Source organism: Neltuma alba, unplaced genomic scaffold (genome assembly GCF_004799145.2).
Source record: "Neltuma alba isolate B1F8T4 unplaced genomic scaffold, ASM479914v2 tig00003989_pilon, whole genome shotgun sequence".
In the NCBI taxonomy this organism is placed as follows: domain Eukaryota; kingdom Viridiplantae; phylum Streptophyta; class Magnoliopsida; order Fabales; family Fabaceae; genus Neltuma; species Neltuma alba.
In genome coordinates this window covers 1-54,627 of record NW_021633510.1, presented here as the reverse complement: position 1 = coordinate 54,627, position 54,627 = coordinate 1, and the positions used below count along the sequence as shown (strand labels likewise).

The window sequence follows — 54,627 nt, the reverse complement described above, 5'->3', positions numbered from 1 at the left end:
TGGCAGGTCAACATATGGGAACATCTTTCGCCCTTAAGAATATAGTGAAGCTATGGACTGGCAGAGTTGCTGGATGCTTGCTGATCGGACCCATTTTTGTGGCATGAGGCATCCAGTTTTTCCCATCTGCAGCTTCTAGAAAGATGTCAAGTGAATGAATATCTTTAGAATCAATGTTCAACTTTTGAATCTCTGGATTGAAATGGGCGTTATGAGATCATTGACACTTTTTCTGGATCAGAAGGAATAATGTGGTATAAGGTATTATGGCTGGCTTAGCCTAAGCAATATTTGAAATGGTGTAAGTGAATATCAGCTAGAATATAGTTGGAGATCAGCCAAAATTAGAGATATTGTTCCAGGGAATATTTGGGTTAAGATATTGTAAATTCGGGATTTTTATTGGTCAAGGGAGTAACTCGGGTCTTCACTTAGTACAAAATTTGGAATTCTAAGGAAATGAGGAATTCAAGGCAAAATTGATTGATGTCCTATTAAAGATTCTATTTGATGGGAAAGATTTGGAGATGTAGTCTTTTGTGTCAAATTGGGGATCCAATTTATTAGAGGAGGGATTTCCATTTTCAATGTCTAGGAAATTAGGGATGTCATTGGGAACACAGGAATTCAGGTACAAAAATAAGAATTCCACTTTGAGGGAAAATTTAGGGTATGTTGTGTTGTGGGCATCCGGTTTGGTATTCCAATTGGCTCAAGGAAGGATTTCAATTTTCATTGCATAGAAAATTCAGGATTTAGCGAGGAAATCACCTATTTAGGGCAAATTCTAAAGGATTTTGTCAAAGAATTAATGACTTGATACAGTAGGATACCAATGTACTAATAACTTAAAACTTTTGACCACTTTATTGTTAACATTTAATTCTTAAGGCACCAAAGTGGAACTGAGCCAAATCTATGGTGCCAAATTAAATTTTATTTTACCTGAAACATAATGATAGGAGCCTTTGTATGCTAAGTTTTGTCTTAATGGTATGGCTTTCCTCCCCTTTCTTGATCATGAAAATCTTGTATTTCAGGTTTCTCGATCAATTGGTGATGTATATCTCAAAAGGGCAGAATTTAACAAGGAACCTTTGTATGCTAAGTTTCGTCTTCGTGAACCTTTTAGCAGACCAATTTTGAGCTCTGAGCCATCTATTTCTGTCCATGAACTTCAACAGCATGATCAGTTCCTCATATTCGCTTCTGATGGTTTGTGGGAACACCTTAGCAATCAGGATGCTGTTAACATAGTTCAAAATCACCCTCGCAGTGTAAGATATTAATCTAATAAACTGAATGGTTGTCTCCATTTTGTTTAGTGTTTAATAGTTAACACGGATTTGTCAAATTCTGGAGAATGATATCATATTTAGAACCATTTAACTTTTTTGTAACTTGTCTACTCTCCCATTCCTTTTGAAGTTGTTTCATTAATAATTTATTTATGATTTATTTATGCATTCTGTTCAGATTTGAAACCAGAGTCTTGCATATTTTTTGAAAAAATTCCATCATGTCATGCTGATGAGTTTTCCTCATAAAAGTTCTACAGAATACATATTTATAGCCTTGGAAAGTAAGCTGAACAAAAGCTAGACTTAGAATGAAATGTCTTGAATGTTCAATTTCCATGAACATTAATAATCTAAGTGGAATTAAACACTATAAAGTAGAGACATAGCATCAGACAGTGAGGTGAGATAATGTCTTGCACACTTTATTTTTTTAAGCAGGGAAGTGCTCGGAGACTGGTCAAAGCTGCCTTGCATGAAGCAGCCAAAAAAAGAGAGATGAGATACTCAGATTTGAAGAAAATTGACCGTGGTGTCCGCCGCCATTTCCATGATGACATTACAGTAGTAGTTGTATTCCTCGACTCCAATCTTGTGAGCAGAGATGGGCCGGTGAGAGGTCCTTCTTTATCAGTGAGGGGTGGAGGTGTTAACCTACGCGCTAAAACACTGGCTCCCTGCGCAACTCCTTTGGAAACTTAGTTCTGGCTGATTAAACCAGCCCTATGCACTGTTGATACTTTTGTATTTAGTGTTGTACTCTTAACACAGACTGAGCTTTGGGGATCTGTCATCTTGTATATCAAATCCAAAAGATAATTTTTTAATCAATTCAATAGATATCAAGAACATCAGTTTTTTCTTCCCTTTCTGTTTTGGATTGTGCTATATAACCAGCAACTTGGTGTATCTCACTAGCGTGAGTAATATCAAGAAGATAGTACCGATTTAGTCCCTGGAGAATTATTTTCAAGGGGATATCTTCTCTGCCATCGTTTCTTATTTCAGATAGGGTTGTTGATGTTGGGGGTGGTGTTACCTTGGGGCTGCTGTTGAGTGTTGAAGTTTAATGCTCCTTTGCGGAGGATCACTTGTGCTGGTGGGCATCCCGGGGGCGGTTTTGCTCTGACCCCCGCATGCTCAACTTGAAAGAAAGGGCTGTAGCGCTGTTCAAGGGAGAATGATGCAAAAGACCTTTTGATGAGATTTCATAGTTGGAGTAAAAAAATTCACATTATAAGGTGAGGATATTTTATTTCACGGGCCAACCAAGAAGCCAGTATTTAATTAATATATACTTATATGATACTATCCCTGGTCATACTTGTCTGACAAACGGGGTTTTATAATTAGAATCAAAAGCAGTATTATTTTTAGGGCATTTTTAGTATATTTTACATGGATTTTGTACTAACCATGTCTTGAAATATAGCTTCTTTTTAACTCACTCTATATTAAAAAACAATTTACATTAGAACAATTAGGCTAAAAAATTAATGATACAACTTAAAAAAGTATCATTTTTCACAGCTGTGTAATCTAGAATTCTACATTGCTTTTATATATTATTAAGAAGCTAATTTAAAGCTTTAAATGGAATTAACATGCTGAAATTTTAAATCGTCTCCATGATAATATGAAGCTAATTTACTAAATGATCTTCATAATTTTTTCAAGGGAAAAATAAGACTGGGCCCTCGATCGAAAAAAAGATGTAAATGGCTCAAAATGAGCGCGTCTGGGCATGCGGCATCTAGCTTTGCGCAGGTTTAATCGGGAGCAAGTATGGACCTATTTGAATTTGCCTGTGGGCTGCGTGGATTAACCCAAACTTTTCCTCATGAACATGTCTCCACACATAGGCCTCGTGCATTGTCGTTTCAGAGCCTCGTGAATTCTCGCTCCTTTTTAGATTGCGTTAGCAAAGTCACTTTATCCCTTATTTCATCCTGTTGCATGTTTTAGTTGTTTATAAAGAATTCTACTAGCGGTTCGATGAATTTTTTTCTTAAAGATGCCCCATACAACTTATTTATCGCAAGAATTTTCCCAACAACACGTGCTTTTAGATTTCGAGGCCTCTACTGCAGATTGACAAAGGGACAATAATTATAGGAAAAATCTAAATTTAAATTAGGGTTTATACTTTTTAATAAATCTCTAATTAGGACATGAGTCCTAATTTAATATTTTTAAATGTTGTTAAATAACCAGAATGCATCTCTTTAATTAAAATAAAAAATTGATTATTTTACTCCCCAGAATCATCTCTCACCTTTTATGATTATTTTTAGAACCAAAAAACACAAAAAAAAAACTTTTTAATGCTTGTATATATAATTAAAATCTTTAAAAATATTTTAATAAAACATTTTAAATTTTAACATAAATGACCTTAAAATAAATATTTTTTATTTTATGTTTGTAAATATTCATTTTACGATATTAAAATATTTTCATTACAAAAATATTTAATATTATGTTCTTAAAATGTACGTAGGTTTTATTTATTGAAGCAAATATTGAATTCCAGCCCAAAAACGTAATTTGTAACCACTTAGTATAAAATATTTCTTGTAATTCAGATATTTCAAAATCTTAAAAATAAATATTTACAACCTAAAAATATAAAATATTTATTTAAAGGGTATTTTTGTTGTAATTTAAAATTTTTGACTCAAATATTTTAAAATTTTTTAGTTATATATACAAATTTTAAACATTATAAAATTATTTATGTGTTTTTTAGTCCTGAAAAATAATCATAAGAGAAAAGAGGAACCATTTGGGAGAGATTAAATAATCAATTTTTCTTTTTAATTAAAGAGGGGTATTATGGTTATTTAACAACATTCATAAATTCCTAATAAAGCCTCATGACCTAATTAAAATTTATTAAAAGTGCATGTCTCAATTAAGATTAAGGTATTTTAGTTGAATTTGACTGGAATTCTCTCATAATTATATGCGTTGTTTTAGCCCAAAGTCTTCTTATTTAGCTTTATAACGAGTTTTTGGATTTTTCATCTAATTTGAAAAATACTCCTCCGACCCTTAATATAAGACTCATTTAACTAATTTGATTAGATTAAGGAAATTAGGTAAGTTGGTTAATTATAAGAAAAGTAACACATTTTTTCTAAAACACCATAATTATTTTTCTTAATATCGCCTTTCCCTCTTTTACTTGATTATGGTTGAGGGAGTATCTATAGGGGTAATTTAGAGAAAATTGATAAATGTGATAAATGTGTCTTATATTTAGGACCAAAACCAACTCAAGAATTGAGTCCTATATTAAAGACCAAAGAAGTATTACACCAATTGAAAATTTAAATTTTAATTGTTTCTTAAAATATTTTTAAAGGAGAATTGTCCTTTAACCTCGGCAGAATTATTCAATTAGCTATCAACATTTGTTAAACATCAGTATAGGGTGACAACATTAATTTTAAGACTTTCAAAAGAAAATTGCACTAATTAATACTCCTCCTATCTTTAACATAAGACATATTTAACTAATTTAATTAGATTAAGAAAGTTAGGTAAGTTAGTTAATTATAATAAATATGATTTTTTTAAACAGTATAATCATCTTTTTTAATATCATTACTCTCACTCCTACTTAATTATAGTTAAAAAAGTATCTATATAAATAATCTAAAAAAATTAATAAATATAAAAAATAAGTGGTGCATTTAAAATTAAAATCAATAATCATATTAAGTACCGAAGGACTAGTTAAGTACACTAATTACCCCCGAGGTTAAAATTTTAAGATGGATTTACTTGGCCGTCGTACCGTTACCGGTAGCAAAGATGCTCTTTTACTTACTTATTTCATAAATTTCATAAATGCCTTGTGTGGCGCGCGAAGGCGCTTGCTTCATTCCAGCAAGTCATCATGCTTCTAGTCTTTTTGCGCTCTGTTCTTTTTGACCATTGTCAGTTGTAATAATATATTAAAAAAAAAAAAAACCGACTGTTTGGTTTGTGATCGTTCTGTTGAACAACGCATTGGGCAGAAGAACCGGCGATAAATTCCGTAGATTATAATTACTCAGTTATTAATGACAATGCGGCATTTTCCTCCATTTCCTCTCGATCTTTATGCTTCAGTGGGCATCCTCTTTTTGTTTGGTTCTGCTCTTTCGATAAACGAGGGAGCCAAGTGCGTGACTTTAGTCCGGCTAGTGGGTTGCACATTAAGCTCCTAAAATAAGATTACTGGCCACTGCACTCCCCGGAGCTCGTTTGGAATCTTAAGGGTGCTTTGTCCGGTTTTGCGAGGGCGTCCTCACGCTTTCTCTACGCCGCATTCCCTGCTTTGAACCGAATTGCTCGTTGGAGAGAATGGGTTGTGCGACCTCAAAGAAGCTGAGCGAAGAAGACGACGTTGTGTCCTTCTGCAGAGAAAGGAAATGCCTCATCAAGTTGGCCCTAGAGCGTAGGTTTGCATTCGCAGAGGCATACTCGAAGTATAATCAATCTCTCTATTCCGTCGCATTGGCCTTAAGGTTGTTTGTAGCTAGACATTCATCGCCGCCTTCTCCATTTCTCATCACCTATCCTTCCACTTTCACCTCTGAAACTGCAGCTCTCATTGACAACCCCGTTTTTCTTCAGCATAAACCATCTGAACCCCACCAAGGAGGAACTCCAGAAGGCAAAGAATCTAAAGACCCAAAAAATTTCGAGGAAGAAGATGAAGAGTTCAGTGACGAAGAGGAACCCTTGTGTGAGCATTTTTATGGTGATGTGAGTGCACCCTTGCCATCCGCAAGGAGAAGTTATCAGTGGGATTTTTTCAATCTGTTTGATGTGGGAGGGTTAACTCAGAACACATATGAAGATAGTGTAAGAGTGGGATGTGGAACAAGAGTCGTGGATGAGATTAAGGCGCCTAGAAGCAGGGATGATTCCAAATTGGAAGCATGTGGGAGCGAAGATTTGAGGCAGATTAATGGAGAAAAAGACGGGAGGCAACTGTTGGAAGCATTGAAGGATGTAGAGGACCATTTTATCAAGGCTTACAACTCCGGTAAGACTGTCTCAAGGATGCTTGAGGCTAATAGAGTCCCTTTGCTATCTGGCCTGGACGATATCAAAGGTGAGTTATATCTTTTCTTGCTATTATCGTAGGCGTTCTGCGTTTGCATGATTGGGCCGATTGAATAGCCATGAAAATTTATGTGTAGTAAAATTTTCCTTATATAATTGTTTACTTATTTTTAAAAAACCCCACTCTTGTTTGATCACGCAGTAATAAGTTTGACCATCGTTGCACATATCTTTTGCTCTTTACTTGCATGTTTATTGCCAAGATGAAAAGTTTATCAAAATATTCGTTTCGTACTTGATGCAGAGAGCTCGAAGAAACTGATTCGGTCAATAACATGGAACCGATCCAATTCATTGCATTCTTCCTCCAGTAAGAGTCTGCTGATTTCAGGTTCGCAAGGTTCTTCCTCATGGACGGAACTTAGTATTGATTCGTATGATGAATGTGGAGGGATGGGGTCAGGTAGCCACTCATCCACGATAGAAAGGTTATATGCTTGGGAGAAGAAACTCTATGAGGAGGTTAAGGTATGTAGAATATGTAAAGATTGGAATTGGACTTCTCAATTTTTTCTTTTCAAAATCCTCTCTTCTCTAGTAATTGTGCACGAATGACAAGCAGTAGCCGCAAATTATAAAAGCACAGCCTTGGCTGTCTGATGTCTCCGTGTAGATATTATGTTCATAGCATTAGTTAGTCAACAGTGTTCTGTAGAAATACATCGATATACTGGTCATGCTCCCGTATATTTGTAGGCCAAAAGGATTTGATCCATATTCCACTTAAAGAAAGCTGAATGGTATTTTGAAAATGAATTAAACCATATGTTTGATCATAGTAGAATGTAAATATAAACAGCGAGTGTAAGAGGCATCTGTACTAGCAATGGCAGCAAGTGTGGCAGCCATTTAACTTCCGTTTGAATAAAATATAAATTCTGCTTCTTAAAGGAAAATAACTTATATTAAGTATTGAAGTTTGATCCTCTTCTTCCCATGTTCAGGCTGGAAAGGAAATCCGAGAAATATTTGAGAGGAAATGCTCTCGATTTAGAAATAAAAAAACTCGAAAAGGTAGCCTCAATCATGAGGATAAAGCTACTGCTGAAGTATTAGAATTACATGCCAGGCTACTGGTTTCAGTTCAAACTGCTGAATCGATTTCAAGGAGAATCCTAAAACTGAAAAATGAAGAATTGTTGCCACAACTTGTCGAGCTGTTAAATGGGTAAGTCTCGAATTTCTACAAAAAAAATCTTGAGAGTCCTAAATTTTCACCTGTCATGACCCCATATCTTTCACCTATGCAGCCTTATGAGACACTGGAAGATGATGTTGGAATCACATGAAACCCAATACCAAATATTGAATCAAGTGAGGTTATTTAACTGTCCTGCTTATGGAAAATTTTGCAATGGCTCACATCGCTTAGCCACAATTGAGCTCGAGGCAGAACTGCAAACCTGGCGTACTTGCTTTGCCGCCATTGTTTCTGCAGAGAAGGCATATATTGAGGCTCTTCATGGATGGCTATCTAAGTTCACAATCAGTGAAGTTGATGAAATCTACTCTTGGGGAATATACTCAACTCCGCCATATAAGATAAATAGGCTACCAATACTTGTAATCCTTCATGACTGGTTGGCTTGGCTGGAGAAAACGCCTGAAAAGAAAGTTACCTATGCAATCAAAAGCTTTGGCAAAGAGGTGCAGTCTCTCTGGGTTCAACAAGGGAAGGAGCTGAGACAGAAGAGGAGAGTTGATGAACTTGCCAAGGAAGTTGATAGAAGGGGCATTGCTCTTCAGAGGGAGGAATGCAAAATTCTTGGACCAGAGCAATCTGTGCAGGGTTCAGAGGTAAATATGCGTACTCCGGTTCAATATTTGTTAAAACAGAGAGAGCTTTTGGAGATACATAGGAAGAAGCTAGATGCCGGGAAGGCAAAGCACCGAGCTAGTATGCTAGAGACACAGCATATTACTTTAAAGGCTTTTCAGAGCGAGTTCTGTAGTGTTTTATCGTCATTAGCTGAGTTTTCAAAGGCTTCTATTAAAGTGTATGCAAGCCTTGTGACTTACAGCGGAAATGCGAAGACGCTTTAAGAAGAAAATGGTAGTTAATTAACTCTGTGACAAAAGATGTGCAGTCGAAGCTTCAGCTGAAGCCACCAGTTTTGCTAGACTTCAGACTTTTTAGCACTTCTGTATGCTTCAGTATGCTCAAAATGGAGATACTTTATGGAGTGCAAACTTTAGATAAAGCAAAGGTTCTCTTACGGCGTAGGAGTTACAAGTCGAGCAAAGTTCCCTGCCAGCAATCAAGCACGTATATTTTAATGAATTGATAGTAATTTTCGCCCATTATCAAAATTACGTTATCACGTAAGGAGTTGAAATTATGATGCTTTTTTAAACGTCAGACCAACCAAGGATTATCAAAATAGAGAGACGTACAATTATGATTTGAAACAAACGTGCAAAATTTAAGGTTCATTAATTTTGAGATAGTTGTTTGTAAAGTGCCTCCAGTCCGGGTCAATTTATTTTCCTGCTTTCGCAACTTATTTTGTTGTCTTTTTTTTAAAAAAAAAAATTGTGTATGTAATTGTGATTGATATACAATTAAAATGATAGCACAACGAATGATCATTGTTATTAAGAAGGTATTTGGATAAAAACAAAACTATAGTTTTAAAAATATTTTTACAGTTTACGAAGTAAATATATAGAGGAGTTCGTCTCGTTTTGCGAAAAAATCCTTCTTAGAAACACTTTTAAGGGTTGCCAAAGACCCAGGCACAAAATTCATTGAAGCTACTGCCTTTTGTGTAGCCTTATCTTCTTGAATTCTCCTCAAAGTATTGACATCAGTGTTAATGCTAATACTATTATTTTCTAGGCATCTTAAGTTTGTGCTTTGAAAGGATAAACTATCCATATCAATATGAAACTTTCGAAATTCAGCACCATTTATGCTCACAGAACTCTTTGAATAGTCATCGTTTTCTATAGATTTGAAAGCCCCTGACTCTGCTGATTCTTGAGATGTGCTACTTGATTTTCTGAAATTCTTTGAAGATAGTTTGCCAGCCAAGTGATCAGCTCCATAAAGAGCTTCTTCTAGATCTCGATACACTTGAGTCATTGTAGACCGATATTTTGGTACTTGAGCCCCACATCTGAGAGCAAGCTGACCCATCTTCAACATAACCTTCATATTGCAAGGCTCACATAGCAAATTGACATCTATAATTTCTTCAATATTACCCTTCTCTAAGCTAGGCCTTGCCTGCATCAACCATATTTATTATATTGGTATAGATCTAAGGAAAAGGGCCACCATCATAGATGTGAAAATATCAAAACATATAGCGAAAAAGAATGAAATTATATATGATTAAATAAAGATTTGCACGACTTACCCAATCAATAATGTGAGAAATATTTTGATCTTTTTTGGTATCAACGGCCGGTCTAGCAGAAATAAGCTGGAGAAGCATGACACCGAAACTATAAACGTCACTGAAAGTGGTCAAATGAAAGGTTGAACAATAAGTGGGATCAAGGTATCCTGGGGTTCCTTTGATCTGGCTGCTAACATAAGATTGATCACTAGTTGGTCCTGATTTTATCAACCCAAAATCTGAAACTTTAGCCTCAAACCCTTCGCTAGTAAGATGTTGCTCGGTTTGATGTCACGATGAATTATATTTGGTGTCACCCCTTCATGCAAATAAGCTATACCTGTAAAATATCCCGAATTTCTACATCAGGAAATTTCTTGCTAATTAACAGTGAATTTTTTTTGGATGCAAAGAAAGAAAGAAATAAAATGAATGTACCTTTAGCTGCTCCTGTTGCTACGTTTACTCTTTGCCTCCAAGTTAAGCTCTTCCCTCTATTTCCTATGATTCCAAAATGTCATATTCGAAATGGTATTGAAGCTTTTCTCAGCAAGTATTCATGTTTTCATCCTCGTCTCTTTCCTTACACTTGAATTATAAATGGACTTTACGTAGAGACAAATATAATACTGATTCATCGAATTGATCAAACTGACGTACTTACCCATCATGCATTCGAGCAGAGAACCATTAGGCACATACTCATAAACCAGCATTTGGACCCATCTCCTGCTTTTGGAAATACGACCACATTACCATGACAAGCTCTGCTCTGTAAAGATCATTTACTGGCAAATTCCACAAAGTATACTGTATATACTCTGTTATCACTTTTCAATTAACAAAAAAATTACCAGATTCTTCAAAATATCCCACCAAACTAACAAGATTCCTGTGCTTTACTTTCGAAATGAGGCTCACTTCTGCTACAAGGAAAAAGACAAGCATGAAATATTAGTACTGGTTTAATTTAGGTGGAGTTGTGGATATATCATTGTCGAATTCGAATCTGACCTTTTCTGAACTCTTCCTTGGCTAGGAATGATTCACCGTGAGCTCTTTTAATGGCCAACGTTCCTTCTGATTCGAAGGTTCCTTTATACACCGTTCCAAGCGCACCAGAACCCAGCAAGCAATCTGGGCTAAAATTGTTTGTAGCCTTCGCTAGTGCCTCCAAATCAAAACGCCTTAACGATATATTATCATATTTCGAACTCTTATCATCTATTGCACCTGCAACATTCAGTGCCTTCAATTCTATACTTGGATTTGAAAATTTCTGCTTCCAAATTCCGTTCATTGTGCCTTTAGCTCACCTTTCGAACCCCTTTTGCACTTAAGTAGTCTCTTGAAGAGACAGTACAACAATGCAACTACCATTACCGTTAAAATGCCTGAAACAAGCCATACCAACACAGTTTGGAAGCAACTGCTTTTGGGATGGAATGGCTTTGCCATTTCCTGCGATGGAGCAGCCAATAAACAGCGGTGCTGATCACCCATTGCAATCTAATTACGGCAGCATACGTTGTCCTCTGCTGCTTATATTTCTATGATCAGTTACATTTTTGAATTGTAAATCCATTGTGTCCCGGAAAGGCAAGTCTTGGCTTACTTGGTCTTGTCTTCGGACGGCATATAAGCCAAACTGCCAAAGATCTCTACCACCTGGTAGTGAGAGCATCGAACTAATTAATCAGTAATGTATTCTCTACGAAGCATGAATAGAGTTGCCAGTAGAGGATATTTTATTTCCAGCCTTCTGGATAAGCAGTTAAGCATCGCCCCGGTTATGATATTTAATGCAATTGACCCAGTAAGCCTTTTTTCTCTTCTTCGTTAAGTACATCGAGCTCATCTGTCCAGTGAACGTCTTAACATGGCAATCTGATCATGCCCTCTAGGCTTTAGTGTTTGTTTTGGCCTACAACTTGACAGCAACATGCCAATGATTTTTCAATTATTTCTTTTAATGACCCATATGATTTATCAATATGCAGCTCAGAAAATAAAGACACCAATATGTTAGGGGTATCATTTGCCTGGTTAGCCCAGGGATTGCTGCGTAGACAAATTTCTGAGTAATTTAAGACTCTGAGTCTTTTAAGTTGTGAGCATCTGGGAATCTTGACCTTTGGTGCCTGCATTTATTTCTGTATACATCTTGTCTATTTCTAGCGGGCAATATTAATATAACCTTTGGCCATGAGTGAGGAAATTTCTCAGATTTTGGACATTAGCATTTACAGTCCCTTACCAAGTGAATATCATTTTGGTTTAAACGGCACCGATCAGTGGGGTATCGGTCAGTTTGATGGAACTTAATAGAACGTGCCGGCTCCACCATTATTTCTGTTTCTTTAACATGCATGTCCAATTAATATAATAATTGAACTTGAGCAGAGAAAGAAACTAAAGGCTCCTCAAAAAGCCAAAGGACCACCAAAGTATATTTGCTTTGAAATTTTCAATTTGATTTATTCAACCCCCAGATTTGGACTTGTTCCTTCAAATCTATGCTATCTGCTCTAATGCCAGGAAAAAATGTGTGAAAGGAGTATTAACAAGACAGCTAAGGAGGTCCGTGGACTTCCATTTGAGTCAGGATAGGTAAGTTTCTCATTAAATGCTCATGAGTCCTAAAATTTAAACCACAGGTAACTGTTGGGTTTAGCTTCAGCGCTCACATGTGAACATAATCACATGAACATGACCACTTTTGGCGAAAAGTAAGTGGCCACTAAAAAATGAAGAATAAGACCTATAGAAGGAAAATCAGAACATTTGTATGGAATCTATGAAATTACAATATACTCATAAATATCAACCTGGATTGTGATTTTATGAGCCCATGGCTTCGTGCAGAGTAATGGATCAAAACAACGTATTTTCATGAGTGCTATTCCAGCATAAAATGTTCACAGATTTCGCCGGGTTATTGTGGTTCGCGGCTGAGAATCTCACAGCCTTGGAGTTTGACATGCTCAACCCACCGTACTTGCGAATATGAATAAGGCGGCAGGTTTCACTTTGATTAATCAAAAGAGTAATAACTTTTTTAAAGCAATTTTTTTTTTAAAGAAAATAAGTATTAGATGAATTGAAAAAAATCATATTTTTAATGAGTCGTGAATGTACTAAGAAAATTTGTTTCAAGTGACTACGTATTCCACTATGCTGCTATATAAACCCATAGACAATGGGCGAAAGAGATGGGCTTATGTGAATTTTAAAAAGGCCCATTAGTTGAGGGGTTATGAAGGAGGAGGTGTAAATGTGGCAGACTGACTGCAAATGCTGCGTGCTGCCCTCCCCCGCTCCCACATTATCTCGTGTCAGAAAGATAGGTGGGAGCAATATAAGCAAGGAACTAAAAACAGCTTAAACATTAAATGAATAGGATGTTTGGATAGAAAATCAAATTATAATTTTAAAATAATTTTATGATATACAAAATAAATATATAGAAAAAGTTTTATCTCAATTTTACGTTTAACAATAGTTTTTGTGAAGAAACCAAAAAAGAGAAAATATACCATCAGTTGGGGCTGGGCTGTGGACAAGGACTGCTTTTAATTCCATTCGGGGGAAGTTTAAATGCCAATTTACGTTCCCTCAAGTACGTATCTTTAATTTGGCAGGTGAAGAGATAGATCACGCCATCAGTCACTCCGCCCGTCCCGATATTTACAGTTTCGCTCCGCCTAAGTACGTGTCCCCTCCGAATTTCTTATCATCAACTTCAGATTTCATCATGTGCCTGCATTAGTATCAACCTCGCTTTTATTAATCTTGAACGAAACGAATTCAACGTTAACTCCACGTTTATTTGAGACCGGGATCGGTTCTGGTCACAACTTTTTATTACGGAATAAATCTAAACTTTTAAGGTCGCAGAACGAGTATTGCCCCTAGCCCATTCCCGGCTTTTCAGCATTTGAAGGGGGCAAATGAGCCGTCAAAGATATTTGACTAAACCAAGGAGCATCTGATGATGGAATTTTCCTGCCTTTTATGGTTTTCGTCCCGGGCGGGTATAAGCACCAGCGGCTGTCTTTAATGGATTTGACTGGGAAATCAAAATTATTGAGACCGTTGTCTGAATGTCAGAGACACTTGCTGATTCTCCGGATTCCATTTTCTCTAGACTTTATCTCCCATTTCTTTCCTTATCTGCATCATCACACGGCCGTTCGACTTGCACACGTTCCCGTTTTTACAATTAGAATGAATGAATCGTTTCGCAGAATCAAATCAAATTTTGAAGAAGGAAACCAAACTTGGACGAGGGATGGCTTCATTTTACAATTTTACCTAGTATTCAACCATATGTGATTACCAACCCCTTAAAACAGGTATCATCGACCACGTGAACATCACCTCGTTTCTGATATTTGTATCAGACCGGGACAGATCACAAGGACTTGTTACCGCAGGAAGACATCCAATCAGAACCGTGAATAGGAGAGTGAGTGGATCTTTTGAGTGAATTTCATATAACTCTTTCTCATCTTTATCCCTCTCATTAATTGAGTCTAGAAGATGTATCCGTACACGATATTGACAGAAGCAAAAAAGATAAGAACTTCATTCGTTTATTGAGAAATCCTATAGTAAAATAACACCTATGTAAAGTCATCAGTGAAGGAGGCCAGCGAAGAGAAGGAGCCAAAACTATTTAATATATCAAAATTTTCTTTACACTAATTTAGTACAATGATACGCTCATGGGATGCTCCCTGGAACCCAATACAAGTCCTAGAAGTGAAAGACTGTATAAACAATAAAAGAACTTTTTTGTACTATGGACATACAAAATTACAGATCCCTTCTGCATAACGGACATGAACCGTGCCTGAAGAGCCACTTATCGATGCATGGTAGGTGGAACATGTGATGGCAATGAGGCAAACTTCTAACCGTCTCTCCAGGCTGAAAGTCCTGAACATGTACAAATTCCCAATGTCAATTCCCAAAATGGATACTATTTTCTTTAGATACAGATATGCATATATTCACACTATATAGAAACATAGATAGAAACCACCCCCTCCTGGTATTTTATGGATAAAAGGGCAACGTCATAGTAACCACAGGCATTAACCAATAAACACTGCAGCAATACAAACCTGGAGGCAGACTGAACAAGAAACTCTTTCACCCGAAGCATCAATAATATTATCATTTGTGATTGTGATCTTCGGGATCTTCTCAACACAATCCCCAGTTAAGCCCTTGCAACCACCAGTGTCAAAGATGTTTTGAACCTCCTCAAAGTTTGCTTCAACAGCACCCATCTGACATTTAAGAGCAGAGATATAATGAGCAATCTTCTCGATGAGAGTTCGTATCCAAATATATGTCTCATTAATTGGACAAAAAATGCTAACCTGACTTTGGACAGCACTTAACATGGCAGGGCCAATTCTCTCACGCACAAGTCTCCCACTCAATAGGCTAGCAATGACATCAATCTGCATAATTCAGAAAGTAATAATGACAATCAAATCTCAGGAGGCCGCTACTTTTTCAGCTGCATGTGTAAACTTAAAGCAGCGAAAGTTTTGAGGGTCATCTGCTTAGTAGTTACTCACCAGATATAAGAGGCACCCAATCCCAGATTCATCAGATTGCCAAAGAACAAGAGAAGATTCAAATACTTCAATGGAGAAAACAGCTCCGGAAATGGCACCAACTGCTGCTCCTCTAATGAAGCCACTCTCGGTCTCTTGGCCTATCAAAGCTCCTGTCATGGCACCCAATAACGTTCCCACTGCCGACAAACAAGCCATTATCGTATTAGCCTTTAACGAATTTCAACAGAGGCACATCTCGCAGCAAAAGCTAAACGTTGGGAATTGAACAGGGTGAACAAAGATTTTGAAAGTTTTTCTTTTTTGGTTGCTGTGAGAACAGATAAAAACAAAGATGAACATATGACATACAATCCGACAAACAAAGGGCACACACAGAATTCATTTTTCACCGAAAGAAAAGTGCTTGTCTGTCTTCACTGAAAACACCAAAAATTATGCTCTGCGAATTCAACGATCGTTGGACATATCAACACACAATGACAAATTCGACGTAAATGTAAAAAGACCAAAAACAATTCTAGGGTGAACCCATCAAGCGCAAATGAACCTTAGCTTGAAATGTCAGAGGCAAGTAAGAATGTAATCGGAAGGGAGAGAGTGATCTACCAACCTAAGGCAAAGCAAAATGTCAAGATCGCAGAGAGGATGTTTCCAATTATAACAGAAACCGCGAGACTGCTTATGCGTCTAACCCTCTCAACGAAGCTCCCGAAGGAGCCCAACGCGGAAGAAGGCAAAGGAAAAGGATTCGCCACAAAATCCATCAGGGTAGCCAAGAAATTTTAGGAATTGGGAACTCAGCTCTTCCAAGTTGCAGGAATCGAAAAGACAGAGTGGGTATGGTTCAGGGTAGGATCGATCTTGGAAGCAGGAGATTTGGGTTTAAGGATGAGTTATATATTATGAGTAATTATTATATAGAAAGGAAAGATGCGCTCCACAATGCTTAGTCCGTAAGAGTAGATCGAAAGAAACCACCATCAACCAACTCGCATTTAAAGCTTGTGCTGCTTAAGGTGAGCCTCTCTTTCTCTCTCCTCTCAGCGGGGACAAAAAATTGTTTTGGGATTCATTTTCTTCAAAAGAGAAAAAATCGCACAGTCTCTGGGTGTCCCTGTCACAGGCACGAGACACGGCGACGAAGAAGAGTAAGAAGTTTCTTTTGAAAAATAGGCGTGAGTCTCAGCCCCTCAGGTTTGTGCTTGAACAACCATCCGCGAATTTTCATTTTTGATTTTTCCATCACTCGTCTCATTTTTCTGGTTGGCCAAACGGCGTCAAGTTAAGCCCCCCTCTGAATAATATAAATACTAAAAAAAATCATGTCTCACATAAGAAGATTGAGATATGTAGTTGTATGCTTGTATTTTTACGACTATTATTAATTTTTTTAATCTAAAGATACAAAAAATGTTTCGTATTTATAAATCATTTTTTATTCTGATTTTCTTTTTCTTCTATTCTGTTATGTGCTGCCATATGAGACTTGAGAAAAAGATCTTTTACACGACTGTTGCTTTCGAGAGATTTGGCCGCATATGTCATGCTAGCTGTACGATCTAGAGAATTCATGCGGGGCAAATCGAAGTCTGTGTAATATTCTTATTTATTATTTCTCTTATCTTAAATATAAAATTTATAGTTTAAATTACACTATAAAATAAATTTTATATTTAAAAACAGAGGAAAAGTATTTTAAAAGTAGCCATATCTATTATTTGCGTTATTTTTGGGAATTCAAATGCTCCATCGTCCATATACTGAATGAGAGAGTAAATTGTTGTGCAGATTTAACTTTATTTGAAGAATATATCCAGAGCTGAGTCCAAAAAATGTTCTCATGTGCCCCCAAAAAAAAATTAAAACTGGGTCAATTTCTTTATCTTCTCCCACTCTTATTTATTTAAAAACCGGAGATCCATAACAACCCAAGCTAAGTTTATACAAGCAGAGGAAATTAGTGAGTTTTGAAAAAATAAATAAGGAAGGGGGAGGAAAGGAATAGTTTTACTCTACTTTCTCATACCTACTGATGACCAAGCCTCATTAATATGAATTTAAATTATATCATGGGCTGTCTACTCACTGGTATGAGAATATCAGAATATGTTTCCAAGCATAACATGATTAACTTAATCACATGTCACTAATTCTGGTAACTAAACAGGTAATTGGCTTTTCTTGCGACTGTAAAATTTCATTAACCCATGCATTCCCTGACCTGACCACTTCCCTGCGTAGTAGTGCAGGTCCGGCCTCCACTGACTTATCTAAACTATGTTAATCTTTTGATTTTATTTATAAATCTCGCATCTTGCCGGAGTAGATTTGGACTTGCCCCAAAATATTAGGTTCAGAGTGCAACATATCGGGTTTTGGTGCGTTTTAATTTTAATGTATTTGTCAATACTTGTCATGTTAAACCTCCTCAGGGAAAGCTTCAAAATGCGTTCACCTCACGCGGCTATCCATCTATGATCCATGTATGTGGATATGAGTGTCATAATGGAGGCGCCAAAATATCTTTTTTAGGGTTTCAAGCCTGGGTTGGTGGGCTGCGTTTAGACTTCCGGGCATCCCCATCCCCATCCATATCCCCAATACTATAATAACTATACATGTTCCCCACGCCGCACTAAAATATCTACCTGCTTCTGCGTTCCCCACACTAAATATCCCACCCTTTTTCAATATCACCTTTTTATTTCACTGCTCACTTTTCGCCCATGTTTTAGCCCCTGCCTACTTAAATTTCATGCTGTCTCTTTCGTCCGCTGTCCCTGCTTCAATGTTGATGGGGCAAAAATGTCCACAGGGCTCTAGTTTATATTCATGCAAATGCCATTTAGTATTTTTAAAAAAGTTAATTCCCTACAACATGGTAAATTAATGTTTGAATATCTGGTAGGAGAGATATCCAAATTAAATATTTGTCAGTGTCTCAAATAAGACTGCTTCCAGGAGAATACTCGTACTTGCTAAAAACAAAAAAATATTCATGCTCTTCTCAATTCATAATTATATTCATTATTAGTCATAAGCATTCATCTGAATGAATGACGATTTAAAATTTTAAAATTCGTTTCTAATTTAAGTATACATTACAGCAATTTACATCTACACCCCGCCCAAGCAGAATTTAAATTTGAAATCAATTGTTTGCGTTTCTTTCTGATTATCTAAGACTTGAAAAACAAAGAACAAATGGAAAGGAAACATCACTCGCGAAAAATAATGCCCATATATAACTCAGGTGCACACGCACGCACGCACACAACGTTTTTAATTAAAGACTTATAGTATTTGTTTTTTAAAGCTCTGTAAAGGAGAATACATTAAATCTGAACTGAAAAAAAAAGAAGCCAATTTAAATTATAATTGAATTTGTGACCATTGTTGTCATTTACCAAGCCGGCAATCAAAATCCAAGGGGCACTGTCTCGAAATGGAATCAAGTATCGATCAGAACAGAGGAGCAAGGAAGGTGTAAGGTCGATTTCTGTAAAAGCCAATGCCCCTTAGCTTAGGTAATGTGTTTTGAAGTAACACAGCTCCAGATTTTGCCATATCTTAATCTTAGATTATAATTTGGCTATGATTTAGAAAACTTCAACAACGATTATCTTCTTTCTTCTACACCAAAATTAAACCTGATACATATACGTGTGTACGTAATACAATTATATGCTTTTTTTTTTTGGCCAAAATACAATTATATGCTGATGTCTTAGTCCGAGAGAAAATTTTATTTTCGGACGCAAATGCTGAATTTGGATAACAATTACCCAAAAAAAATCAAAGAAGAATTAAAGTCTGGCGTCAGATAAATCCCAGCACTTTCTTCTGTATCCTAATTGGTGGTTAAGCTAAACGATTACCCAAAATATTTAATTAATTATTAGATTCTGTGCGTGATACTTTGTCAACTTAAAATGCATTAAATTTCTGGCATCTACATGCTGAGTTGAACATTTCGGATGATTGATTTATCCAGTTTCTTGAGCCTTCGTGAAACTTCAAGCTGACAAGTACCACCACACAAGTCTCCATTCTGATAAGCAAGTTTCAAGGGCAAGTTGCAGGGAGTTGTTTCGAGACAATATTTTTTAATAGTCACGATTCACGACGTGATCTTTTAAAAAATATTTTTGATCTTAATTTGTTTCCGAGGAGTAAAATTGTACAGTCGAGTCTTCGAATGGTCTGGAAGCGCCCGCTTAATACCAGGAAGTAACTTCGAAACACAACCCCCAAGTCACGCAGAGTTAAAATAAATACGAGCATATTTGGGTTCAAGAAGTGAGCATTCTCTCCTCATTTAGACGCACACCGTTTTATTTGCCCTGGACTCGGGGGAAAATAGCTAATTAATTTTCTTAATACATATTAGGCGTCTACATTCTGTGTCTAGAATACAAAAATAATAATGCTTATAAATTCTTGGGACGCGCGCATTTATGTGTGGAAGGCGAAGGTGACGGGCATGGGCATCATCGGAGAATGGAGTTGGTGTGGAGGTAGGGGAACGGAAAGCATGGCAATGTTGGGTGCGAAATCTTGGAGGGATCTATGCGCGCGCCAATTTCCATTTTTATTATTGTTGTTAATTATTACTCCCTCCATCTTTTATAAGATACAAATAATTAAATTACACGGCTGACAAAAAAATTAATTAAATTGCATAGATAAAAAATTGATTAAAATTATTTGAAAACAATTAATATATAAAAATTGCAACTTATTTTTTTATAGATGTCTTTATTAATAGAAAAGGTGAGTGAGGAAGAAATAAGTTCTAAAAAAATGAAACAGAATGAATGAAAAAAAATATGAATAGGAGAGAAATGTAATTAAATCAGTATAAAAATACAAATGCATTAAATATTTAGTCATTTTTAAAATGTAGTTTATAAAAAAAAAAAATCATTTACAAAAGTTGTAACTTTATAAAAAAAATTAAAAAATCATGAGATGTCCTTGGGTATATAGGTGTGTGGTCTATGTATGTGCTCGCCGGCACCGCTGCCATGGAGGGTGCGGGTTAACGATGGGGGAGGGACACCCTATTCCTGTGGCTTTATTTGCACCTTGATTTTGTTTAATGGAAAGCATACATGTGATAGCATGAACAAGATCATGGAGAGAAGGGTTGGAAGTATATTTAATCGTTTAATTTTATACAAAGCTTTAATTTGACTCATTGACTCTAAAAAATACATATTTGGTTTATTGACTCTAAAATTATTAAGCTTACATAATGATGTTTTTGTAACAATCATGATTATTTTAAAAATTAAGTTTAATATGTTTACATTTAATAATATTTTACCAGTATTTAAAATCTTAATATTATTATTTTTTGTTAATAATTTTAAGATTAAATAATTAAAAAATATTTTTGAAAGTTAAAAAACTAAGTTAAAATCTTATATTTTTTTTAGCTGAAAATTGAAGCCTTACATGAAGTTTATCCTATATATATTGGCTTTCTCGCGTTGATTCGACTGTTTTGTGTTCCGCTCACGTAACCCCGGGGGGGGGGGGTTCATCTGATCGACGTGAGTGTGGATTTCTACAACAAAAACAACGGCCGGCCATCCCCGAGCCGTGCTGATTAAGCACGGCTGCATCACTTTGAGCTCATCTATGGGTATGAAAAGTTGAAAACCCATTCTTCCTTCCTTTCCGTTCTTTTATTAATTTATGAAACAATTATAATTTTCGGCATATTTTATTTTAGTTTTAGAATTTTTTTTTCTGTACTTGACATTTTTTTTAATCTTTTTATAACGTTTATAATAAAACTGCCTGATGCATGAACGGGTCTAAAGTCAACAGGTAAATTTATCTCCCAAACAACACCAGGGTCTTGAAGATAAATATATTATTCGGTCTTCATATTAATTTACACCTTAAGATGGATTGGAAACAACATATATTCTTTGAAATAAATTTTAAAAAACATACAAAGAAACTAAGAAAGAGGAATGCCGTGGTGTTGTTTGGAAAATAAATATACTATTCGGTCTACGCATTGGCACGACATGTATCACTAAGAAAAAAATCAGAAATTTGGGGAATGCCATGCCTCCTACTAAGCCCACCACGTCCAACTCCATCTGCCTTTCTTCTCTTGGTATAAAAAAGATCTTTTTAGCTTATGTTTAGTACGAGGGAAATGGAAGGGAAGGAAGAAGAGAAAAAAAATCTTAAAAAGCTCGATCTAAAAAAATTAAAGAAGTGGTGTTAAAATTTTTTTAATTATTTTTAATTATTTTTTATCTTATAATTTTCTTCTATTAAAATTTTAAAACCCAACTCCTTCAATTTTTCATGTTCAGTTCATTAAAATTTTTTCTCTCCTTCCCTTTTCTTCATTTCTCTCATGTTAAATGAACCGTTAGAGGTTTCCTAGGAATAAAGACTAAAAGCTTTCGTCGCTACATGGGGGCAAGTCTATTGTGCGTGGCTCTTTTAGGATCCGCTTGATGCCAAAAAAAAAAAAGAGAAGAGGAAAAAAAATTTTAATGAGCCTGGTTTAAAAAATAAAAAAAGTAGGGTTAAAAGCTTTTAATTAAATTTTATTATTTTTTTATCTTACATCTTTTCATTATTAAAATTTTAAAATACTATTTCTTTAATTTTTTAAATTGAACTCATTACAAATTTTCTGCCCCTCCTCTCTTTCTTGTTTTTCTCATGCTAAACATGGGGCTAAAAAAAAACCATCAGAGAAGAGATAGACCTTACCTAAGTCAAAGGCTATGCGAAATGCTTCAACAACTACCCCCGAAGGGGACTGGTATCGTTTTGAAAGATCTTAGTTAACTGCAAGCTAGTTAATTGTCTTTTAATTAAAAAAAAAAATTGTATGCGTAGAACTTAGGCGTAGTTTACACATACGAATCAAACACTATATTATAATTCAATGCCATTGCAAATCATTCTACATTTGCTGCTGGCATACTGTATTGATCTCATGGCCTCTTTCATTTTTTATCAAGATGCTGTGCATTTCAAATCTAAACCAACTGCATTGCATCTGAATGAATAATACGCTGCTACTTGTACAAGTCGGTAGTTGCGACAGGATCAAGTTATGAAAACAAGGCGGGATGAGAAATCGTACATTCGTATTCTTAGTTTTAAAAAAGAAAAATGTACTGCTGTGATAAGCGACGACAGAATTATTATTCACAGTGCAGCTTCTCTGTCAATTAAATATATATTGACATATATCATTATTCTTATTAATTTAATTGTATTTTTCCTGCAAAATTTTAAATTGCATGGAAATAAAGCCCTGGTCATCAAATAGGTTCTCCGGGGATCTGTTCTCAATCTAATCCATAAAAACGTTTCTCTTGGCCAACAATTTAATCGATAAACTAAAATAATATAATTTACCTCATTTTTCAGCTACTGAGCCATTTACCTAGTAATTGGTCAGTTGGCTCCCAAAAAAAGAAAAAAGACTATTAAAAGCGAACATTGCATGTATTCGAAATTCCTAGTGAGAACTATTTGAACTCATGTTTATTGGTGTGATTCTCTCGCAATTTTTCCTTGTTTTTCTTTGAGCATGCTTGACCACTTTTTTTTTTTTTTAAAGTATAACCATTCTCTTATTAAAAATAATCTTATTTAAGATATTATCGGCTATTAAATATTGATCGCTTCTAGTTTTACGCAGTGTTCAAATGAAGATCTAAGCCCAGCAATGTTCTGGCAGATGAATATTCAAAAAGGGCGTGCGGGGGCCCGATTAGGGTTGTATGGGAATATAGGCCCACTCCTTCTTCTCTTTCCTCGTCTGAAAAGTGCTTCTCCTAGGCCCTCTCGTCTCTTGACATGTCAACCAGCTTTGCAATCATTCCCAATTCATGGTATTATTCAAAGTGATTTCAAACCATGACATTCTTCACACTTCAAATTTTAAAACGCGAAGAATCAACACGACAACACATCTCTAAATGATTCCCTGGGAAGATGACGTGGAATATCAAATTTTAGTTTCCTCAACTACTTTTATATCTTAAATTTCCCAAAATATTAAAAAATTTATGTAATTTAAATATATTCTTAATCAAGGATGTGAACTATCCCCATCATCAACATCGAATACCATAGTTCACTTTTTTATATAATTTTGCCGACATCCTAAAATTCTATAACTCTGGTACCTTATTTTTTTAATTAGTGATTTAATACCTAAATTTGACTTGAAACAAAAACAAATTTTATAATTTCTCAACTCAGAACATGTCAATTCTTATAATTTTTTTTTACACAAATATATTAACTTTATAAACCGAATTTTAAAGATTTCAATAATTGAAAGAAAATTTATGATCTGAAAGTTATATGTTTCCTTTTCCTACCTGAAGAGGAAATAGAACAGAGTAAAAGTTTTTTAACGCGATTTTAAAAACTGATGATTAATAATGAAACTAAAATGAACTTCCAGTGTACCGCATGTGAAAGAAGAAATACATGTTTGTTAATACATTACATTTGGAGCTGCTGGCCAAAAAATACATTACACATTGGCCCAGAATTGAAGGGCTAAATTTGTTGCAGTAGTATCTGACAAACCGGTTGAGTCAGTGTCACAAAAATATCGCCAAAAAAAGTGGGCAGCGGGATGATGATATTTATCACTGGGGAATGTGGTGGCGCGCCCGAAATGTAGTTGAAAGGGGGGATGAATGGGCGCTGCCTTCATACACCGAACCATTTACGTTAACTTAACGTCGCCATGACATGGCCCCGCGTCGGATCGCCATCTCCAACAGCCAGCCATTGGATCGCATTGCACCGTTTCATTTTTTAATATAAACACAATAAATCTAAGGAACGTGGTGTCCACGGATCCTCCTTCCGCAAACGCCGTTTTCTACCATACACCCTCTCTCTCTCTCTCTCTCTCGCATTATATCACCTACTACTGCATTTCATTTACTTTTTCTCCGTCTTTTTTCCTTTCACTGAAGCCGGCCGGTCACAGATCTTCTTCGTCGCAGCTAATCACTGCCATGGGTAATTTGTTCATCGCACTTCACATTCAATCTTTTTGCGAGATCATCGACAATATATAACTCTCAGCTGCTTTTCTGCTATTTTACACTCTGAGCTCTTTAATCAATTGCAGCATCTAGAAATCCTTTCGACAACATATTGAAAACTCTCGAGAAGTCCGGAGGCGGTCATTTTGGCAAGTACTATAGTTTGCCGGCTCTCAACGATCCTAGGATCGGTAAGCGATTTCTTTATGTCCCTGACTTTATGGTTGCTCATGACAATGTTGGAAGATGGATAGAAGAAACGGTTTCGTCTTACGTTGATTTTGTGCCTTTACTTGGTTGGATATAAATGTTGTCTTATTTGGGTTGAAATCTGGATTCAGCTTATTGGTTGTTTACTTGTTGTATTTATGTGAATTCGTTGGAGTTTTTTTCCCTCCTTATTTGAATTTATGCTGGCATCGCAGATAGGCTTCCTTACTCGATTAGGATACTTCTGGAATCCGCGATTCGTAACTGCGATGAGTTTCAAGTTAAGAGAAATGATGTTGAAAAGATTATTGATTGGGAGAATACCTCTCCTAAACTGGTAGAAATTCCTTTCAAGCCTGCGAGAGTGCTTCTGCAGGTGAGGGGCTTGCAAACACAATCAATCTGTTTTCGTCAGTGTATCCGAAATATAATGCCTGGTATTATATGAGCTTTGGATATAATTTTCAGGATTTTACTGGGGTGCCTGCTGTTGTTGATCTCGCTTGCATGCGAGATGCAATGAACAAACTAGGTGGTGATTCTAATAAAATTAATCCCTTGGTGAGCCCCATGCTGATAAACATTTGTGAGTGTGGTTTATGTTTATTTATGGTTGTGTATGTGCAACTTTTGAATTTTGCTTGTACGCAGGTTCCAGTAGATCTTGTCATAGATCACTCAGTTCAGGTTGATGTGGCAAGATCAGAAAATGCTGTGCAGGCAAACATGGAACTTGAATTCAAGAGGAATAAGGAAAGATTTGGTTTCCTCAAATGGGGTTCAAAGGCATTCAATAACATGCTTGTTGTTCCTCCTGGATCAGGGATAGTTCACCAGGTATTCGAATCATTCAAGAAGCTCAGATATTTGAAATGATCTTTATTTCATGTGCAAAGTTATTTTTGGTCAGTTATACGTATGTGGTTTTAGATTTCCTCTTTCTCCTCTAAATCAAATTCTGCAATACAAAATTTGCAGGTTAATTTAGAATATCTTGGCAGAGTTGTGTTTAATACAGGTGGTATGCTTTACCCTGATAGTGTAGTTGGGACCGACTCACATACAACTATGATAGATGGCTTGGGTGTTGCTGGGTGGGGAGTTGGGGGAATTGAAGCAGAAGCTGCGATGCTTGGCCAGGTAGATAGAAATTCATAGTTTGTTAAAGAACAGTAGAATTTCATTTCGGCAGTAGGTTCATTTTGGTTTGAACTGTGTTATTGTATGTTTAATTTCTTCTTTCAATGGTAAGTTCTTGTTACATATATCTAATTACCTCTTTCTTATGAATGCAGCCAATGAGCATGGTCCTACCTGGTGTGGTTGGGTTTAAATTGTTAGGCAAACTAAGAGATGGTGTGACAGCCACTGACTTGGTATTGACAGTTACACAAATGCTAAGAAAGCATGGGGTTGTTGGCAAGTTCGTTGAGTTCTATGGTAAAGACTAGTTGATGCAATCACGCAATAGTATTCTTCTAGTTTTACATTTATTCTGTATTACTGCCTGCTTAGCATTTAGTAATACCTTCCATGTTGGTCTTTTCACCTCACTTATGCAGGGGAAGGCATGAGTGAACTGTCTTTGGCAGATCGTGCCACCATTGCAAACATGTCTCCTGAGTATGGTGCAACAATGGGCTTCTTTCCTGTAGATCATGTCACTTTACATTACTTGAAACTGACTGGCAGAAGTGATGAGACTGTAAGTAAACACTCGCATCATAACATGCTATGTTGTATACATTTGCTTACATGTGTTTCTTGCAGGTTTCTATGATAGAGTCATATTTACGAGCTAATAAGATGTTTGTGGACTACAGTGAGGTATGCTAAGGATATATTAGTTTGATATCATTACTTGTGTACGCCGTATATATGTATAAAAAGGGTTTGACTGAAAATTTTGTGCTTATGCTCAGCCCCAGACTGAGAGAGTCTACTCGTCATATCTAGAGCTCAATCTTGAGAATGTGGAGCCCTGTGTATCAGGTCCAAAGAGGTAGTTTTCCTTCAGGCCTCCATATAAAAAGAATGAAGTATTATATGTCCAGGTTTTTCCAGGTGTGATTGTCATCACCAAATATTTGCAGGCCCCATGATCGAGTCACTTTGAAAGAAATGAAGGCAGATTGGCATGCCTGCCTTGACAATAAAGTTGGGTTTAAGGTATGAGCTTTCTGAAATATGGATAAGTTTTTATTTGTTCTCTGCCCCTCTTTATTTCTTTCTTTTGGGATATTACATAGATATTGTTTTGTAAAATTGCATGAACTATACTCTCAAAATCATTGTTATGAACAACCAAGATGGTGTATGATTAAGATTGAAGACAACAAGTGTGATTTGTTGCCAAAGAAATAATGATGAACTCATCTATGACTTGTTGGGGGTTGGAAATGGGACAGGTTTTGTGCCGGTGATAGTCGTGTGTTTAAAAATCTTGTTCAATTTGGGAAGCAACAGGGTAGTTGTTGTATTTTTATTCTGTGACTGAATATGAGGTAACTGGGGTTAGTTTCAGAGTTTATGACTAGTTAATTCTTACAGCTATTCTTTATTTCCTGTATATAATCCTTAAATTTTCTATGAATAGTTACCTGGGAATTTTAATCATAGCATCTTGCCTCTCTGTGTGAGTTTTTCTTTTCCATTTTTTTCTGCACATGCTGGCATGGATGTCTAATCCTGTAGCTCCCACAATACAAGCTACCCAAGCTTATCACCACTGGATATCATGTAGTGGCTTCTCTTGGTCTCTTTTTTTGTATGCTCCTGCATCTGATTTAATTATTTACTTTTTCTGCCTGTGATGAAAAATGATGTCTCTGCATCTCTCTCTGTGCATATTAACTCATCCAAATTTCTCATTTTCTTTGAATGGCAATCTTGCCATGCTGCTATTCGTTATATTCTTATTGTGGTTATATGGTTTAATCATCTGTATTACTAGTTGCCCATTGTTTGAGCTATGTAGTATTGCGCTGTTTGCAGGGTTTTGCTGTACCAAAGGAATCTCAGAATAAGGTTGCAGGCTTCACTTTCCACGGGGAAACAGCACAGCTTAGGCATGGAGATGTTGTTATTGCTGCGATCACCAGCTGTACAAATACCTCAAATCCCAGTGTAATGCTTGGAGCTGCACTGGTTGCAAAGAAAGCTTGCGAATTAGGATTGCAGGTTTGTTGTCTCTGAACTTTGTACGACATCAATATGCTTTAACATATGTCAGTATCTACGACATCAATTGCTTTAACATATTATTTGAAATATCCAACCAGCAGATTCGCCCCTTGAGATACTGGGAGGTCAACAAGCACCGTTACAACGTCACTTTTTTGTGCTTTCATGCAATACCTGATTAGGTTTTCTTTTGGGGATTATATAACCAAGCAGTTCGATACATATATAATAGATTAAATCTGTGATGATCACTTCACATTATTGTTTCTCTTTTTGACCAGTAATTGATTGCAGTACTTGTATGGTTGTGAAATTTTAGGTTAAACCGTGGATTAAGACCAGTCTTGCTCCGGGTTCTGGTGTTGTGACAAAGTATTTGCAAAAGAGGTATTATTAAGGATACAATGCGGTGTACAAACCTGCTGCACTGAGTCATACAGATTCAGATGACTTGTGTATCTTGATTCTTGCAGTGGCCTGCAGAAGTATTTGAATCAGCTTGGGTTTCATATTGTTGGGTATGGATGTACCACCTGCATTGGTAATTCAGGGGATATTGATGAAGCTGTTGCGTCTGCTATTACTGAAAATGGTATGAATTTTCTTCTTGGTGGGTCTTTGTCTGGTTGAGGAATCTTTGGGATGCCTAAGGCGTTGAATTTGCAATTTTCCAGATATAGTAGCTGCAGCTGTATTGTCTGGAAATAGAAATTTCGAGGGCCGAGTTCATCCATTGACAAGGGCTAATTACCTTGCTTCTCCCCCTCTTGTTGTTGCCTATGCCCTTGCTGGCACGGTACGTGGCTTGCAACTGAGAGCACACTGTAAAACTCGATCATGTTCTCCAATTTGAACATACTTCTGCAGGTGGACATTGACTTTGACACGGAACCCATTGGGTTGGGTAATGAGGGAAAGAAGATCTTCTTCAAGGATATTTGGCCTACCAGTGAAGAAATAGCAGATGTGAGGGTCATAATGGGTTTAACTATGACCTTACCATATAAACCAAATGATTGCATCGTTATTTATTTATTGTTTTGTTTTCAGGTTGTACAATCAAGTGTGCTTCCTGACATGTTTAGGGCTACATATGATGCAATCACCCAAGGAAATCCCATGTGGAATCAGTTATCTGTACCTTCTGGCACTCTCTATGCATGGGACCATTCCTCAACTTATATTCATGAACCTCCTTATTTTAAAGATATGAGCATGTCTCCCCCAGGTCCTCATGGAGTAAAGGATGCTTACTGTTTACTCAACTGTGGAGACAGCATTACAACTGACCACATCTCCCCTGCCGGGAGCATCCACAAGGATAGTCCCGCTGCCAGATACCTCATGGAACGTGGGGTTGATAGACGAGATTTCAACTCCTATGGAAGTCGTCGTGGCAATGATGAGGTGATGGCGCGGGGCACTTTTGCTAATATTCGCCTTGTTAACAAATTATTGAATGGAGAAGTTGGCCCGAAAACTATTCATATTCCTTCTGGGGAGAAGCTATCCGTTTTTGATGCTGCAATGGTAATACTTCTGAACTCTTACACCATGTAGATTACCGGCCTCTAGTTCCAACGAGACCATCCCCATTAAGAATAATGATGTTATGGTATCACTGATGTCTGGTGGGTGAAATATATTTGGTAGGTAGAGAATACATAAATCATTAGAGTTGATGATTGGATTCATTGAAAGAATATATCTAGGCTTCACAGAGGATGATAACATCACAACAATAGGTGGTGGCAACGGTAAAATATAACTGCAAAATGGTTTGAAACAACTTTGACCAGTATCTGCAGTCATATAAGATTGTTGTAGTTGATTCAGGAGTTTGATACAGCTTCTTGTTTGTTATGTGATTGACCGATTGTCACTTGTCAGATTGAGCCCATTGTAATTGCTGAGTTGTCCACAGAAATCATATTTTACTGTCCGTTTAACCCAAGATATGTATCGTTGAATTGTTTCAAGTTTCTTTCCCTCACAAAATTTGAGTAAATTTATTGCTGCTATTTTTGTGACCTTTCAAAAAAAAATATATTGTCAGAAATACAAGAGCGAGGGGCATGAGACAATCGTTTTGGCTGGGACTGAGTATGGCAGCGGAAGTTCTCGTGATTGGGCTGCAAAGGGACCATTGTTATTGGTACATCCAGGATGCTATTCTGCTCTGACCAATTTCTCTGTTGTTTTGTTTCTTTCCCCGATGGTTCAATTAACTGTTGTCTTTCCCAGGGCGTGAAAGCTGTCATAGCGAAAAGCTTTGAGAGGATTCACCGAAGTAATTTGGTGGGAATGGGTGTCATTCCGCTATGCTTTAAGGCTGGGGAAGATGCCGAGACTCTGGGGTTGACTGGCCATGAACGTTACACCATTAATCTTCCTAGCAGAGTGGATGAAATACGACCTGGTCAAGACGTCACAGTCTTGACTGATAACGGGAAGTCATTTACATGTACCCTGAGATTTGATACAGAGGTAATACTGATTTTTTCTTTTAAAAAAAAAAATTTAGGAAGGTTTCTCTATTATCCTCTAATGGCTCAACCCCTGCTCCTTGACATTCCCCGCCTTCGTGCTGATGTATTGATTACTTTCGCAGGTTGAGCTGGCTTACTTTAACCATGGAGGCATCTTACAATATGTGATCAGGAACTTGATAAGTGCTAGACAATAAATGTGGCAAATCAAGTACGCAGGCCAATTCGCTATCATCTCATTCTAGTTTTGACAATGGGCTGAATATCCTGCACGATTCCATGAATAGTGCCTGCAATATTGCATTGAAAACCAATGGTATTGTATCAAATAAGTGAAGGCATTGGATTTCTACGGTGAGTAGTTGTAATGCCTGTATCCTGTTACAGAAACGATATTCATGTCTCTTCCATCTGTCTTGAATGCCTATTTTTCCGAAGAAGACATCTTCCTCTTTTGGTTTTTAGTTACTGGCAAGTATTTACTTGACTTGATCAAGAAAAAAAAAAAGTAGGGGAAGTCACTATAATAATTCAAAAAAAAAATGATTACCAAAAAAATTTTAGTGACAAGTGACTAGCTTGAAATTTATTATTATTATTTTCTGTATTGAATCTTGTCATTTTCTAGTTATATGATTTTTTTTTCCGCCATTACATTCTTTCTCTGAGATTACACTGATTTTTTCTAAAAAAATATCACATTGTCTTCACGTAGCTATGCGTATAGGATCATGTACAACTTTTGTTACTAATAGCTCTTTTTTTCATCTTGTTTAGTAATAGCTGGGAAATTGTAACATTACTGGTACGAAGCATTATCATGATATCTGGCGCATAACATGAACCTCCTTAAATCCGTTTACAAGACAAACCCTGAGCCATTGTTGAGGAGGGGTCATCATGAATTATTTCATTGTATTGGGAGCTAATTTCTTTCTCCTTTTTTTTTTTTTTGGGTGTGGTGATAAGCTAATTTCTTTCTTTCTTGTTTAATCTGAGCCCATTGTGTTTGGGAGCCGTTCGTGCACATTAATGCCGCAGAGTAATCTACTTCATTGACCAACTTTAAATAGTTTAAAAAAATTAAAAGGTTAATATAATTTTTAGTTCTTAAAATTTGGGTTTATTTTAGTTTTGGTTTCTCAAATTTAAAACTTAGTTTTAGCCCTTAAAATATAATCCATTTTAAAACGTTAATTCCTTTAGGTTTAATGGTATTAAAATCTACTGAATTGTCATAAACGATATTAAAGTGGTGATCTAAACTTACTAGATAATACCTAATTAAATCTTACGTAGATAATTAAAAAAAAATAAAGAGCAAGTTCTCAAATCGTTGTTTAATGTTTTTTCCCCCCTTATTGCTATTCACTACGCTGTATTGGTTCACTACATTGTGTTGAAGTTATTCACTACGCTGTATTTTAAAATATCATACGCCTTATCTACATAAGATTCATTTATGCATCATCTAGTAAGTCTATATAACTACTTAAACATCATATATTAATACTGTTAAATTTTTAATTTGAGGGGCCAAAATCAAAATAGGCCCAAATTTTAAAGACAAAAATTATATTAACCCAAAATTGAATTAAAATTAGTTACTGCTTTTAAATTTTCAAAAATATTCTCAAGAAATTTATTAATTAAAGGTTATTTAATTAGAAGACTGTGTGGCTAATTAGGAAATATTAAAGCAAAGGGCATTTAGGGAAAAAAAATTAATACTCTAGACAAATTAATACCTCAGACTAAGAATTTCATACCAATTACCAAGGACCAGAGAAGGAAGTCCTTTGTAATGAAGGCCTTGAGTTTTTATGGAAACAACGCACATCCATCCTAAACTTTGCCCCGGCAGTGCGAACACTGGAAACGAAACGAGTAAATGGGCAATGGAGAAGACGTTAGAAGTAGAATTTCTAGCAAGGATGCCTTTCGGGAAAAGCTCGCATTACTAGTTTCACCTAGTGCTTTCATACTTTTTCTTCAGCCTCCCTAACGGTTGAAATTATAAATCTGTGCATCAGTTATTAATCGTACAAGCAAAAGGGCTACGGGAAAAATGAGCAACGGTCAACATCGAGAAATAACAGAATGCCGCATCAATTCCTCAACATTTACCACAAGACCCGGCGCATACGCATAACTGCACGGACATCTAGCTCAACTTTTCGATCACTCAATCGGCACATTCATCAAATCCTGCGAAAAAAATCAGTGAACGTGAGACGCGAATCGAAACAACTTGTATGCTACATTTGTTGAATATCAAAAGCTATGAACGATGTTTGTCAAATCAGGATTGCAAGTACGCTGTAATTACAGTTCTGGAAACCATGCAAAGTGTGGAGCAATAAATATTATCCGTTCCAATTCAAGCAATGATGATCGTAAATTAGAATTGAACAATTCGCCCAACAATTTGACCTGCCTCTTACGCATAACAATATTTGGGGCAAAATTTATCCACCCTAAGGCTCACTAAAATCGACCAGTTCCAGCACTTCATACACATGATAGAGCCAGAGAAATTATAATCATCCCTTATCACAGGAAAATTTTGCACCGAATGTAGTATACGCATTTCTTTTAAATTATACAAAACTGTTACTGACAATCTAGCAGCAAAGTCAACAAATAAAAATAATATATTATCAAATGAATTCTGAAGTTTCTCAACTGTAAAATCATATTTTTTAACAGTTTTACGAGGAAGATGCCAAAATTACCTATAGGAATGTGTATTCAAATTTTGTATTCACTGACACGCATCCACTTGGTGCATGACCATTTATTACCCTTAATCACGGGACAACCACCTGAAAAGCATCAATAAAACAAAGCATGTAAAATCATTTATCTATAGAAGTAAATTTTCAAACAAATCAAAAAGCTCGATAACAAAAAGATGGTAGCTAACCATGCAAACTAGAGGGATCTAAAGTTGCATCAGGCTTCATGCTCCAGAAAAGTAGAGCGTCACCCATCTTTGGCTTAATTGAAAGTCCTTTTTTTCCACATTCAGAGAGATCATTCCACCATGGCACAGAGCTAAAGTTGCCCTTGGCAGCTGGGAACACTGTCTCGCCCCCTTCTTCAACATCTGTGCTGTATCATTAAAATACAAAAAGGACACAGCATGATCACCTTTCCTCCCAGTCAGGATGAAATAGCGTCAAGAATTCTTAAGGGGAGGGAATTTCATGCTACTTACAGATACATAAGTACTGTTGCTATACGCTGACCACCATTTTTAGTGTTAAACTCATCAAGAAAGTAGTCATAGTGCGGCTCATACTTTTGTCCGGCTTCATAGTGGAGAACCTGAAGTCCTTCGCCATGCTCTGTATATTGTGAGACATTGCTTAGATAATAGTTGAGATGTATATGATGCAATATGCTATTACTAGCTGAGAATCAAGGCAAAAAAGAACAGTTCAGTACTATTTTTATCACCGAAAAATCAACTTTAATATATCAGAGGAAAAAGTTGATATAAAAACTTCAACTAGGCTGAACTGGCTTCTCAGAAATGAAGTGAAGCTACATCTAATGATGACGCCAGTAACTTAGATAATGACTTTGTAAGTGCAATTATTATTACTATGAATGAGCCATGACTTAATGATTATCACAACAATAACAATTGCATATAATTGTCAACGAGATACAATTTTTAGGTTAGGTGCACTAGACCAGTTAGCATCAACAAGGAATACCATATTTTATCAGCCAATAAAACATAAAATGGAGAGGCTCAAAATACTCACCTACAGGTATGAAAGTAAAATCAGAAATCCTTTTCTCGATATTCCTCACAATCTTATCACGTCCTCTGGGTAGAAAAGTTCCAGAACTTGTACGTACTCTGAATATTAAAGAACATGTAACATTGAGGTTTTCCAACCAAAAAGGGGCAAGTATACGAGGGCAGTCAATAAAACAAAGGACATTGATTTCCAATATACAACTTTCAAACTAACGTATGTGTATATAGAAAAATCTGACCTGCTATCCTTACTCTTTCCAGTTTCGCTGTCAACAACTGTTGACTTCTGCATGCTAGGCTTGGCCAGATTAATTAGGTATTCACATTCCTCCTTTGTCTGCTCATAATAAAACCAACTTAAGTCACCTTCTAACTTTTCAAAAAAGAAAAATAGTTTGGTGACAACACAATCCTAACGACAAAGATGGTGGTAGAGAGAGATTTTCATCAATAATAACTACAAATAATCAGAAGACTCTTACTTCAGAATCCGGATGAAAATTAGGTTGCCAAATTCTTTAAATCCATCCCTATGCATATTTTCATTCACCCAATCCTAGTTGCACTCAATTCTTATACAACAGTCAGTCACCCTATCAGCCGCACTCTTTCTATAGTTTTAAGCATGTTATATGATAAAGCAGTATTCCAAGCACGTGTTTTCATTCGTCATTTGCAATCTTCTACTTCTCTCCCACAGAGCTAAGCTGCATGTGAGTTGAACAGTTCTTTCATCGCTGGCCAATGTCATCCAATTTGAAGAAGTTCTATAAACCTGGTTATAGAATCAATACAGATTAATATCCATGGACCCTATGAAACTAGATTCCAGGCAGCACGAGCATAAGCTTGTTATTTTTTGTTTATTGTGTTTACAAAGTAATCTCTCAATTTGCAATTGATTTAAGAATTTGGATTTTCACGCTCCATCGATCTTCGAATGTAGATAGAGACTGAAGAATAGGAGGACTAGACTTGGACGCAATTCTTACTATCAAGTTCCTCGATTAAAATATGGAAGATGAATACGTTTGAAGTTAAAATATAACAAGTGTACAATCTGATTGGGACCACTCAACTACGCACAAATGACATATTATGCTGTCATCCTTTAAGAAGTAACTTGTCAAATGCTTATTTCCATGCAGAACTCATCCAAATGAGAAAGCAGTTACAGAAATGAAAGATTAGAAGAGCAAATCCACAAAACTCACCAAAAAATTATGATAAACAAAAGCTCTAGGCTCCCATGATATTAGTTCAACCCATTGCTCACTCCTCTCTTTGCCCTCTCTTCTGCTTAGGGGAAAAACAAAAATAGAAAAATTACCAAAACGAAAGGAAAAACCAGACGAATAATTAAAACAAAAACGAAATGAAAGCGACGTACTTATCAAGCGTGCTCCGAACAATGGAATTAAGATCGTTGGCCACGTGCGCATCAAGACGGGAGCTACTGGGAAGAGAGAGGATCCCCAGGGATACAAGAAGGATGAGGAGAAAGGCGAGCAGAAAAGTGAAGAAGAGGATGAGCGTGGAAGAAGAGGATTTGCGAGGAGTCAGGCGAGAGTGCCTGGGCTTTGCCATTGCGGAGCTGGAATGATCGAATTCAGAATCCGATCTGAGGAAACAGAAAAACAGCGCAACAAGAGAAGTGAGAAGTTGGAATTGCAGGGCAAGATCTAAATGAAAGTTGTGAAAATGAACGACTAAACAGGTCAGGGAAGACTTTCGTTTCAGACAGGTAGGAGTAGGCGCGTTTTCTTTTCGCCGAGAAGTCTTCAACTCTCAAGCGCGCTAGGCTGCCAGCTTACATGTCGTCGCCTGATTTTTATTTATTCTTTTTTATTTTTTAAATTGCCAGCCTCCGTCCAATTCAGTTATCTTCCTCCCAGTTCGGCGCACACCTATTCAAGAATTTTAGAAGTTTTTTGTTTAAAAAATAAATTTGGTCTAAAAATTTAAAATCATAAAAATATTTTTTTTACTGTTAAAAATGTTAATAGTTAACACTGCTACAATTTTAAATTTTTAGAGCAAATTAAGTCTAAAAAAACTTTTGAATATTCAACGTTTCTGAGTAAAGATTTTCAGGCCAAATTTGTATTTTAACCCTTCAAGAATAATTAAAAGATAATTTTTACTATAAATCATAATATCATATGTCTAGTACATGATAACAGATTTTGCATAGATTTTTTTTTTGCCTGAATATAAATTTTGCATAGATTAAAATAAGTATAAGAATAAAATAAAATAAAATTTCATTTTTTTCATTTTTAATATAAACAATTCAAATTCATGACAAGCACCCTATTTTTACTCTGAACTTATTTATCATATGCATAATCATTTCATTGGTAAATTATTACAATGATCTTTTATTTAGGGTGTGTTTGGATGAAACCAAACCATGATTTGAAAAATAGCTTCTGGAGAATAGATTCTGGAAAAAATAGATTTTGTGAAAAAGTGATTATGAGAAGTGAGAGTGTTTGGATAGTTGTTATCAGAAGCACTTTTTATATGTACAAATTATTAAAAAAAGCATAAGTTAATATGATAATTACATAAAACATAGATTGTATGATATATTTTAATTTGAAGAAATAAAATTGTTAATAATATATTTTTTACCAACATAATTAATAATACATAAGATAATATAATTAATAAATAATTAATATGTGGATATTTATTTATAAGATATAAGATTAAATATGTTTATAAAAAATTAATTAAGGGGTGTTAAATTCATATTATTGTTGATATTTACTCTAATAAGCACAATCACACTCTCCAATTTGAGTCAGAAGCAGAATGGATTCACTTCTCCCGAAACCATGGTTTTGACCCAAACCATGGTTTCAGATAATTTGTACCTATTTGGGTTGTTTTTTTCCCAAACCATGGTTTGGGTCTCTAAACTATGGTTTGGCCTGCTATCCAAATATAGCCTTAGTTTATTCGTATACTAAATAGTGCACATCTTGTCGTCCTTGTTCACGAAAAAGTATTTATCTTTTTATTTTTTATGAAATACGTTTGAACTTCGAAGTTCAACTTCTATCCTTATCACCTAAACTGGGCTTAGGTGGTGAAATTTTATTATCTATTCAACGCAAATTGTCTTATTCATCACAATAAAGTAGAAAAAAATACAACCACTCACGTATTTGTTCGGACAAAATGTTGGGAAAAAAATATCAATAGAGATTTTATAAACATGTTCTCCTTAATCTCTTTCTAATTAATATATAAATATAAATATCAATCAATAAATCAAGTCACATGTCACCACATGTCTATTATATAACACAATTTATGATGAGTCAAGCTATTTACAATTTATAAATAATAAAATCTGTCGAGTATACTTAATCTAACACCTAGGAAAAAAAATGGTAATGTAATAAACAATTGCAAATGAAGCGGTAGTTGAAGAGTGTTTTTTAGCCAAGGCATGTGACAAGATTCTTAAAATAGTTCATCGCCAAGCTTTTTTCTTTTTTTTACCCTAATTTTTATAAACAGGATAGTTTTATGAAACTTCGATTAAAATAAACTGGCAGAGCAGGTTATTTTCGACAAGTATCGCGCAACTACGCCGACGTCATTTTGCTTCCTCATGAATATAAAAAGACTAGTGGGAGTATACGTCAACCTTCGCCTAATTAAAAAAAAAAAGACTGCCAATTCCATGAATCTGCACGCTTATTGTATATTCGAAAGCCTTTTTTCTCAGGAAAAAAAAAAAAGAGTATTCCATGATCTGTACTTGTCTACATGTCTATAGATGATCAAGGAATCTATTCTCCCCAAAAATTCAAAGATAAAAGACATTGCTGATTAAGTAAAAGAAAAATATATATTTTCTAAAAATTTAAGCGATAACTATGCTCTCGATCTTATCAACAGATATATAGAAGCAATTAATGACATTGAACTTGAAAATGTCTGAGTTTCCGTTCCCATCTGATCATATTTGCACTAAACAATAGCTTCAATGTTAAATAATAATCTCAAAACAGGACACAGGGACAGGGGAGAGAACATAAGATGAAAAGAAAAAAGTCAACAAATCAATGACATTTCAATTTGTTGACATTTCAACACAGTGGGGGGTCTGTTACAATTTACAAATCAGTAGATAAACAGAAGACACAACCTGCAGGGACAAATAGCACAGGGGAAGTAGGATCCCCCACAAGGTTTAAAAGACACCAATGGAGGTGGGATACAGAGGCCTGGGCTTGTAAGACAGACAGTTGGGAATATAAGAAGAGGCTCGCTTCTTAGGAGGTTCCATAGAAGCTATGGCTGGTTGGTTCAAATACGCGTAATTGCTTTTTGTCCACCTGCACACCTCAAAGCATGCCCTGTTACCATTCTTCCCCAAAAATATAAATTGCTATAGGTTGAAGAAAGCATACGTCCACACGGTCCCACCTTTATTCATCAACTAAAATCCAATCATATGCAAATTGAAGCATGGGGAATCTAAGGGACAAAAACAATTCTTTTTATTTTTATCCCCTCCCAACAGTGAACTCGAGCTAGTGTATAGTTTGGAAAGCAGGGGAGGTTTTATGCTTCCATGAATTGAAAAAAATGCAGAGTTGCTCTGGGATCACACATGGCAACGGATAATATTTTACTAAAAAGTCATGAAAGAGTGGGCTTTACTAACCAGTCCTTTATTCCCACGCGCACTTCCTTGTCCATGGAATCATTTTTGCTTTTCTTCTCAAGACCATCGTCCTCAGCTCTCTCGTTCTCCAACGACTCTTGGAAGCTCAGGTAGTCTTGCTCCTGTATTCCAATTTTCATCGAACAGACTTAGTCCCACCACACATAGATAGGGATGTGGAAGAGGAAGAATCATGGATAGAATAAAATGATCAGTTCAACTAAACATCATGAAAATTATCACATACTAAGTAGTGGAAAGAACAACAGAGAAGGGAAAAAAATAAAAAAGAAAAAGATGGAGGGGGTGATGGAACCGTCAGATTGCGTGCTCGGAGTTTAGCGGCCGCTTTAATAGCTGCAAGGAGGTGGTCTTCTTCCTCGATCCGCTTCTGCCTCCAGAACTTGGCAATCTCTCTCTTCGTAACGCTCTCTTCTGCTCTGGGCCTTCTTGAAAACACTGGGAATTTCGGAAGTGGCGGCGGAGGAGGAGGCGGTGGTCTTGGAACAACAACAACCTCCTTCGTCTTTGATTCAACACAGTCGCTTTCTTGCTTTCTTTGCTTCATTCTCTAACACCAACGACGCACGTTATACACTTCGTTGCAACTTTATATCAAGAAAGGATGGCATGTACGGGCATTAATTGCTTCAGAATCCACTCGACCTTGAGCTACCCATCCGACCTACCTTTCCTTCTCTCACTTCCCTCTCTTATACCCGATATTGGACTTAAACTTGACAATTGGAATCTCTAGGTCAACCACAGCATTGTGGCGCGTGAAGGGCAAAAACAACCCCCGAGGAAAAAGAAAAGAAAAGATAATTGACTGATTGTTGTTGCTAATTCTAAGAAAAGTGGCCACTGGTGGTGGATGAACTTCATGCCGCCCTTTTAATCGTGGACCTTCAATGACAAGCAACTTGTGATTAGGATAATGTTCATGCTTACATGGTACAATAATAATAATATATGTCATCTCATTCGTCCTTTCTGGCCCAGCCCTTCAATTTTTATTCAAGGAGTGCGCTATGGGTTTGTAGATGAAGGAAAAGTCATAATATTCCAACAATCAAAAGAGCTCCTCCTAGGCCTTCCCCGGAGGAAAAACCAGAGCCGCCCAATATTAAACAGATGATGATGATTGCGTCGCCTTTACGATTCATTGGAGAAGATTAGGTAGAGATGTTTATATATTCTGAGATGAATAGATTGTATGCACATCATACTCCAATAGGTATCATCTAGCCAATTTGCTGATTAAAAAACAAAATGAGGAAAACAAGAACGACAAGTTTGGGACTGGTCTGCAAGGCCAAAGTCCATATAAAGATACGCTTACCATCACCAATTCAGAATTAACATAATTTCTCTGAAATTTCCCGAAAATGAATTTCAAGTGCTTGTTAGATACTTTAGTTTTTAAAGAAAGTGGACCAGCCTTTACATGTAGCTATGTTTGGATTACATTTTAAAAGCACATTCCACTACCAATTTCTCAATCTCATAAAAGTTACCTCGACTTCAGTGTCAGATCTAAAAAAATTAAAATACATATCGATAACGGTACATCCACATAGGAGGAGGGTGGGGGAGGGGAGTTCACAAAAAAGACAGGTATTGTATGCTCTGTAATCTGTATATGTCCCTGACGCCAATCAGGGAGTCCAGGGCATTTATGATGCATTTGCAAGTGAAGAGAGCCCAGAGTGACATGAAAGTTGAAATCATCCCATGATATGATGATTGGTGAGAGCAAAATGCCATGGTATCTTGCAATCCTGCGCCTGCCGGTCAGTCAAGAATCAGAAAAGGATACCGGTCACTCCTTTTTATTTATTATTAAAAAAATTTCAACAAGCGTCTTAAAATAATTTACTCTAAGATAGTGAGCACTATTAAAAAAACATTTAAGACGGTGGGTGCGCAGAAAAATAGTTTTGATTTTTGAATACGAAATGCCACTGACCGAGTAGGGCGTTGATGCTAGTTATTCGTTCCAAAAATATGGACATTATTTGATGCATTACTATATCCAAGAACAAAAACGTTAGAAATGACATTGTTTTGCCAAATTGACATTAATGACAACCCGAAAAAATGGAGGATCCCCTACTTTGGAAAAGGGCAGGGTTCCCCCCAGCGCCAAATGCAGTAGCATGCCCAGACACTGACGCGTGTAACGCGTTCCTGGGACGAACGGGCAAGCTGAGCTTCAGTGAATCGTCCACTGCCTCAAATCCTGCCGCGCCCAAACCCTCAACTTGCTCACCAGTCGCCAGAGAGGACCACACGAGTCATCCTTTTTTTGTGATCGCGTCTGTGAAACTCGGTCGACATAACTTTATGTGCAGAGAAGGCTTCTTACTCTGCATGATTCTGATTCCATCTATAACTTGAAACACTCTTCTTATTCTAGACTGGTGGATTTACATTGATTTAGTTTTTTGTTCTAATTTTTGCCAGGAGATTTATATAGCACTTTCCTCTACTCGGAAAAGAAAACAGAGAAGGAGGTGCCCCCATTCCGGGGTGGGCGAAACCTGTATGCCCTATGAAGTCTTGTTTGCCGGGGCGGGCATTGCAAAACCACGCCTCACAGTCTCACACCAACACAAAAACTTGGTGGTTCCGTACTATAAAATTTAAATAATACTACGATTTATATAAATCGTATATTATATATGTAGATATATAAATTCTTCTGACAAGGGAAACCGGTTCATTCTGCTGAGTTATGCAGGAAGTATCACTTGTGGAAATTTAACATTCGGAACATGAAATGAAGGTTGAGTCCTGAATCTTCATACAGAAAGATTTCTCTTAGAATAATGCGTCTGAACTTGCGGCAATTTCTCAAAGAAAAACAGTTCAGCTCGGTAATCCACACCTTGTATTAACCATCTGAAGGCCGTATCCAGAACAGGTGGATATACCTACCTGATGGAACCTGCTCTTTAAAATTCCCATCTTCGAAGTAATGTGAAATGGTTCTCTGCCTAAGATTTTTTTTGGGGGGGGAGGGGGGATAATAAACAAACAAATTCTGGTTTTCTTTAAAGCTGTGATTGCGATTCCCATTTCCAAAGAGAATACTGTCAGCCCCCATACTCGTGAATAATCAATCCGTTTCTTCCTCTATGTCTCAACCAACAGTTTCCTTCGGGGCATAACCTTTCAACCAACAGTCAAAGAGAAGCAAAATAATCGAGGATGAAATCATGACATAACCAATATAAATATAAGCTCCTCAAACTTCTCTGCTTCAGTTCGTAAAGTTTCTAGGTGCATCAGACAGATTCCAAAATGAATTCTTGAAATCGTCATAAATTGTTCATTAAAGGAGGATGCGATCATTCAGAAAGTGAAGCCAGGAATCCTCGGCGTACAAGTCACAAAATTTACGAGGCTAATTCTTGATAGCCAGCTGTCCGAAACATAACAACTAAAATTAGAAGCAGCAGAAATCAGTAAGAATTTTTTTTTGTTGGTCTAAATAACATCATTAAGAAAACAGAAATCAGCAAGAATTAAGAACATATTTATTCGGAGGAAAACAGCAAACCATCACCCATATGACTCAAGATGCAAGAACAACTGAAAATTTGTACAATGGAAATGCAAAACTGCCCCACACATATAGGCTGATAGAAAGTTGAAATCATATTATCCAAAACGGGAAACCCGTCTTCGTCTCAAGTTTGAGATGTAATTCGAAGGGCTTTGGTCTTGAAACGATATCTGGGGGCTCTGGGAATCACCTGGCTGGGTCCCATGTGAAATTGGCCGGGACTATCGGTAAGAGGAGGGCCATCGTCATAGACATAACCAACTAAACAGCCACAGCTATTGCACTTGATCTTGGTCCTCTTCCTCTGGATTCCCCAATAATTAACAGTCTCGAAGAAGGGTCTGATCTTGTCCTCCTTCTCGAATCTGAACTTGGTGGTGTCGACCATGGCAAAGGAGGTCGTGCCCTTGTTTCCGGCCTCAAAGTAGAAATCGGGCGGAAATAGGTGAGCAGAGTTGAGATTCAGGTTGGATCCGCATTCCGTACAACTGTAGACGGAAGCCATCGACGAGATTTTTCCGGAAGCGGGGAACAAAAACACAAAAAAGGGAAATAGGCTTTACGTGGAAGTCTAGTGATTAATCGGCCCAATAGAAAAATAACGTCGGGTCGTCCTAAGCCAGACTTGTCAAAACCGCGTCGTTGCGGACCTTTGCCTATGCTTCTGCCGCAGCGAAGGCAGATGTTGTCAAAGATCTTCTAGAAATTACGATCACGTCTGGCATTAAATTCAGGCCCAAACAAATTTCTGTGAAAAAATAAAAATTTGAGTTAAGAGCTACTCCTCCGGTCCTAATTATAAGACCCAATTGACTTATTTGAGGAGATTAAAAAAGTAAGATAAGTTGGTTATTTATAATAAATAAGTGTTGTTATTCCTAAAATATCCTTACTAATTAAGTATATTGGCTAAAACTATCATTATTAGAAGGATTATCTTGGAAAAAAATACATAAATATAAGAGAGAAAATGGATTGGGTCTTATAATTAGGACCAAATAAAAAGTCAAATTGGGTCTTATAATAAGGACCGGAGGAGTATATTAAAAAAAAAAAAAGGATTGTGCATCGTTGTCATGGGACTGGCCGATGAATCTCATCAATTCTTTTTTTTTTTTTTTGACCGGAATCATCAATTCTTTTTTGCAATATTGAATTCTATGCTTTGGTATTCTAATTAATTTCTGTGTATAATTTATGCCGCAATGACTGGGTGCTGGAAGACCCGTTAGTTGGTCGATCTATCAACCTTGCATTTGTTAGGATCTAATTCAACAACACGCGACCTCATGCGCTCATTGAAAAATAGAAAGGAAAACAAAAGTTCAATTCAAACCGATACATGCTTGCGTGTTCAGTTGATGTTAGCTTGACGTGGCATATTGACTCCCCTGGCACATAGCCTCAGAAATACTATCTCCGGGCCTAATTATAAGAGCCAGTTGACTAATTTGAGGAAATTAAGAAAAAAAGCTAAGTTAGTTATTTGTAATAAATAGGTATTGTCTTTTTTAAAATATCCTTACTAATCAAATATATTGACTAAAACTATAATTATTAGAAGGACTATTTTAGAAAAATTAAGTAAATATCAGAGATAAAATGGATTGGGATCTTATATTTAGGACCAACATAAAAGTCAAATGAGATCTTATATTAAGGACCGAAGGTAGTAAGATAGAAAAGGTCCCCCAGACGGCAACGAGAAGGGGATATACAATTAAGTGCATTCGATGATTTTTAGGTTGTGATTGGGAGTCATAATGGACAGCATATGACTCTATAATCATGTACAGTAGCACTCTGTCTGTAATTAGGAAAATTAATTATGATATACTCCTCCGGTTCTTATTATAAGACCCAATTTGACTTTTTATTTGGTCCTAATTATAAGACCCAATCCATTTTGTCTCTTATATTTATGTATTTTTTTCCAAGATAATCCTTCTAATAATGATAGTTTTAGCCAATATACTTAATTAACAAGGATATTTTAGGAATGACAACACTTATTTATTATAAATAACCAACTTAACTTACTTCCTTAATCTCCTCAAATAAGTCAATTGGGTCTTATAATTAGGACCGGAGGAGTACTACTTTCAGTACTTAATATAAAAATTAGTTAATTAATTTGATAATAAGAGTTAGTTGACTAATAATGCATAATACTGTTTCCGATTTTTAATACTCCCTCCGTTCCTTTTTATAAGATACAATTAACTAAATCACATTATTCAAAAAATTAGTTAAAATTAGTTAGGTGCAATAAATATGTAAATGGTGTAACATTTTTGCCAACAATACCCTCATTTATGTGGAAAAAAAATAATGGGTGGGAGAGAGAATGAATGGGAATTAAATACAATTATATGAGTAATATGAGTAATTAAATATGGGTAAAATAGGAAATCAACACACAAAATTTGAGACAACCTATAAGTGTCTCTTATAATAAGGAACATGATATACTTTGCAATTGTCTCTTATAATAAGGAACAGAGAGAGTATAAGATTTAGTTGACTAATTTAAGTATATTAAGAAAGTTAGCTATTTGTAATAAATAGGTGTTGTTTTTTTCATAATACCCTTACTCATCATATGTATTAGCAAGAACTATTATTTAATAAAATATTTAACATGTGCAATTTATATAAGAATTATTTTGAAAAAAAATAGATAAACACAAAAAAACAAAATAAATTGAGATTTTATATTTAAAATCAAATTAAACGTCAAACTAATTATTATATTAAAGAATCAAAATAATATTAGTTAGAATTATTATTTGATATAATATTTAAAATGTATAACTGTCATGAGCATTACTTAAAAACCAATGAATAGATATGAAAGGATGATTGTGTGCATGCATGTCGGTGCTCTCTCGGTCTTGTTATCTCTCCGGTCCTTTGGCGTGGTTCTCTTTTCCCCTCCGCTAGCGGCTTCCGCCGCAAGTCGTCTTTGATTTTTTCCCCCCAAAAATCTCACGGGAATTTTTAAATTGAGGGCATGATGGTCTTTTAAATCTTAAAACTTTGTTTTTTTTTTTTTCCAAATAAAACTTTGACCTCGCTATTTGTCGAGATTTAATTGATTTATTTCAAGTATGTCAATTAAATATTAAAATGAAAATTATATATTTCCATTCTCTTGCCCGTTTTTATTCGCATTTTTCTCTTTCCCATCTCATCTTCATGGCAAGGAAGCTCGTAGTCACCCCTCTTTTTGGTTGCGTTAACACCACCAAGAAATTAGCAGCACAACCAGAAATTCAAACCATTAATTGGTCTTTTCTTAGATGCATTTACTCACAGCTGCGAATTTCATGGTTCCAGTCCACATTATTGCCGTGCTTAGCTTTTATATATCTAGATATTAATTTCATCAGCACGTCGCAGTGTCCGATCTACGGATCTAGTATCAGCGCACTCAAAGAGGGGCAGTCTAATCTTGCCACGTGCCCTCAAATTCATGAGATTTTAGACTTCGAATTTCAGACGGAACCAACGGATGGCAGGTCGTATTGTGCTCTTAATTAGAACGTACTCGTATATGAAGTAAATATTTGATCCCGACAAAATTAGAAAACACTTCCTTTATTCCATCCATAATATGAGAAATACAATCCTCTAGCAGGAAATTTTGTCCAAATTATAAAAAGTTGACAAAGTAATTAATAACAATGTTTTAATTTTATATTATGTTATAACTATGTGGGAGAGAGAGTTTTAAATATAGAAGAGAGAATATATAATTTTTTAATCACATTCTTTAATACTCTTCCACTCCTTAATATAAGATTTAATTTTTGAGTTGGTTTTTGTCTTAAATATAAGACTCATTTCTCATATTTATCAATTTTCTCTAAATTACCCCTGTGAATACTCCTTCAACCATAATCTAGTAGAAGAAGGAGAGGGGATATTAAGGAAGATGATTATAGTGTTTTAGGAAAAATGTGTCACTTTTCTTATAATTAACTAACTTACCTAACTTCTTTAAACTAATCAAATTAGTTAAATGGGTCTTATATTAAGAACCGGAAGAGCAAATTAAAGATAAAATAGGTAATTTTTTTCATTTAAAACATATTTAATAATTTGGCAAACTTTTTTTTAATCTGTAAAAAAAATTAATTAACATCTTATATTACTTCGATCCCAATTATAAGACTTTTTTTTTTACCAGCACGTAAGACCTTATTTATAATATTATAAATTAGAGTGAATATTTATAGGGACAAAAATGCCGTCACCTCAATAACCGCTGTAGTAGGTCCCATCCCCGTGGACATCCGAGCTCCAAATATTAATTTATTGTGCCGGCAAGGGGTGCGCACCACTCCCCACCCCATGATCAATGTCAACCATATTCTTGTTTAATCGCTCCCTATTCCTTTTCTTAAGATATTAATACGTAATTATCTTGGTACTTCTTGCTTCTCCAAAGTTAAAAGACTCCATGCATATTGTTTTGTAGGGTAGCGCGTGGACCATTAATTCCAACGCCAAACAAATCAATTAATTGCTTCCATTTCAATGGAAAAGCTTGCTGAGCTGAAGAGCAAGTTCTTGAAGTTTCTGCCACGACAACCAGTGGCTTCAATTCAGAAACCAAATCTGAGTCCCAGCCGGAGTGTCGCCGGAAACCGGAGCCCAAGCCGCAACGTCTCCATAGTTCCAAAAGAAGCTCGAAGAAAGCTCAGAAGCTCGAGCTTCAGTGCACGAGAGCCGTCATCGCCCAAGGTCTCGTGCATGGGTGAGGTTGAGCAGCTCGTGAAGAAGAAGAAGAAGAAGAGAAAGGCTCGAAAGCATCAGAGTACTGAAAAAGCTGTTAAGAAGGAGAAGACGTTGCTTTGGATTTTCAAGGGAAGTGGTGATCACCAGTGTGAGACCAGTGAAAGGAAAAGTGGGAAAGCTCTTGATTTGGAGTTGGCAGAGAAAGACAAGGCCCAGAACGTCCCTTCGCTGGGTACGATGAAGAAATTTGCGAGCGGTAGAGGAGCCTTATCTGATTTTGACATTAAACTTTCACAACTGTCAGCCGGGTGACTTTGATTTCTTCTTGCAGGCACATGTGTGTCCTGTAATTAACGTTCATGTTGAATCACTTTTGGATTCAATAACTCTTCGGATATTGTAGGATGCGTGGTTTAATTTTCTTCACAGAAATATGTACAGATTATGGATAAGAGTATATTATATCTTTAATATAAAAGTTAGTTAGATATTTAATTTGGTTTTAAATATAAAATTTTAATTTACCTTGTCTTCAATACTATTTATTTGTTTTGCCTTAAACTAATTTCTATGATGGTAGCACGTGTTATTGAGTTACTATTAAGGCACAATTCAAATTATACATAATTAATAAAGACATTTTAGGAAATACAATATTTGTTTATTATAAATAAATAATATAATTAATTTTCTTAATATTATAAATTAATTATTTAATTTTTACATTAAAAAGAAGAGCTTGTACAAATCCATCACATTAGCAGTCTTTTAGTCCTACTTGCATATGGTAGAGAAACTGTATATATATATATATATATATATATATATTCTTTTAGTTTTATTTATAAGTTACTTTCATGTGTTTTATATATATTAAGAAAAATTTTAAACTTCATTGACTTTTATTTAAAATTTAACTTTTGAACTTTATTTGTATTTAATATATATTATACCTCATAAAAAAAAGTCAACATAGTAATAATAAATGGTAAAATTATATACATTCATATGAAAAATTTCTCTCCGTCTTGTAAATAAAATCAAAAACTTTTTTGTCTCTCTGCCTAGTACCAGATGAGTGTGTGTGTGTATCATTTTCTCTTATTAATTTAATTTGTCTGAAAAGAGCATGTTATAACTTGATTAAAATGCAAGCTCTCTAGCTATCTGGCCAATAAGCCTCTACCCGCACGCGCACACAGCCGTGCGTTTGAATGCTTTCTATCGCGTTTAGTAATGTGGGAAAAAATGTACCTTTTCTAATACTTGTTACTTCTAATAAAAGTATTTTAATGGTAAAAAAAAGTAAAAGTATACTAAATTTGTTATCTAAACACAACATTAATTAATGACTCAAAAAGTTATAAATTCAAATGCCGCTATTAATGTAAAATTTTGTCAGTGTAATATGCTTTTGTAAGTGTTCTTTAAAGCTAGCACATGCTCTAATAGTGATGGGTTGGTGAAAGCTAACTCACCCAATTTTTGTTTTATTTAAAAAATGAACAAGAATATATACTAGTATGCGGATAGGCCTGTTTTGCACGCATTTCTCGCCTGAGCTATATATTATTTGCCCCAGCAATAATTGCCTGCGCTATATTATTAAAGAAAAATTAATTTCTATATTATTAAAGAAAAATTAATTTATAAATCCTTATAGTTGTATCAGGTTTTGAATAAGGTTTTTATAAGTTTTTTTTCTTTTTATACACTTGTTATTGTTTACCTAGTTTTAATGTCAATCCTTTTATTATAACGCTATTAATTTCTATGTGATGTGGATTTGACCATCTCCTCCTTCGCTTCTCTTCAGAGCCAGCACTTTCATCTCTCTCTCCACTGTTATCTTCCTTACCTTTTTTTTTTTTGTCTGCATAAGCTTTGCTCTATGTTTCAGATTTATCATTTCTTTCTCCAGCTATAAACAAACCCTCCTCCTTCTCCTCTATTCTTACTAAAAGACAGGCCTTTTTATTATGCAAAAAGCGAAAGCTGTCAAACATCAGGGGAAAAAAAGTGCCACCTGTCTTTGCGGATTACATATTTACATTCTTCAGCTCTCTCTCTCTCACTCTCATGGATGCACCCGTGAATAATGTCAAATCTGCGTTATGTTTGCAGTTTTGCTCTACTTGTTATGCAAAATCCGACTACAATGATGTGCCATATAAGGGATTACGACCTAGGTGTTCTTTTATAACATCTTCGATGACCAACAGACCCAAATTCAATTCAAGTGCCTGTATTGCAATTCATGGATAAAGTTTGTTGGTGGTCTTAGACTCTATGTTTTCAGGATAGTCAAAAACTAACTTTTTTCCTATTGCACTCTGCATTTCCCCAAAACGTCTTCTTCAAAACAAGTTTCTATGATTCAAGGCGCAATCGATTCTCTCAGCAAGAATGGAGGAGAAGGGGGAGGGTCTTTTTACAGCGGGAGAAGGAAATGATAGAGTGAAGCTTATGCAAAAAAAAAAAGAAAAAAAAAAGAAAAGAAAAGAACGATGATAGTGAGGGGAGAGAGAGATGGAAGTTATGACTCTGAAACTGAGCAGAGGACGGGAGAGAGAAGCGAGAGAAGAGATGGCAAAACCTACATCAACTAGAAATTGACAGCGTTATAATAGAAGGATTGACATTGAAATTAGGCAAATAATAAGGAGTACATAAAAGAAAAAAAAATTCCAAAGACCTAATTCAAAACCTGATAAATTATAAAGACTTACAAATTAATTTTTTTATTATTAATTTGCAAATCTTTCCAGGGATCTCAACTGGGTGGTTGTGAGCTGGCCGTAGAGGGGGGCGAGGCAAGCAAAATTTGGAAAATACATTGCTGGGTTTAAGTTGTGTTCAACAATGGAAGTATTTTTTCAAGTATTAATATTTTGTGATGTATTTGATATTCTCAAATATTTTTTTAGTACATCCAGTATTTTTTTAAATGCGTCTATCATTATAAAATATTTTTTTGTGTGTATCCAGAATCAAGACAAGAAAAATATTTCAGGGTGTTAATTACATCTAAAAAATATTTCATGATATTGAATACATCACAAAATATTTTAAAATATTAGATATAACAAAAAGATATTTTAAGATGATGAATGCATCTTAACTTTACATTCTTTCGCCCTTCCCGTATTTGGAGAATACGTTTCTTTGCCCCTACTTCTTGTAAGGGCCTGCAATACAACACTAAGGCTCAAATCATCACTCTTCAGTGAGAATTCGCAAAAAAATATCTGCAGATTATACAAGAAGAAATAATTACACAAAGCCTTTTATTTTTGAAATATTAATATTTTTATTATAAATTTATATGAAAAAAGGACAGTCCATGCGGGATGAAAGAACCTGACGTAATGGATATAGACAACTTAACCTTGGTTTTTTCCACTACATAGTATTATCTTTGTTTCTTAATATAAGACCTAATTAGTTTAATTTTAAAAAATTAAAAAATTATATTATATATTATATGATCTTTCTAAAATATTTATGTATATCATTAGATTATCTATCAATCTATAAGCTAAAAAAGTTAGTTTGAAGAAAAATAAATAATTATAATATTTTTAAAATAATTTATTTAACCTTTTTAATCTCCATAAATTAGACACATGAATCTTATATTAAGAATTGAATGCAGTAATAAAATTTTTGTATCAATAATAAGATTTACAGTACCGTTAAATAAATGACAAATATAATAAAATAAAAACATAAAGTTAAAAGGTGGATAAAATTCATGATAAAAACCTTACGGAGTCATCATTTATTATCATGGGCTGTGAGAGATTTAATATTTCGTAATTGAAATGAATAACTTATTGGTTCATGAAATAAAAGGCAAGAAAAATTATTCTTAACATCCCATCCTTACAAGAACTTAAACTTCCACGTCACCAGCAAAAAACAAAACATATATTAACCCTCATTTTTAATAGGAAAAAATCTTCGAAAAGAAATTTCAAAATTACTAAATTTTAAATCAGAATTGTTTTTTACATTTTTATAGATTTTTTACTACAATTTACTAACAAATAACAACACATTTTTTTAAAAAAATTCTGATTTAGAATTTAATAATTTTCAAGCTTACTTTGTAAGTTTTTTTTTTTATTAATATAAGATTTAACTTATAGTTTAATAAACTGGAAACTAAATCTTATATTAAGAGTTAAGGATAAGGGGTAGCATTTGAAACGTTGATTCTACCCAATTTGAAGCGGGTAAGAAACAGAGAAATCTACCTGTAATCAGAAGTATAAGAACCCATTTAGCAAAAAGATATATTTTGATGGGAGATGGGGGAAGGGAAGAGAAAATTTCTAGCCGCAGAAATGTAGGCAAAATAATGGAAGGCACAATAAGAATTAGAGAAAATAAAATTAAAGTTAAAAAAAAAAAATCAAGTATGAAATGCCAAGTCTACTATTATCTATTAACAAAGCATTCCTTCCGTCTTCTTCCTTATTCATCACCACCGCTCAACATTCAAGAGAAGCAGGGATAAGCTGCATTTATTAGTAAAATTCTCAGAAATAAAAAAATTCCAATATACGATTAGGGTAAAGAGGAAAATGAGAAAGAAATAGAGGGGAGAAATAGATCGCAGATGAGATGGATAGATAGATCAGATAAGAGAAGGGTAAGGGAGATGATCAGAGGAGTGAGGGTTGTTGGAGAGTGGGTGACAGGAGAATGACGCTCCAACCAGAGACGTGGGGCGAACAAGGAGGGTGAGAGTTCAGAGGAGATGGTGGACATTTTCGACTTTTGAGGCCTTTTTCCTTCCAACGCTGGAGCAACTTTTCCTTCGCGGTTAGTGGAGGGAGAGCGTCTTCCCTTGTACATGGGAAGCATGGTTCGACCTACCAGACATGCACACCGATAGAAAATATGCTACTCCTCTGGTCCTAAATGTAAGACCCTTATACACACTAGTATAAGAGTCTTACATTCAGAGTCGGAGGAGTATTTCAATTTCCACTTTCGAAGGCAGATTTTCTGGCTACCCCACGGGCCATGTAAGTTGTGCAGTACAGTCCCCGATGGGGAAAAGTTTTTCTTTGCCCACCTCTATAATCATCGAGGAGTGGTTAACATAGTACAGGAATAACAGTGGCTGGTCTCTGGGTTTGGGTGAGTTTGGTTGTGACCTCTCGTAAAGTTAATATACATTAACTTAACAAATAAAGAGATGAAAAAGTGAAGAATAACGAGTGAATGAGATAAATCATGAGAGTGTACGGTGACAATCTAATTAGGGAGAGAAACTGGAAATATGGATTGGCTTCACCTTTGCAATTATATATATATATATCACCGTTTTTGTTTTGTTTTGCTGGCTTCAGTATCTAAAAGGGAAAATCCTCAAAAAATGATGGTTGAATTTTAAAATTTCAAATCAGTATTGGTTACTATACTCATAAAAAAAAATAACTACATTCAAAAAGCAAATGACAATATATTTTTATAATAATTTATTATTTGGAATTTTGAAATTCAACAATCAATTTTTTGGGATTTTCCCTATCTAAAACTTAAAAAGAAGATAGTGTTTGGATGGAATCAAAATTATTATTTTAAAAATATTTTTACGACATACAAAATAAATATATAAAAGAGTTTGTCTTATTTTACAAAAAAAAATACTTCTAAAAAATATTTTGGATGTTTCTAAATACTCCCAAATGGAAAGCAAACCTCGTATAGTTGGCCCAGGGCGTGTGTCGGGGTATGGCGCGGAAAAAGAAAAACAAAGAAAAGAAACTGAGGTGGATTGGATACGATTCGGTAATATAGATGTGGGGAGCATAGGACGCGAACAAAATGGTTGGGATCGCTAGGAATCCCTTCCAACCTTCAACTCCCCCACACGTGTTTCCTTTTACTGTGGCCCTTCCACCCAATAAAGTTCATTTTCACATTTCGCCTGGCTCAGCCCTCAAAGGATCGCATATTCTCAGTTGCTCGCCGCTGCAAACTCCCACGGCAAATCAAGTCATTTATGCTGTTTTAAGAAATACGGTTAAGGTTAAATAATAATCAGAGGCGAGTGTTCAGTATAGATAGAGAAAAGCAATCAATGCAACTAATTTAGAAATCATTGAAAACTTTCGTTGTTTTAATTACACTTTTATTACTTCACACAGGGGCCCCATAATGCTTATGCTTACTAGCACTCAATGGGGGATACGATGAGAGCATATTTACTTCTTTTTTTTTTTGGGCCCGAGATGAGAGCATATTTACTTGGAATCTCTTCTAATTCGTCATTTCTGCTTTTGTTCTAATGTTTTTGCTCTCATGGGCAAAGCATCCCATCCAAAAACAGACAAAAAAAATTTGAAAACGGGTAGCTTCTCCTCTTCTTATCCATTTTCCCTTGCGGCTCCACGTCGCATCTGTCTGAATCTGTATCCGCTGGATATTTTTTGGGGTGAAACGTCTTTTCTCCCCCTTTTCTTCCAAGTTATTATTATGAGCAATTTATTAATCATTAATTCACGTACAAAGCCCCAAGCAACATTGCCAAAGTTCAATATAATTGAAAAATAACAAACAAATCCAGGGATCGCCTCTGTGGCGCCACTCACAGCCAGCGAGACAGAAGCTCAGTGCAACAAGGAAGCCTCTGGCCAACCCCACGACGGCGACGTCTTTTTCATCCTGACTTAGCTTCAAGCAAGCAACCTTTAGTCATATACTTTGCTTTCGCCTCTTTATTTCCCTTCTCCATTTTCATTACATTCTGAGTACTAAAGAATACTCTTGGCTCGGAATACAGTTCTTGGGACGCAATGGCTGACGACGTTTCCGGCGAGAGGATCTATCTTCACGGAGATTTGGACTTGGACATTATCGAGGCCCGAATGTTGCCCAATATGGACGCTGTGTCTGAGCACTTCCGCCGTTGCGTCACTGGATGCGATACTATCAAATTCCGTTCATCCGATCCCGCTGCTGCAGCGGGCGACCGAGGCCACCGCAAAACTCACCAACATAAAAAAATCATTACCAGCGACCCTTATGTCACGGTTACTGTCCCACAGGCCACTGTTGCCCGTACACGTGTCATAAAGAATTCCCAAAACCCTTGCTGGAACGAGCACTTCAACATCCCCCTGGCACACCCCGTCATAGATTTGGAATTCCGCGTGAAAGATGACGACATTTTTGGTGCGCAACTCGTGGGAACTGTTAAAATTCCGGCGCAGGGGATTGCCTCCGGTGAACGTATTACTGGGTGGTTTCCAATTCTTGGATCCTCCGGTAAGCCACCCAAAAGCGAAACTGCGCTTTATATTGAAATGAAGTTCACGCCAGTTGAGAAGAACCGCTGTATCTTCGCGGCATCGCGAACGATCCCGAGCACAAGGGTGTGAGACACGCGTATTTTCCGTTGCGGAAAGCTAGCTCCGTGAGACTGTACCAAGATGCCCATGTTCCTGAAGGGATGCTACCTAAGATTGAGCTAGAGGGAGGGAAGGTTTATAAGCATGAAAAATGTTGGGAAGATATTTGTTATG

The 54,627-nt window shown here is 35.9% G+C and overlaps 9 protein-coding genes and 1 pseudogene across 12 annotated transcripts; 5 read left to right on the top strand and 5 right to left on the bottom strand.

Annotated features, from left to right (window-relative positions):
- The first annotated feature begins 965 nt into the window (after positions 1–965).
- On the top strand, positions 966–2,258 carry LOC114743316 (probable protein phosphatase 2C 64). Of its 2 annotated transcripts, none has more exons than XM_028931518.1 (2): positions 966–1,277; positions 1,740–2,258. In XM_028931518.1, exons 1-2 carry the CDS (start codon positions 996–998, stop codon positions 1,998–2,000), a joined length of 543 nt encoding a protein of 180 aa, XP_028787351.1. In that variant the 5' UTR covers positions 966–995; the 3' UTR covers positions 2,001–2,258. The 2 variants fall into 2 exon arrangements, with proteins under 2 accessions (XP_028787351.1, XP_028787350.1); XM_028931517.1 differs by having other exon boundaries at positions 1,737–2,258.
- A 3,393-nt stretch (positions 2,259–5,651) lies between these two features.
- On the top strand, positions 5,652–8,462 carry LOC114743313 (nitrate regulatory gene2 protein-like). The gene is made up of 4 exons (XM_028931513.1): positions 5,652–6,408; positions 6,664–6,887; positions 7,364–7,587; positions 7,670–8,462. Exons 1-4 carry the CDS (start codon positions 5,652–5,654, stop codon positions 8,460–8,462), a joined length of 1,998 nt encoding a protein of 665 aa, XP_028787346.1.
- A 170-nt stretch (positions 8,463–8,632) lies between these two features.
- LOC114743312 (probable serine/threonine-protein kinase PBL9) lies at positions 8,633–10,479 on the bottom strand (annotated as a pseudogene).
- A 3,944-nt stretch (positions 10,480–14,423) lies between these two features.
- On the bottom strand, positions 14,424–16,413 carry LOC114743318 (NEP1-interacting protein 1-like). 2 transcript variants are annotated; one of them, XM_028931521.1, is made up of 5 exons: positions 15,971–16,413; positions 15,358–15,536; positions 15,154–15,237; positions 14,893–15,060; positions 14,424–14,704 (listed from the first exon to the last, which is right to left on the bottom strand). In XM_028931521.1, the coding sequence occupies exons 1-5, from the start codon at positions 16,122–16,124 to the stop codon at positions 14,582–14,584; spliced, it is 708 nt and encodes a 235-aa protein (XP_028787354.1). In that variant the 5' UTR covers positions 16,125–16,413; the 3' UTR covers positions 14,424–14,581. The 2 variants fall into 2 exon arrangements, with proteins under 2 accessions (XP_028787354.1, XP_028787353.1); XM_028931520.1 differs by having other exon boundaries at positions 14,893–15,237.
- An 8,103-nt stretch (positions 16,414–24,516) lies between these two features.
- Positions 24,517–30,751, top strand: LOC114743311 (putative aconitate hydratase, cytoplasmic). The gene is made up of 19 exons (XM_028931511.1): positions 24,517–24,616; positions 24,851–25,011; positions 25,104–25,196; positions 25,287–25,472; positions 25,614–25,775; positions 25,931–26,075; positions 26,198–26,340; positions 26,406–26,462; positions 26,558–26,637; positions 26,729–26,804; positions 27,630–27,815; positions 28,138–28,205; positions 28,292–28,410; positions 28,493–28,614; positions 28,686–28,784; positions 28,869–29,348; positions 29,875–29,973; positions 30,063–30,305; positions 30,430–30,751. The coding sequence occupies exons 3-19, from the start codon at positions 25,143–25,145 to the stop codon at positions 30,502–30,504; spliced, it is 2,394 nt and encodes a 797-aa protein (XP_028787344.1). The 5' UTR covers positions 24,517–24,616; positions 24,851–25,011; positions 25,104–25,142; the 3' UTR covers positions 30,505–30,751.
- A 1,289-nt stretch (positions 30,752–32,040) lies between these two features.
- On the bottom strand, positions 32,041–35,885 carry LOC114743315 (probable prolyl 4-hydroxylase 10). 2 transcript variants are annotated; one of them, XM_028931515.1, is made up of 8 exons: positions 35,473–35,885; positions 35,297–35,381; positions 34,322–34,419; positions 34,084–34,181; positions 33,528–33,657; positions 33,234–33,421; positions 33,043–33,132; positions 32,041–32,515 (listed from the first exon to the last, which is right to left on the bottom strand). In XM_028931515.1, exons 1-7 carry the CDS (start codon positions 35,667–35,669, stop codon positions 33,059–33,061), a joined length of 870 nt encoding a protein of 289 aa, XP_028787348.1. In that variant the 5' UTR covers positions 35,670–35,885; the 3' UTR covers positions 32,041–32,515; positions 33,043–33,058. The 2 variants fall into 2 exon arrangements, with proteins under 2 accessions (XP_028787348.1, XP_028787349.1); XM_028931516.1 differs by having other exon boundaries at positions 35,297–35,378.
- A 2,105-nt stretch (positions 35,886–37,990) lies between these two features.
- On the bottom strand, positions 37,991–39,556 carry LOC114743314 (uncharacterized). The gene is made up of 3 exons (XM_028931514.1): positions 39,089–39,556; positions 38,773–38,894; positions 37,991–38,440 (listed from the first exon to the last, which is right to left on the bottom strand). The coding sequence occupies exons 1-3, from the start codon at positions 39,338–39,340 to the stop codon at positions 38,296–38,298; spliced, it is 519 nt and encodes a 172-aa protein (XP_028787347.1). The 5' UTR covers positions 39,341–39,556; the 3' UTR covers positions 37,991–38,295.
- A 2,741-nt stretch (positions 39,557–42,297) lies between these two features.
- LOC114743317 (uncharacterized) lies at positions 42,298–42,988 on the bottom strand. Its single transcript, XM_028931519.1, has one exon. It carries the CDS (start codon positions 42,846–42,848, stop codon positions 42,468–42,470), a length of 381 nt encoding a protein of 126 aa, XP_028787352.1. The 5' UTR covers positions 42,849–42,988; the 3' UTR covers positions 42,298–42,467.
- A 3,873-nt stretch (positions 42,989–46,861) lies between these two features.
- LOC114743309 (uncharacterized protein At1g76070-like) lies at positions 46,862–47,569 on the top strand. Its single transcript, XM_028931509.1, has one exon. The coding sequence runs from the start codon at positions 46,886–46,888 to the stop codon at positions 47,396–47,398; it is 513 nt and encodes a 170-aa protein (XP_028787342.1). The 5' UTR covers positions 46,862–46,885; the 3' UTR covers positions 47,399–47,569.
- A 6,114-nt stretch (positions 47,570–53,683) lies between these two features.
- LOC114743310 (phospholipase D delta-like) lies at positions 53,684–54,483 on the top strand. The gene is made up of 2 exons (XM_028931510.1): positions 53,684–53,796; positions 53,886–54,483. Exon 2 carries the CDS (start codon positions 53,899–53,901, stop codon positions 54,481–54,483), a length of 585 nt encoding a protein of 194 aa, XP_028787343.1. The 5' UTR covers positions 53,684–53,796; positions 53,886–53,898.
- Positions 54,484–54,627: the final 144 nt, after the last annotated feature.

Coding starts and splice junctions, on each gene's coding strand:
- LOC114743316 (XM_028931517.1), top strand. CDS start 996: ATGGCTTTCCTCCCCTTTCTTGATCATGAAAATCTTGTATTTCAGGTT. Junction 1,278..1,736: donor TTCAAAATCACCCTCGCAGT/GTAAGATATTAA, acceptor TATTTTTTTAAG/CAGGGAAGTGCTCGGAGACT.
- LOC114743313 (XM_028931513.1), top strand. CDS start 5,652: ATGGGTTGTGCGACCTCAAAGAAGCTGAGCGAAGAAGACGACGTTGTG. Junction 6,409..6,663: donor TGGCCTGGACGATATCAAAG/GTGAGTTATATC, acceptor TACTTGATGCAG/AGAGCTCGAAGAAACTGATT. Junction 6,888..7,363: donor AACTCTATGAGGAGGTTAAG/GTATGTAGAATA, acceptor TCCCATGTTCAG/GCTGGAAAGGAAATCCGAGA.
- LOC114743318 (XM_028931520.1), bottom strand. CDS start 16,124: ATGGATTTTGTGGCGAATCCTTTTCCTTTGCCTTCTTCCGCGTTGGGC. Junction 15,238..15,357: donor TTGGGTGCCTCTTATATCTG/GTGAGTAACTAC, acceptor TGAATTATGCAG/ATTGATGTCATTGCTAGCCT. Junction 14,705..14,892: donor CTTGTTCAGTCTGCCTCCAG/GTTTGTATTGCT, acceptor GTACATGTTCAG/GACTTTCAGCCTGGAGAGAC.
- LOC114743311 (XM_028931511.1), top strand. CDS start 25,143: ATGCGAGATGCAATGAACAAACTAGGTGGTGATTCTAATAAAATTAAT. Junction 26,076..26,197: donor CAAGTTCGTTGAGTTCTATG/GTAAAGACTAGT, acceptor TCACTTATGCAG/GGGAAGGCATGAGTGAACTG. Junction 28,206..28,291: donor ACAAAGTATTTGCAAAAGAG/GTATTATTAAGG, acceptor TGATTCTTGCAG/TGGCCTGCAGAAGTATTTGA.
- LOC114743315 (XM_028931515.1), bottom strand. CDS start 35,669: ATGGCAAAGCCCAGGCACTCTCGCCTGACTCCTCGCAAATCCTCTTCT. Junction 35,382..35,472: donor GTTCGGAGCACGCTTGATAA/GTACGTCGCTTT, acceptor TTTTCCCCTAAG/CAGAAGAGAGGGCAAAGAGA. Junction 33,658..34,083: donor TTTTACTTTCATACCTGTAG/GTGAGTATTTTG, acceptor CACAATATACAG/AGCATGGCGAAGGACTTCAG.
- LOC114743314 (XM_028931514.1), bottom strand. CDS start 39,340: ATGAAGCAAAGAAAGCAAGAAAGCGACTGTGTTGAATCAAAGACGAAG. Junction 38,895..39,088: donor TCCGAGCACGCAATCTGACG/GTTCCATCACCC, acceptor ATTGGAATACAG/GAGCAAGACTACCTGAGCTT. Junction 38,441..38,772: donor CGCGTGGGAATAAAGGACTG/GTTAGTAAAGCC, acceptor TGAGGTGTGCAG/GTGGACAAAAAGCAATTACG.
- LOC114743317 (XM_028931519.1), bottom strand. CDS start 42,848: ATGGCTTCCGTCTACAGTTGTACGGAATGCGGATCCAACCTGAATCTC.
- LOC114743309 (XM_028931509.1), top strand. CDS start 46,886: ATGGAAAAGCTTGCTGAGCTGAAGAGCAAGTTCTTGAAGTTTCTGCCA.
- LOC114743310 (XM_028931510.1), top strand. CDS start 53,899: ATGGCTGACGACGTTTCCGGCGAGAGGATCTATCTTCACGGAGATTTG.